Source organism: Chenopodium album, chromosome 12, assembly GCF_948465745.1.
Source record: "Chenopodium album chromosome 12, dcCheAlbu1.1, whole genome shotgun sequence".
Taxonomy (NCBI): Eukaryota; Viridiplantae; Streptophyta; class Magnoliopsida; order Caryophyllales; family Amaranthaceae; genus Chenopodium; species Chenopodium album.
This window is the reverse complement of record NC_137845.1, coordinates 48,349,374-48,421,462: the sequence shown is the minus strand read 5'-3', so window position 1 is coordinate 48,421,462 and position 72,089 is coordinate 48,349,374. Positions and strand designations below refer to the sequence as shown.

Below are 72,089 nucleotides of genomic sequence, written 5' to 3'. Positions count from 1 at the left end.
CCATATGACCACATTATGAAGCCACGTGACCTGTCGCCGCACCAGCGCATGCCAGAACTTCTGTTGCCACAATACCGCTCCGAACTTTCAATTTGGTCGTTTCCTTACAACCAAATCTGCTCAAGGCTCTTCATCTCCATATAATTTTGCTCAAACTTCTCTCAACTTGGAAAAGTTTCATACATCTATACTCGCGGTTTTTCGAAAAAAATCCGGAAATATTCTTGCTCGCTGGAATGTACCTGCATCTATATTTCAGACTATAGGACTTTGCTCATCTTTTATTATCTTAGGGTTGACCTAAGGCTTAGTGTTGCTTGACTCATTGATTTGACATGACTCAACTCAAAGCGTTTGACACATGTGGCTTGACTCCACTCGATGTGATATGACACAACATGACTCAATGTACATGACTCGTGTGTGAACTTGACTCGATGTGCGACTTGAAAATGCAAAAAAGCAAAAATTTTCCATTTCCGTCATTTTTGTGGAGAGTACCGACTTTCTCCCGAAAAAGAAAGACGCGGAAGTGTTTGATGGTGCATGTTGAATGAGCTTAATCTAGTATATGCATTTGATAATATCCCTCAAGGTGCAAGGATTAATTCCTCCTAAACTATCTTAGTTGACTCGATTATGAAAGTATTTAGGTAACTTAGGCATGGAGGCTAAGCACTTCATACTTTGATACAATGATGATTATAAGTGATGAGTGATGTGTGATATGACAAAGGATGCTTCAAAGTTATGTTAAGATTTCATGACAAAGGGTTCCTAATTGGAAGTCTATTTGGTCATGTATCTGTGATGTGTGTGAAAGTGACACTAAAGTTAGGCTGCAAAGGCTAACGGTGTGAAAAAGTATTATTTGATAAGAGTCAAATAATGATGACTCTTAGGCTAGGTAGGCTAATGATGTAAGGATCAAGCCCCCAAGTCTAGCTCTAAGTGAATAGGGATGAGCATTGGAGATCCCTTGACATGATCATGGTGTAAGTGTGTGAATGTGAAAATGAATGCATTTTTATTATGGTCGCCCCTCAATGTGAGGTTGCCTACGTATCCGTTAGGAATCAGGCCAAACGTAGCTCTAGCCGAACCTCGCACAAGTGTGTGTATACCTCAAAAAGGTCTTTTAAGGGTTGTAACGTGGTTAGGCTAAAGGTTAGAGAAGAAGGGGATAAAGGCTCAAGACCCTAGATAAGCCCCCAAGGTGTGCAACCTTGCTTTTGAATCTTTGCATTTTTTATGCTTGAGTTTTCTCATTTTTGAGCTTTTTTTCTTTTTTGTTTTGCTCTTCTATTTTGCTTTAGCATTTTTCATATTCGCATTTTTTTTATAAGTGTGGGCAATCTCGATCATGCGGTCTATCACTCACTTGGCATTCATGTTTCTTAGGCACGGTACCGAGCCCTCGATAAGAAACGCAATCTGAGACATGTTCTTATCAAAGATATTTTTATATCCAAGACATTGGAACACTTGCCCTTTTGTACACTTTTATTCATTTTTGCTTATTTTTATTTTATTTTTTTTGAGATCACTCAAGCTTTCATATTTGGAACTTGCATAAGTTACACACCATCCCATCCCAAGGTTAGTAGATGTGGGTTGAAAAAATGAAAGGTCTATCGTTAGACGAGGCTCAAAGTGGTTTATCAAAAAAAGGATTATATATTTAAAGGGTGAAGATATGATATGGCTACAAGGGGTGCCTCAAATCATTGGTATACTTGCGCTTAATTCGGCGATTTTTTTTTTTTTTTAATAATAATGCAATGATCATATGCAAGAAATTAAAATGCTCATTTTATTAAAGGGGAACAAAATAAAAAAAAACCTATGTAATAAATCTAAGGTAGACAAAGGGTGCCTATGCTAGACTTATTGGGGAAAAGAATAAAAAAAGAAATAGAAAAAAGATGTCACGAAATCTTGTCGTTGAAGCTCGCCTCTTGTCTTGTGCTTTATCATCACCCGGTCTTCTTGCCGACTGGAGGTATAGGAAGCTTGTTATTGTCGATCAAATATTGGATAGCCTCCTTTAGCTTCCAACAGCTCTCAGTAGTATGACCCCTACCTTGATGGTATTTACAATGTGCATCTGGATTCCAACTAGGCAATCTCTTTTCAGGTGCGGGATCTTGAATAGGTCCAATGGGAGTAATGAGCCCCTTAGTATGGAGTCGATCGAAGGCAACATCATAGCTCATCCCAATAGGAGTGAATTATTTCCTTAATTCTTTCTTAGATTCTTGGTTATTCATGGCTAAGACTTCATTGAGGTCAAAGGTACTAACATTTTTACTAGAGTGGGTGTTTTCAGAAGAAGAAGGATTGCCGTTCTTCTTTCCTTTCCAGCCACTTTGGTTACTATTGTTAGTAGCTTTTTGTTTTGCAAGGTCATCTTCAATCTCAATGCCTACGTCATAGACTGCCTTGAAAGTGTTCAAGTTGTGTTGATATCTCAAATGCTTCGAATACTTCTCTTGTAAATTCTTGATAAATAACCTCACAGCCTCTTTCTCAGTAGGGACTTCAATCATTTTTGCAGTAGTTTCCCTCCATTTATTAAAGAAGGAGGTGAAACTTTCATTTTCTTTTTGTCTTAGCATCTCAAGTTGTCTATGGTCGGTTTCAATTTGTATATTGCATTTATACCTTTCAATGAAGGCACTTACAATAGATTCCCAACTAGAGGTCTTTTCTTTATCAAGTGAAAAGTACCACTGTTGACATACAGCTTCTAAGGATAATGAAAATACAGAATGAAATGCTTTTCTATTTATCCCCTTAATACTCATTACAGTTTCAAAAGCTCTTAAATGAAAATAAGGATTGTCCATAGCCTTGAACTTAGGGATGTCATTGGGATTGAACTTTTGTGGGAGAAGGTCCTTATCCACCGAGACCCCTTGGGAGCTAATCTCTTGAAATCTAAATTCGTTGGACAGTTTGCCCAAGCTTTCCTGGATTAGGTCCATTTGTTTTTGTTTTTCAGGATTACTTATTTGCAGTGATAAGTTTTGTAACATCTCAGCCAAGTTGGCTACCTGTCCCTTGACCTCATTAAGTTCTTCTTGACTAGCCATTGCCTTCTTAGCTTTCCTTTTCTTACCGATTGGTTTGTCAAAAAGTAAAACTTGAACAAAGGTGTTGTCCTTGATTAAACGCCCTTCTTTCCTTGACCAAGTACTGTAGAAAGGGAAATTAAGGATAAGTTTTATACCAATTATTTTGACTCAAGCTTTATTCAACATGCAATAGATGGGAAAAGATTATGGAAGAGTGAGAGGTATGATATTCATGGGGAAAGAATAATAGAGATGGAGAAATATGGAAGAATTAAGAATAGAATGGACCCCCAACTCAAATGACGGAAGAACGACTCATGCATGGACCTAAGACATGGTCAAAGTGTGTGCTAAGACTAGTGAGTTTAGGTGACATGTTAAGACTTGTGTCATGACCATGTGGCTAGACAATGTGACTAGACTTAAGTAAAGACTAAGTTAAGACTTCACGTATGTGCATTAAACTGGACAGGCTGTGGTATTTTAGTCATAACTTTTGATCTGTGACTCTGATTGGGACCAAACCAACTCCAAATTAAAGATAAAACTCGGGGCTACAGATCCATAGGTTATACGACTCGTGGTTCTTCCTAGAACTCTGGCTATGACCAAAACAAGTTGACGCATGTGCAGTATACGGGAATAAAAATCCGGGTTGACTTAATGGAACTATGACTCGATTTTAGGCTTGTTAATTAGTTCAAATTAATTAATTAATTAATTAAACAAAGTCCTTTAGTCATTGGTTAGTTTATTTAGTTTTGATCACAAGTCAAACAAACGGTTAACACATATATAATATGTACAAGCAAGGAAGCACAAGTAGTTCACATAGTCACAATATGATGAGTTTGCAACCTAACCATGGCTCTAGTTCTCTAAAGTTCGAGGATATGGGTTAAGTCAAAAAGGTCCATGGTTATGAATCCATATGCATTGCACACAAGCCTACCGGGAGGGTTGGAGCGAATGGACAGGATTCCGCGAGTTCGTGATGAAATCGAACTCGACTCCATGGTTTGGTGGATTCACAAACTTTGCACGTACCCAAATCTGAACTTTGCACATGATAGTGGGATATTCCATTGGGCAGGTGAAGCATGAACCCCCAGAGGGTTATTTCCATATGTAGAACACATATGGGTTCAGAAAAGTGAGAAAAGGACTCAATCAATAAGCAAAATCAAGCCAACAATGCTAGAAATGGTCAAAGCAAGAAGGCAGACCCCTGGCTCGGTATTGGAAGAACTTGGCGCCAGACTACAGGGACTGTCGCCGCAAAAAAGCTCCTGTCGCCAGGCGACAGAAACTTTTTACGGGCGACAAGCCCTGTTTTCTAGACGCTAGTTCCTACATGCCTTGGCAAGTTTCTGTGTTCTTCGAATTTTCCAGATTTCGCATTATCTTTTTGATTCTAGTCATGAAAGATATTTCTCAAATTTCCTACGTGTAAAATTCCTATGGATTGACTCATGGGGTGCTCCCATGAGGACCTTTTAATGCATATGACAATAATGTTAATCAAATCACGCACATGAAATACTTAGAATTTTTCGAGTCTCATTCGCTCATTCTAAATAATTGCCAAAATTAAATAAATTTCAGGAATATAAATAGAAATCCTCCCCAGTGGAGTCGCCAAAAACTGTAGGGAATATTTCAAGCATTATGATAACCCCAAACTTGAACCCCACTGTGATCATACACGAAAGTACGGTGGCGTTCCAAAGGGAAAGAAAAAGAGCAAAAAGAGTCGCCAACAAGTTTTAGGAACTTGTAAACCCAAAAGACAATCCAAAAGGACCATCAACTACTCCATAAGGTCTTGAACCAAACAGGGTCCGGGGATGAGGGTACGAATCCAATCTACAAAAGAAAGGACTCGCCCTATAAAATAGGCCTCTACTTTGTTCTGCTCGTATTCATGTGCGCTTTTCGAATAACATACAAACATTATATTGAACCTAACCTGTTTAATCTATGTTGGTTGAATATTAATGCACAAATAGTACTATTATTGGCGATCACTTGAATTAAAATCACATTAGCCTAAACCAAATTATTAATTATCTTATTAAGCGTGATTTCAAGTACAAATTCCCTTTAACAATCATAAAAGGTGTGATCAAGCAATAACAATAATATATATCAAGCAACATAATAATAAACAATATAATAATGATAATAACATGATAAGGCATAATAAAGTTTAAAAATAATAGCAAGATCCTAGGCATGATACTAACAAGATTAATAACAAACCCTAGCATGTCACTAAGCAATAAAGATCAAAGCTTTAAACCTAACATGGTACTAACATGATATTAGAAAGGATTAAGGCATCCTAAACATGACACTAGAAAGCATAAAATAACATCCTAACATGATACTAGGAATCATAAAACAATAATAAACATGCTTTCTACGTTGAAAGAGAGTAATAAGATTACATACTTTGAAGCCTCGTACCTCTTTCTAATAACAAAATACACAAGTTAGTAACTTCAATGAAAATCAATAAAGAACAATAATTAAAGAATTAAAGAATAATCAAATTAAATAAAGTTTTGACTAGTTTTGGACCAAACCCTCAGAAATTATCAACCTTTCACGTCTAGGGCGAAGGCAACCTCGAACTTGGCTAGGTGTTTCAAGATCTTGTGAATGCGGAATATTGTATGTAAAAAGCTAGTTTAGAAATAGAGAGAAAGAATAAGCTATATTGCTCAAGAGAGAGAATAGGGAGAATTAAGGATGAGAGTTGATGAGAGATCATGAAAGTTGATTGAATGAAAACAGAAGTTCGGACCCTATTTATAGGTAAATAGTCCGGAAAATCATAGAATTTGATAAGGAATAAAACTCCACGCTGTCGCTAAGCAAACCGACCTTGTCGCCAGAAAATTATCTTGTCGCCAGGCGACAGAGTCTGTCGCGAGGCGACAAAACTGTCGTTTGGCGACAGAGACAGTTTTTGCGGATTTTGTTTTTATCGTATCTTTTGATCTAGAAGTCTAAATAAGTCATATAATATGTCGTTGGAAAGCTCTTGAAGTCTATTTTCTAATGCAATTGGAATAAGATTAAAATATTTTGTAGATAAAAAGATATGGCCGAAATAGTGAAAGGGTGTCAGTTTTGGATAGAGTTTCGTATTCTTTTCATATCTTTTTCGTTATAGCTCGGAATTAATATTATAATATATCATTGGAAAGATAATTTCAAGATCTATCCAACCATATAAAATTTGGATAAAAAATATGAGGCACGAAAATAATATCTGACTATCTTTGAACATCTTTAAATCCGAATAGAATTAGGAAAGTTTTAAAAAAGGAAAGTTTATATTCAAATCAAATTTCATGATCTTATCTTTTTAAAAAAGGATAATTAAGATATTTTAGAAACTAATAGAAGATTCTAATCAATCCTAATTAGTTTAGGAACAGGATTAAACCTTTGGACCCTCCTCATGATCATTGGGTCGTAGGTAAAATCCGGTTTGGGCCCAGTTTAGTATTTTGGCCATAACTTCCTCATTATTCATCGGAATTGGGCTTATAATATATCGTTGGAAAGGTCTTTTCAAGCCCCATCCAACTAAACCATTATTGGACCCTTATCATGGACCAAAATAAACTGAATTGGACGTTTTCATAAATTCGATTATGGTTCGACGCGAAAGGTATTCATCACTGGGTTTGGTTTTGGGGAGACACAAATGGGTGTCTACAGAGGGCGATCTATATTATGAGTGTAAAATTTTGGATATATGAAATAGAACGGTTAAATAAGAAATGCATTCTATATAATAAAATCATAATTAAATAAAAATAATAAAATAAATCATATAGAACGGTTAACTTAGATAGGCGTTCTATATAATCCTATAGATCGCCTATCTAAGTTAACCATTTTGTATCTTGCGTTTCTTATTCTAGTTTTTGTGGTAGTCTGGTACGTTCCGCAATTTCCCTATCTATTCTAGACATGTCCTTGTATGACCAAGCGAACACGTCTTCGAATTCTTTAAACGTCGATATAAGGATCGATCACTCTTTCGGATTTAAAGTTAAGCCAATTTTGACTTCTTTCTTGTTTTTATTGGTTCCTATATTGACTATTTCAGTTTCTTCAATTACAGGATTCTTTTGTTCTTGTTCATTCATTAATTCAACTAGTTTATTAATGTTATCATCTTCATTAGATTTATTATTATAGCATTCAAAAGATTCAAGAGAAGGCATATACTAGGAAATAGAGCTCATATTATTGAAATCAAAAGAAAGTACATCGAGAGAAGGATCCTTTTTAGGATCCTCATCTTAGAACTAGAAAATAAAGACTCAGTAATGGCCATAAGGCCTAGATTTTTAGCTTCCTTAAAACCTAAGCTAGACTCATCGTCGGATTCTTCGAGCATCTCTCCTTAACTTGTGGTGATCTCCAGCTTGTCACCTCTATGGTTAATCCACTTGAAAGTCTTCCTCCATCCATGCTCGAAAGTTTTGTTGGAAGGGGTGATCAATGAGGTTGGGTCGAAAGCTTCATCCTTGATGGCATTTTGATTAGCTATTATGGCAGCATGGTTTTGCTCTAGTCCAAATATCAAGTTAAATGCTTGCCTATCATAGCACCCTAGAGTTGGGTGTTTTGATTGAACGATTTCGAAATTGTCATTCAAGAAGTAGCAATCGTGGAATATTTCGAATTCAGGCTTCTTGATACCTACTAAAACTAGTGGTTCCGGAAAGTCATAGCATGGGTAATCCTCTCCCTCCCTAACAAATTGTCAGTTGAGGGTTTGATTGTAGGATGGGAGTAAAAATATTATCCCTTTCTTGTTATTGTCTCTACGTGCTTTGATCTTAGCATCGTGAGACTTGAGTTCCTCTTTGGTTGGCTTATATTCCAATCCAAAAGAAAAGCTTTTCTTTGGGATAAGAAGTAAAAGAGATTTTTTCATTCATATTCCCAAAAGCATCCTAGGAAAGTAACTTGATCTAACGGGGTTCAATTGAACCCCCTGAACCCCCGCTGGATCCGCCCTTGTAAACACTCACTTTTGTTCAGCTTAATTTCAGTTCAGTTCACTTCAGTTCAGCTCCAATCAGTTCAATTCAGTTCGATTCCTAATTTCCTTCTCTCATAAACAATTCATTTCAGCTGTGTACAGTTCAGTTCAGCCCCAATCAGTTCAGTTCAATTGTTTTCAGTAAACCGGAACATGCCCTAACATAATATTGTTACATTTTATACAATTATATAATGTATATAAATGTAACAATGAAACATATTCTCTCCCTCTATTTCCATTAATCCAAACACACTCTAAGATTATTTTGTTACATTTAATACAATCAAACACATGCATGATCTTTGTCAAACACAAGTACGTTCTTTCCGCCTTTTATTTGTTTAATCGAGTGCATCATGCGCATGATGCACTCTGGTGTACTATCCTATTTTCACTTTGCTACCCATTATAAGTTACAATATCATGATAATAATTTTCAAAATCGATAATTTGAGAATTATTTTTCCAAGCATAATCAAAGAATGCGGTGGACATACACATATATGCTACATTATATGAGAGAATTTACTTTTTAGTTTTTAGGGTTATTAGGCTCGATACCATGTTAAAAATTGATTTTCCACATCCATTTTTCTACCTTGAATCAGATTTGACCCGGATCCGTCGGGTCTGAAAATTGGAGACCCGGATCCTAATTCGGGTCCAATACGTTTTGCCTTATTTTTTGCAACAAATGTAATGTTCGGGTCAAAAATTGCATTTCAAAGTTCTATCGGGGGATGTATTTAGTTCAACCTAAATTAAAGTTATACAACTAATCCAAAAATACAAAGCAACCAACATATACACTTGTCTTTTGAAAAAAAAGATTATAAACAATGAAAAAAGTATGATGTTATAAATGAGCAAGCAAAAAGCAAGCGAAAAAACAACGATGATGTATCTGTTATTAGCATCCAAAATTCATATCCCAAAAGGGCAAATGTTCATCACTACTAACATTATCAACATTCTTATTAATATAATGAAATAAACAATTTTAGTTTTTTTCAAGGAAATTATAAATCAGGTAAACGGATCCAAGTCTTGAGGTTAGACGGTTAAACCCAGATCCTGATCCGTTTTTTTCAACAAGACCCTGATCCAACCCGGATCTGTCGAGTCCAAAACTTGAAGACCCATATCCATTAAAAACAGATCTGGATCCACATATTCAGGTCGAGTCCAGATCCACTGCCATCCCTACTTAGGCCCTGTTCACTTCACCTTAAAAAAATAATATTAAGTAAAAATCATTCCAGTTCAGTAAAAATAAGTTCAGTTCAGCAAAACTAATTTCAATTCAGTAAAAATAAGTTTAGTTCAGTAAAAATAATTTTACTTCAGTAAAAGTCAGTAACTTCAAAGAAAACTATAACATGGAATCAGTAAAATTAATTTCAGTTTAGCAAAAATAATTTCAGTTCAGTAAAATTAATTTCAGTTCAGTAAAAATATTTTAAGTTCAGCAAAAATAATTTCAATTCAGTAAAAATAATTTCAGTTCAGCAAAAATAAGGTAAGTGAAAGGGGCCTTAGAAGGGGTGGGCAACGTGTCATGCTGGCAGCCGCGGGCTAACCTCGCTTTGCTTGGTGGTGGCTCATGCCATGCTTGCATCTTAGCGTGTCGTGCCGGGTCACCATTTAGCACACCCCAACCCAAGGCACGGCATGGCCCACGTGCCGGGCATCAGGCCGCCCATAATTTTTTAATTTCTTTTAAAAATGAATATACTATTTAAATAATTTTATTAATTTATGTTTATTTTTTTTATTATTATATTATAATTTTTCTTTTTATTATTCTTATTTATGTTATTTTATGGTCGTGCCTAGCGTGCCATGCTGGCGGGTCAAACTACCGTGCCACCCGCGGGTTCATGTCGTGCTCTTGCTGGATTCTTGAAATCGTATTCACGGCAAGGCCTACAACCCACTCCTTGGTCACCGTGTCGTGTCGGACCAATCTCGTGTTGGGCCCGTGCCGCCCGTAGATCGGCACGACCCATGCCCACCTCTAGGCCTTAGTATTAACGTTAAGTGAGGTTTATGTACAACCCAATTAGCACCGTTAGGGCCTAAACTAACATTGGCCCAATTTGTGTATGAGCTAAATACAATAAGGCTCAACATGATCGATAAAGAATGAGAAAATTAGGAAAAAAGTAGGGTTTGTATCTATTGCGATCATATAATAAGGTAGAAGAATCACATAAAGTGGTTTGACCATGTAAATTGAAGGTTGAGTCAGGATTTGGTCAGTTGACTAGAGTGGAAAGATGATGGGATTATGAGGAATAGAAGAAGTATAAATAAAGACTAGTTATTGGCCCGAGTGATGCCCCGAATCATTATAAATTTATGATCATGTGAGTTTGATCAAAATTAAATTTAAATGGGTTGATTTTCAATGATATTAAGTGAATGAGAAAAATAACATTTTCTCTTAATTTTGCATCAATAAAATGAATCACATCTTTTGTTATTTTGATATTCACACTATTGATATTATATCTCGTACTCTATAACTACAGTTTTATCAATAAATGCACATGTTTCTTTTTTAAAAGGACTTAAATGTTTTAATACAATATCATAAGTGATATTTTGTAACTTGTAATGAAATTTCAATTGAATAAACAATATTATAAAAATGACCAAGTTGTTTACAATATAATAGATAGTTGTTTAAATTGAAAGGTTAAAATATATGAAGAGTTTTTCTTGTAGAAATTTTTTTAATTTATTAATGCTTATTGTTAATTATTGTTAAATAGTAAGGTATTTATTATTAGAGTGATTGAATTGACACAATATATAATAATATAACTTAAATGAAAGGTTTTATGAGGCTTCCCGTGTCATTACTTATGTGGCGACAAATCATGGTGAGAGAAGGTGACACATGGCAATACCATATTGTCCCTTTAAGTTTTTATAATATTATTATAGATTAGTTTTGTGCCCCGTGCAATGCCTTTTGGGTTATTTATTGAATTTTAAGGTAAATTTTAAATGTATTTATCAAATTTTAAAATATATCATTGATACAAAATTAGTTAAAAATTGTTGTGCTTTTGTGACGATTTGCTATCTAGTAGACATGTAATGACTAATAATAATATATTAATGTCGGTGGAAATGTTCGATTTAATACATCAAAAAAATAAAAAATTGGAAAAAAATAAATTAAATAAAATAAATGTTCAAAGCTAGTTAGGTTAATTTGAACCCAAAACTTTGGGCAAAAGTTGAACATTTCTTGAGTCGTAACCTGAAGTGATCCAACCCGAAATGACTCGTGACTCAACCCTAAATTCTACTTCAAGTATTAGATTGTGAAGTACTCATATTATTTTAACCGATTAGTATATATTAAATGGATGTTTTACGCTTTGAACTATTTTAGAATTATAATCTAATAATTTTTTTGAATAAAATTATAATTGAATTTGTACATTTAATATATTGGTATTTTATCGAAAATAAAACTCTAAACTAACAATTTTATCCTAAAATTCTATCCATATAGAATTCTAAACTAACTTTTTTATCTTATTCTATTTAAGTCTATCCTACGTGACGCGATACTTGGCGTTCCAGTGTCGTTGCCTCGTGACCTGACTAAAAGTTTGGCTTTATATATTAGTTATATGATTTAGAGGATGGTATTTACGAGTGATATACGCCTTTAGAGATTACTGAAAATATGGATAGAGTGGAGATGAGGGTCAAAATCCATGCACGAAAACGTATTGGACACCTAACTATGTGTTTAACTCTATTTATGTATATTGTGTTTTTAGTTTTTTACTTAGCATTATATATTTACTAGTACGTGCCCCCGGACGTTGTCCCGGATACCCATCCATTTTTAGAGGGTAGAGTGTACTTATTTGTGACATGTTTAATAATAATAATAATAATTGTAGCATTAAATTTAGGAGTACCTTTTAAAGAAAAAAAATAAATTATTGAAACGCTTTTTAAGTGAAAAAAAATATTACAACCGAATGTAAAGAATACATGATTCAAAAAGCATTGATGGTAAATCAAAGGTAGACTAAAAAAAAAATTAATAATACATGGACATATTTATAATTATAATTACGTGGTTATTCGTATAGGAGTAAAATTCTATTGTTATTAATTTGATATTCATATTATTGTAATATTTGGTGTTTTGTTATAAATAAAAGATAATTTTTTTTTAAAAAGAATTATAAATTATTTTAGGTATACTTTTTTATCCTACACAAGTCTAATCTAATCTAATCTAACGTGACATCTAATTTAATCACAATAAATACTATAGCACCTGTGCGATGCACGGTTTACTAATAATATTCATTTTTATCTCACGTAAAACCTTAAATTAATTGAATATAAGTATAACAATTAATTTCTCAAAGTAGTACATTAATCATAAATTCTTTTCAATGTTAATCATAAAAAATTCAAGATACGAACCTCTCAAAAGAATAAATAATGAGGGATTTTTCTGTGTGGTGTCACACCATGTGGCCGGGGTTACTCGGTTGAGGGTTACTTGAGTTACTCCTAACCGAGTAGTCCCCGACCGAGTAACCCCTCAACTAACTCCTGATCGAGTAACCCCTAAATGAGTAACCTCTCAAATAACCCCTGACCGAATAACCCCTCAAATGTAATACCCCTTATTTTATACGTATTTTGATTTAAATAAGTATTTTGTGAATTATTTAAATAATTCGAAATGAATTATTTATGTCATTTTAATTATTTATTTTAATAAGTTTGGAAATATTTTTAAAAAGGAAAGTTTTATTAAAGGAAATTTTTATAAAAGTCAAGTTTCATTAGGAAAGGGATTAGTAAGGATACAAAGGGAATTCAAGAGTAGGAGGATTTTCAAAGAAAAAGGGGTATAAATATTCAACACTTGGGCAAATTAAACTTTGCCCAGAGTGGAGAATACCCAAGGTAAATTTTCTCTCCCTTCTCTCTTATTTTTCTTTTTCTATCTTTCTTTTTTCCCCTTCCCCCTTTTTTGTTAATCACCACCGTCGGCCACCACCACACCACCGGCGGGCTGCCGCACCACCAGCAGGCGGGGGCGGCAGCAGCGACACCACCAACAGCGCGGCAACAGCCGGCTGTGGTGTCGGGGCTGCTGCCCGGCACACACAATTCAAAAAAAAAAATCTTATTTTTTTTAATTCTTTTGTTTCAATCCTAAATCTAATTATCAATTATGGGTTTTGTGATGATTTTCATGATGTTTGATTATTGTTAGTATGTAAATAAATTTTCAGATTTGATTTTAATTAAAAAGCCCCAAATTAAAAATCTTAGGTTTCTAAATTATTTTATATTGAAAGAAATTGATTTAGGGTGGTTTAAATCTTTGATTTGAGGGTTTTAAAACATATTTACAGCAAGTTTTAATGATTTAATATTTCTTGAAATTTTGTTAGTAAGCTATAATTAAGTTTCTTGAAGGAATTTTTGACTACCCATTAATTGGGATTAAAGTAAGGGGTTTTAAATTAATTTTCAGCTTGTTTTAAATAAATTATGAGTTATTTAATGAGGGTATATATAGCTGGAAATTTGTGTGGAGTAGATTTTAATGCCTTGTTATAACTTTGGATTGTAGGAGACTTCCAAATGAGTGATTTCATATAGTCGTGGCGATTTTAAGATCGTATTCAAGGTACGTTCGCGTACTTGGTATTTTTTTGGTGATATATATAGGAACATGTTAGGCTTTGAATAATTGATTCCAAGTAGTATCATGATAGATTTTGATTGGAATTTATTATTTGGTTGATGTTGGTGATTGAATTATGAAGCATGGATTATTTGTGATGGATTAGTGAATGGAAATAATTAATTTGGCGTGTTGTGTATGAACCACACTTTTATTATTGGCATGATAGTTAGCATGTTTAATTAAACTAAAGGTTTAATTTGGTTTGGAATATTGAAAAGGAATTTTATTATGGTTCATATAATTTTTATTGATGCTATAAGCATGAGGAACGAGCTATTTAAGTGTCTATGCACACGAGGAATAAATTATATATTAGTGCCTTAATGCACTTAATGTGATTTTAACACTAAGGGATAGGAATTTAAGGTGTCTTTGACACTGAGGTAAATTAAAAATGGTTCAACATTAAATATTATGTGGTCACTAATTATTCAAGAATAAAATTGGTATGCTTAATTGTTTGAATAATTATAATGCTGGTTGATTGTGTTATGGTTTGAGAGTCATCACCAAGTCTAATAACATGTAAATAACGTAAAGTGAAAGAGGTTACGCACCAAAACTCTTGGAACGTATATACCTTGAGTATGAACATATGGGAGGGGGGGTTATGGGGTTTTATATTTAACCATAACTTCTACTGGGAGTACAGGATGTTGTATATTCCTTTTATTATTATGCGCAGGAATTCCTCCACTTACGAGTGGTTTTTTTATACTGGCACGGTTAGCTCCCGTGTTAGTACCCCTTTATTGGGGCAGGTTAGGGGGAAAACCTGTTCAATGCGTAATCAATGCTAAATGAATAAATTAGTTATTTAATTGAGGGTCATATTGTATGTTGTATGCTTGTAAACAGGTGCAACAAGGTAAGTTGTGTGACGATAGGTGAAAGCATGTTAGTGTGTTTTAATTACGCTTATGTACATCATTGCTGATTGTGTGTTTGTATGTTTGTTTGGCCTCGTCTTTACTTTGGCCCTACGATGACCCATTTTTAATGGAGAGTAGTGGGGACAAGTAGAGAGAAGCTTTTCAGGTAATGAAGCATATTCATGATGGGCATGAGTGAAGAGCGAATCATGCTTAGTTCCCATAAGTTTATGATGTGGTTTATTGCTTTGATTATTTTATTATATTATGCTAGTGAGACTAACACAAAGGTTTTAAGTTGGTTTGGTTTTGATAAGGGCCTACAATGGTTTTAAGTTGTAGGTTGACTTCGTTTTACTTTGGTTTGACTTTAATTTCGTTTGGTTGACTTTTAAAGTTGAATTGTTATATTTTTAAAGATAGTATTCCGCTGTGTGTATTTGATAGTTGCCTTAGCCGTTTTCACGGTGGCGGTAATGTCTTAGATTTTCCTATTTTGAGTTTTAAAAGAGCAAAACAGGTATTTTAAAGGATAGGAATTTCTAGGGTGTTACATCAAATAACCCCTCGAGTAACCCCTCAAGTAACCACTGGCCTTACCGAGTAACCCCTCAAGTAACTCCGACCGAGTATCCCCTCAAGTAACTCTGACCGAGTATCCCCTAATTGAGTAACCTCCGACCGAACCCCTCAATTAATCCTTGACCGAGTAACTCGAGTAACCCCTGACTGTGCAGTAACTCGCGTAACCCTGGCCACACGGTTGGCCAGCTACAAATTAAAATTTGCGTTAAAGGATGTATGGCCAAAGTACTTATTAAACAATTGTGTTACTCTTATGTATAAAGGCCAAGTCAAATACAATAACTTAAACTTACACTACTTTTTCAAACAGTGCTTTTTTTTGTTGTGGCCAACCACACCATGCGGCAACTTGACACTCACCAAAACACTGGCTGGGTAGCCCCTGACCGATCGAGCTGAGTAACCCATGACCGAGTAACTCTTGATCGACTGAGTAAGCCTTAACCGACCGTGTAGCCCCTAACCTAGTTACGTTCAACTGATCCAGTACCCCCTGACCAAGGTACACCTAACTTATCGAGTAACCCTTAAGCCTTAACCAAGTTACGCCTAACTGACCGAGTAATCCCTAGTCAACCGAATAACCTCGGCCACACCCCTATGACCAGTTGCATATGAAATTTGTGTTAAACTTAACATTTAGTACAATAGTTTTTGTACTCATTCACCAAAGTATCCATACCCAGTTAACACTCGATCACCCGCCTGTCACCTCTAATATACTTGTATAATCTTTTCCCCTTCACTTTATTTCCAAGGTATCCGCATCCACTTATAATACATGCCTCATCACCTCCTTAGTCCTTATTTGAACTTTTAAATTGAACTTAATATATTTTTCAAAACCTTTCAAATTTTTGTAACAAAAAGAGAAGAGAAAAGAAAAATAAATAAATAAATAAAATTATAGTTATTAGGCACCCATTAAAAAAAACGGCTCGGTCAGTTGAAGTTTCCTTCCTATTTTCGAGGGATCTTAAGATTGATTATTATCACATGTCCTTAGAGATGGGTATGGGTCGGGCCGGCCCGCAGGCGGCACGGACCCGACACGACACGAGCACGCCAGTGGCACAGCACGACACGATGACCGAGGAGTGGGTCGTGTCGTGAACACGATTTCGAAATTTTGGCACGAGCACGGCACGAACCCGCGGGCGGCACGGTACTTCGGCCCGCGAGCATAGCTCGCTAGCACGACACATGGCACGGCCAAGCACGGCACGACCCGTGCAAAACGACTACTCATTCGCTACTTCAAATAAATTAATAATAAAAATAACATAAATAATAAAGAACTATAATAATAAAAAGAACAATAATAATAAAATAACATACACATAAATTAATAAAGTTATTTAAATAGAGTATCCATTTTAAAAGTTGTTCAAAAAAAATATATCGATTTTTTTTAAATAAAAAAAAACATGGGCGGCACAGTGACTAGCCGGCCCGGCACGCTAGGCACATGGGCTGTGCTATGCCGTGGGCTGGGGTGTGCAAAATGGTGGCCTGGGACGGCATGGCCTGTCAAAATGCAGGCACGGTACAGCACGAGCCACCACTAGGCACGGCCCGCGATGGCCCAGCCCGGCACGATGATGTCCTTGTTGCTATCTAAACAACAAAAAAGTTATTTAGTAATAAAAATGTAATAAAAAAAACTACAATATAACTATGTAATTTTAATTTTAAAAATAATATATCTCTTGATTTTGTGATCAATAATTGTTTAATACAATTTCATAAACTCCCTTCGTTGCATTTGCGCGGTCTCCAGTGAACATATTTGATCATAAATATCTTTGGTTATGTATGAGTAAAAATTACAAAAAGTTGATATTTGAAAATTTATGAATAAGGTGAATCTAATAAGATCTCACACGCTAATTTGTTTCTATTGTGTAAATCATAAACTGTGTTCAAACTTATTTTATTTTGACCACATGAATAGTAAATGAGTCAAACTTTCAGAAGTGGAATAGTATTTGACAACTAACATTTACATCAACGACATACTTAAACAATCAATATAAAAACATACACGAATACAAAAAATAGAAATTATTTGACAATATAATTCCTTTTTTTTTTTTGTAATTTCAACGACATACTCAACATGACATTACTACTTAATCAGTTCTTCGAGGACTTATGACTGAATCTATTTTTATTGATTCACTAATCAATAAAGTAATCACATGCAATAATTTAATTTTTCAATGCAAAATCAGTCCTTAATTTTCTAATGTATTGTACCTATCTTGTTCCAAGTATCTTTTTAATATAAGAACTAGTTGTTGGCCCGGGCGTTGCCCCGAGTCATTACATGTTTGATGTAATAAAAAATGAGTTAAGCAAATTGTTAAATTGTGGAGTTCTTCTACATGTATAGGAATAAGATGATATAGTATTTCTATTAGATCCATAAATTTTAATAATTTTCTACTTAAATAAAACACTAATGTTCATCATTAATCCTCCATAAAGTCTTAATATATAATTCGATGTACATACTACAGCTAATACTATTTTTTTCGACTCCACTAACTTAATTTGTAAATAATGCTCACTTCTTCTTCTTCTTCCACATAATCCTCTCTCTTTATTTATTCCAAAGGGGTTAATAGCTTCATCCTACAACATAACTAACTATACTTGCTTGTCATCATGTACCTTTTTTTTTTTTTTGGGGGGGGGGGGGGGGGGCATGAATCATGTATATGTTGAAGTAACATTATAGGTACTTGATTTATGTAAAAATGTACAGAAGATAACAACAACCGATTAAAGAAATCAATTAAGATTTGGATATAATATGGATGATTATTATTGTTTACCTTTTCACTTTTGCATGGTTGTTTCGTCCATCCTTTTAGTGATGTATATCCAATCTTCCTCTCCATAAAAACACCCACACAAAATACTACAAAGTAGATCAACCATTCATGATGATCTCTCTCAGCTCCAATAATGGAAGCTAACATATTCTATTCTAAATTGGAATATAGAGGGGTGATTAGTAAGGACATATTTGACATACAATGGATTATTTATATGAAAGAGTTATAATTTTCTAAACATTTATTTGAGGGGAAAATAAAATAATTTAATGAGGTTAGAATTGGTGATGTCATTGACGTTAAAACTACAAAGAACCAAGAATAATAATACTACATATGAAGGTGAAATAATGATATAATGTCAGATTATAATTTTTCAGTTACAAACTTAATTAGTATGAGTTAGAATTGGTGATGTCATTGACGTTAAAACTATAAAGAACCAAGAATAATAATACTACATATGAAGGTGAAATAATGATATAATGTCAGATTTTAATTTTTCAGTTACAAACTTAATTAGTATGAGGAAAATTAATTAGCTTTTCCATTATGTTATCATGGACAATGTAAATTATAAATAAATTTTGGGCAATTTATTAAGACCATTGAATTATTATGCGTAAATCAAGGAAAAAACAATATTATTTTGCTAGAAACAATTATGGAGTGTTATTAATTTTTATTCACGATGTGAATGTGAATAATAAATGAATCAAGTAATATAATAGCTCATGGGAATATTGTTACGATTATACATTGACATATAATCGCTTATATGGCGCTTTGTCAATTAAAATAAGATGACACGTGGAAAAAGTAGTGACACATGGCGGTATGATAATCCTTCCCTTGAGTTTTAATAATACTATTGATTGATTGGTTATAATTTTTTATGTAATTAAGGAGTATATTAACTAATCAGGCAAGTTTATGATACTTAATATTGTAAAAAGATCCATAACAATATCATCTGCTATATGTTATGTCTAAACTGGACGGACAATTTATTATTATAATAAAGAAGAATATCATTACTATAACTATATATGAGTAAGAATATAATATTAACCAAATCATCTGAAGTAATAATAACGTGATAACATAAACTTCTATTATTAATGGCAATTTTATAAAATATTATATAGCCCACCGTAAAATCAAATACTTAACTAAAATATATAAGATTTTATGGTTATAAGGAGTATTCTATAATATGCGATATATGAATAAGATATTTGACAAATATACACCGAGACAAATTTTAACCAAAAAAAAAAAATAACACTACACTTAACTAAAACAGGGACATGTGTCAGTTATGGAGCTAGTGTACTCTGTTTTTGTATAGTATATAGATATCTATTTGTCGCTTACATAGCTCGACACTTCGCAAAAATTTAGAATGTCAAGTGTCAATGTCTCGTGATCTGGATGCGAGACCGGCTTTATTTATTAGTGATATGATATTGTAAAGAGATTGTGGAACAAAGTAGAAGGCATGTGCAAAATTCAAAGGTAATGTAGGAAGTACAATGAATAAAAAAAAATGAGAGTATAGTGGTCTTTACATACTATCCAAAAATGGAAACAGGAATAACATTTTGGGTCTTCAGAATAAGAAAACATGAACTATATTATGGGACATAGGGAGTATACATTTTTGTGGACAATTCTTTGTGACATACGAGTAGACCTGGCAAACGGGTCATTTGGGTTGGGTTCGAGTCGGGTCAATTTCAGGTCAATAAATGTTCGGGTCTAGTCAAGTCAATTTTTAGGACCAGTTTTCGGGTCGATTCTGAGTCGAGTCAATTCGGATCGGGTCAATTCGGGTCAAGTCAAGTTTGTGTCGGGTCACCAAAATAAATTCACTCAAAAAAGTAGTTGAAAAAATAAAATAAAATCGTTAAAAAATTCGTGTTTACCTATTATTTAGGAAAGAAAGAAACCTTAAACTAAGTAATTCACCATTTCACCCTGTTCACTTCAAGAATCGGGTCACCTCAGGTCATGTCACTTCTGGTCGGGTCACTGCAGGTCGGGTCAATCAATTCGAGTTAAAATCGAGTCGGGTTACTTCGGACTTCGGGTCACTTCGAATCGGGTCAAGTTCGGGTTTCAGGTCAATTTCGAATCGGGTCAGTCGGGTCATATTCGGGTCAACTCCATTTCGGATCAGGTTAGTTCGGGTTCAGATCATTTTCGAATCAATGATTTCGGGTAATTTTCGGGTCACGGGTCAATCGGATCGGGTCAGGATTGTCAGGTCTACATACAGTAATTCATGTTAACCTATCCAAATCCGGAGAATGATACATAGGCTCAAACCCCAGTCACTATCTAGACAAACCAGTATAAATCTGCAAAACGATTACTTCTACTGCACTTCTTTACACTCTACCCTTTCATCATTCTTTTTCCGTTTTTCGCTAAAACTCTCTTCCTTAACATCAAATAACAAATTTCTCAAGGGTTTTTCCCGACAATTCTTTCACTTCACATAAACCCTAATTTGATAATTTTAAATTCAAATTTCTCAAGGGTTTTTCCAGACGCTTTGAGCCCCGATTATCTGCGCTACCATGGTTTCCGGTGGGATTTTCGCTTTCAATTTCTTCGCTTTCTGTTGTATTTTGGTTCTTGCTTTAATGGCGCTTTCCATTTGCTTAATCAATTTCGTTTTCTTTGAATATTGTTACAGATGCGGATATGGAAGATTACGGATTTGAGTATTCCGACGATGATGGAGACGAGCAAGATGTTGACATTGAGAATCAGTACTATAATTCCAAAGGTTATTTTTCGATGCTTCTTCAATTTGATTGATAATATAGCGATTTGTGGATGTCCTTTGAATTTTTTATTAGTATAGCAATTTGAGAATGCCCTTTAGAGTTCATGATTAGTGTTGCAATTTGTGAATTTTGCAGTTAATATTTTGGAAAATTATACTGTAATTATGCCCTTGATTCTTCTGTAAATCTGAACTTGTGGGTGTGCGCAATGTTTGCTATAGTTTGTTTTTCCTTATTTTGAGTATTGGGGAAAATGGGGTATGGCAATCAGTCTTCGCAATGCCTTTATGGTTGACTCAAGTTGTCAAGATCTTTTATATTGACAAGAAATTGGGTTGAATGTGGGTGTTAGTGTAAAGGTTCTTGGTTTATAATGCAAGGCAACTTTGAAAAATATGCTAAAGGCATGATAATTGTCCATTTCTTGGGGATTGTGGTTATAATGCAAGGTTAATAGTAGAAGGAGCTGTGGTGGACTTATATTTTGTATGAGGTCGTTGTACATAAATTGTATTGGTGAAGTTGGTGAATGAGGCAGAAAAACCTTCTTGATCTTGTCATCTGCCTCTTTTCATACTGCTTGGACTGAGAAAAGAAAAAACTTCAGTTTGGGATAAGAAATTGACTATAGGAATAGATTTTGTTCCCTTTGTTCTCTCTCTCTCCTTGTACTGGTTAGGAGTGTAAATAGTTTGTGATTATTTTGTGTTTAAACAAGCTCAGAATAGGGGTAAAAGGAAGAAATTGATCTGGTGAATCTAGAGGCATAGTTTGCAAAATTGTTTTTTTCTCTCTCACATCCCTTACTTTTAAAAAAAAACTATTAAACCATTTTCTCTTTTTTACAGTATTAAATCCCCAACATACTTATTTACGAAGTTTTATTTAACAAGTTCAACTCAAACTGTCAAAAAAAAAAAAAAAAAGTTCAACCCAAACTCTTAAAACTCCGTGTCGAAAAAGCTTATGTAACATGTAATATGCACAGGGGAAGTATACTTTTTCCTCTTTATCTTTGTTAATGAATGGGTGCTAGATGAGATGAGATTAATAATGATACTAGAATTGTTATCTGGATTTTATTTCTGTTTTTTAAATAATTTGTGCATCGGGAGTAAGCTGGCTTGGAAGTCAAAAGAGGACTACCTTGTGTTAGGTCAAAAGATGGTGAATATATTTGACATTGAGATTGAGAGAAGTTGACACAAACGCCGTTAATTTCTATATGATGAATCTAACATGATTGATTTTTGGTTGTATATCTTTTATTTGGGCACCTTGTGCTAGGTCAAAAGATGGTGAATATATTTGACATAGAGATTGAGAGAAGTTGACTCAAATGCCATTAATAAGTGTATGATGAAGCATCTAGCATGATTGATTTTTGGTTGTATATCTTTTATTTGGGCGAGAGTCATGAATATGTTGCTCTGTTATTTATTGATGATTGTGGCTGTATGTGTCATTTAAGCACCTTAAACAACACCGGAACTTGAAAACATTTGTTGGGGGTTCTTGTTTACAAGGCAAAGGATGTACTACCTAGTTAAAAATATTATTTCAGTGGTGAACTAAGGTAGAAAATTTCTGCCTCTAACAACGTATGTGATTAAGGCTTTGGTTCCCACATCCTTTTACTTCTTAATTTTCTCTTGATCTTGTATTGAGCTGTTTTTTTTTTTGTCATCTGATATTCTGGTTCTCCCTGGGGAAGTAAGAGTTGACATCATTGTTACTATTCATACTTCAATAGATTTATGTGACCAAATGACAGCTTCATTTATGGTATTGGTTAATTGTTTCTACAGTTTTAGTCATAGGATGCTTATATGGATATCCATTTGATTCCATATAAACATCCTATGACTAAAACTGTACAATTTTGTGTATCATTGTTAAATGTATTTTTATATAAGAGTAGTATGGTAAAATTTTCATTCATGTCACTGTTTCCAGTTTTCCTCAGTCAATGTCAGTTTTACTTTGAGTACCCTGCTGATCATATTACCCATCTGATTCCCCAGTCACCCTAGATGCATAATTTTAACAACCAATAATGATTCGACTCCAATCATGTTGTAAGATGTTGGACATGGTCTCCAGTGAATATTCTGCCCCTGTGCCCCCAACAGAATAAAAAAGGCTGCGGTGACATATCTGACACTGTTTCCCCTTATGTTTCTAGGTTTGGTTGAAACTGACCCTGAAGGTGCTCTTGCTGGTTTCGCTGAGGTGGTTCGCATGGAACCAGACAAAGCAGACTGGTAAGCTTTACATATACAAATTTTATTGTTTAACAAGTTGAATTTAGTTTTTGCTGAACTTGCTCAGAAAATTAGCACACGCTTCAGGTGGTTTGCACTGTATATTGTCTAAACATTAGAAATGTGAATTTGGAATTTTTTTTTTTTTTTTTTTTTTTTTTTGAGGACAATTTGGAAAGATTTTTGTGTGCAAAATTTACTTTGTAGAGTAAAAGGGAACAATCATGTCGAGATAACGAAAATTGAATTTGGAATGGTAAATGGGCTATTGTGGATATCATTTTGGCTGATTCCCTGTGTGCAAATGACTGTTATGAGTCAGTCATATTTTGACAAGTTGAGTGGGTTGATGCAAACAAGCTCATTTGGAGATCAGTGTTCACTGTTCAGGGATCTACACAAGAGATGATTTATGAATGTGTCAGAATTTATATAACTGTAGGTTTATTTATTAATACCACTCCATTTTCTGACCTCTGATTAATCATTTAGGGGTTTCAAGGCATTAAAGCAAACAGTAAAGCTGTATTATCGACTGGGAAAGTATAAAGAGATGATGGAAGCATATAGAGAGATGTTGACTTACATTAAATCAGCCGTAACAAGAAATTATAGTGAGAAATGTATAAACAACATTATGGATTTTGTTTCTGGGTCAGCCAGCCACAATTTTGATCTCCTGCAAGAGTTCTACCAAACAACCCTGAGAGCTCTTGAAGAGGCTAAAAATGAGGTGAGGGTTTCTTGCATTAGCAGTCTATCTTATTGGCATTTCTCTGCTTCAAATGTCACTGTGTTAATGCCATGCTTTCTCATTTTGCAGAGACTGTGGTTCAAAACTAATCTAAAACTTTGCAAGATCTGGTTTGACATGGGTGAATATGGGCGAATGAACAAGGTTTCATGTAACTGTGTTCTTTCTTTTGTGGTTAGTGATAATACTAGCAACTGAGGTTTGTGATATAGTTTCTCTGTTTGGATTTGACAGATATTGAAGGAACTTCACAAATCATGTCAAAAAGAAGATGGTACAGATGATCAAAAGAAAGGAACTCAACTGTTGGAGGTTTATGCAATTGAGATTCAAATGTATACCGAGACCAAGAACAACAAGAAACTCAAGGTGGGCACATTCAGCACAACTTAAATGACATTATTTTTTATTTTTCTTTTTTCTTTTTTGGGTGTCTTATTTGTACTCTCTGGCTCTCTGCTCACTTAAAAAAAATTACTTAATTAATAGAACTATAGAATCCTGATGATTGTATGGAATACTATCTCTTTCGAAAAATAAATGGCCTTGAAATAAGGGCTGCAAATCCTGCAATAGGGGTATGAAATAGTTTGATTAATTCATTTTCGGAATCCTGCCGTTTGAAGTAATAAATTTTTTTTAAATCCTGCATGTGAAATAGAAGTGTTCAGAATTACTATTCTATTTGTTGTCTTTGGGTTTGTGATCTATACAAATATAAGTTTTACATTTTGTGATGCTTGGGTTTCTGAATATATAATTATATAATTTACTTTTGTATGTGTAATCCCTGTAAATTAAATGCAATCTTTTTTGTGAAATTTAAATATACAACTAATGTATAATAGAACAACTGCTGTGATTGCAGTCCATATTATCATGTTCTGTGATATGTTTTAACCGCCACATTTGTAAGTTGCAATTCTTACATGTAGACTTTTCTGGTTTTGGGTGTTGATGTACACATGTATCTGTTTTGTAGTTGTTTCTGAACTCTAACTTATTATGAGCTCTTCAATTTGTTAAAAATTTTCTATTGTTATCAATTCTATAGTGATATGTTGCCATCATCTCTATGTGGTGCTCGTTTAGTTTAAGTATTTTAGGATTGCTCATCTCATAGATTGATGTGGTTCAATTGCAGCAACTGTATCAGAAGGCACTAACTGTTAAGTCCGCAATACCACATCCAAGGATAATGGGAATAATTCATGAATGTGGAGGGAAAATGCACATGGCAGAGCGTCAGTGGGCAGAAGCAGCAACAGATTTTTTTGAAGCATTCAAGAATTACGATGAAGCTGGAAACCAACGGCGTATCCAATGTTTGAAGTATGTTTCAGTAATCTTTTTGTTTTATCAATTGATTTTAGAAGTGAATCTCTATATTGCATCTGTAAAGTTAATTATTCCTAAGTCTTATGTCACTTTAAAACTCTCTCTGCCAACTAAGATTTTGACCCTTGGATATCAGAGTACATCATTGCTCACAGATATCTATCTGCAAATAACCATATCTTACTTTTGACCTTTGTATCCTTCTTTCTACTGATTGCTGGTAGTGAATCCTGGATTACACTGTAAGATTATTTACATGCAACATAGAGCTTTGGGCTGTAAATTATGTCTTTGTCTTTGTATAATGCATGGACTCTTTTCTCTTTTATGTCTAAAAATTCTTCCAGTTTTGTGTATTGACTAAATGTTTAAGGGAATATATATATTTTTTAAATTTTAAATAGATACTGATCTAGTTAGTTGAGTTGGAACGCTAGGGGTTGAGCGTCCACCTTCCAACCTTGTGGTGAGAGGGGGATCAATTCTTGTCAAACCTGTTGTTGATATTATCTTTTATCCTTTGTATCTTGTTCAGCCCTTTGATCTGGCCTACTGAATAAAGGGTTGGATTGAATTATTATGTAATTTTTGAAACAAAGCATTTTTAGCTAATGATACATGGGACTTGAATTTAGATACAAATTCACTCTTATTTTGGGACATAAGATTGTCATTTGTTCTGATGATTCGTTTCTCCTTGTCTCACATAATCTCCTTTATCCTTATTGACAGATATTTGGTACTTGCAAATATGTTAATGGAATCTGAGGTGAATCCATTTGATGGACAAGAGGCTAAGCCGTATGCTCTTGATCTTCTTCACTCTTCATGCTGTTGTGATTTGACGTACACGGTCCTTATGAACTTACTTCATCTATTTTTGCAGTTACAAAAATGACCCTGAAATCTTGGCAATGACAAATTTGATAGCAGCTTATCAGAGAAATGAGATTCTGGAGTTTGAGAAGATTTTGAAGGTCTGGATGAATTCTGATTTTCACCTTTTAGAATATGCTTTCTATTTATTACTTTGTATATTTTAAAAATGTTTAAGAAATTGTGTTTGCCTTCACATTTTGATCTTTTTACGAATAACTGTTTGATGCTGCAGAGTAACAGGAGGACAATTATGGATGATCCCTTCATCAGAAATTACATTGAAGACCTGTTGAAGAATATAAGAACACAAGTATTGCTCAAACTAATCAAGCCGTACACAAGAATCAGAATACCTTTCATATCCAAGGTAAAAATAAATAAATAAAGTGGAATTCTGTAACATAATTATCCGCGGTAGTCTATTTTACTGTACTGTGTTTGTCTTCATGTACTTGTTAATGATGTTACCATAGTGATATAGCTATATGTGATGGTCTGGTCGCTTTGTAATGGTTATATACTTGCTGGAAAATATGTTTTTAGTTTGATTATGTAGCTTGGATAACCAACAGAATCGGGAAAACAATTCTACAGTAGGTTGTCTAAGAAACACCTGGTGCTGGGAAACTGTATTTATGTATATTATGTCGTCATGCAAAAAACTACAAAACTGTGTCCTTTTCTCTGAAGGGGGTTGCAGTGGCAGGGGCATAAAGTTTTGTAGTTGGGTCTATGGTCAGTCTGATAAGAAGGATCAGTAATGTAATTTCACTCAAGGAGCTTATTCACACCTTTCCTGTGGGACTAGGATGAGAAAACTGTGCTCTTATAGTCAGGAGTGAAGAAGTCAATGATCATAGTTATGTAGACTCTAATATCCCCTTATTTTCAAAAAAAAAAAAAGAGCTTATACCAATGCACTACATGGCTTGCCTATTTGTTTGTGAACCCTGTAGATCTTATCATCTGTGCAACTTATATAATGAAAGAACATACAGTCATACAACCTTAAGAATGAAACCTGTACAATATGGGAGATTGTTATCAAATTGATCTTGTGGAAATGTTGTGGAAAAGGTACATCAAATGTCCTATTGAACATGCATGGACTATTAATACTTTTGGGTTGTGAGTCACCACAATCAATCAATCAAAGCCTTAATTCCATAAGTTGGGTCGTTAGTTACCACGCTATCAATATATTTTTTTTTTATAAGAAATAGTATCAACTGTTCCATGGTTGCACCTCCTTATCTTGTTTTCTGCTCTGTAAGATTCAAGTCATTAAACATGGCCCCCCCTCACCCTTTTTAAAAAAATATTCTTGGATTTTGGGCTTTTTTCTTGATGGCTTCTAGATGTTGCAATGCAAACTTGAATAGAGATCTGTTAGCTATGCTAGGACTGGAGGTTTAGGGTAGAGATCTGTAGTTGCTCAAGGAAAAGAAAGTAAAGGTGTTTGTGGTGATAATGGTGATGATTAGGAGGATCCTGATGGGATATGTTAAAATTCTGCTGGGGGTGATTGATAAAGTTCATCAGTATATCAACTAAATTGTATTGTCTTGACTTTTTTGTATACTGTCCTCAGGAGCTTAATGTCCCAGAAGCAGACGTTGAGCAGTTGTTAGTGTCTCTAATTTTGGACAACAGAGTTCAAGGACACATAGACCAAGTGAATAGGCTGTTAGAGCGCAGTGACAGGTAATTTTTGGTGTTTCTTTATTCTCAAATTTGATTCTGTTAATCCTAATTGCAACTGTAGTAACTGATTCTTGTGTTTTGCTTTTGCAGGTCTAAGGGAATGAAGAAGTATACAGCTGTTGACAAATGGAACACACAGCTCAAGTCACTGTATCAAACAGTCAACAATAGAATTGGTTGAGATTGCTCTATGTATGGCTGGTTGATTGTCTTCAATTTTTGTGATTTCACCCCTTTACTTAAATGGGGACATAGTTGGACAAATGGATTTCGTACTGGAGCTGGAGTATAGTCTTGGTAACGGTCATATTTTGCAAATATTTTTCTTTTCCCACACTTGGTTATCTTTGCTGCTTCTCAAAGATACCTGTAATTGGGAGCCTTTTGTGCTGTGCATCTACTGTAGTTAAAATATGCTGTACATCGGTTTTGGTCTGTTGCTGGTCAATCTGAGAAAGTGTTCCATCTTATAGATTAAACTCTTTATTGCCTTATGTTTTTGAAACGTTGGTCAATCCTTATAGGAGTGGTTTAGCTTGTCAGGAAGCAAACCTTGCCTATTTGTCTGAGTCTTTGAATTGGTTCCCCAGAGTGCAAGCCTAGTACAAAGCAGGAGATTTTCTGAGTCTTTGAATTGGTTCCCCAGAGTGCAAGCCTAGTACAAAGCAGGAGATTCAAATGATAATTTGGGCACCAAGTAGAGTAAGTTCGAGGTTGTGGTGAGTAGGGATGCTACATAAAAAAAGAATACAACTAAAATTCGCTAGAATACTTGATAGTATTAGTCACATTGTGCTAACCCTTGATACGCTAATTCACGAAAGTAACCAATTAATCAATTATGATTCTTATTTATCTTAAAGTTTCTTATCCACCTTTGATTTAGCCATAGTTGTTCTTGTATACATGAATTTAGAGGTGCCAATTTCGATAATTGGATAGAGTTTGGGCTAACAGGTGACAGGTTGGGTTTGTTTGGGTAAAAGAAATCTTTTTAACCTGCCTCAGGTTAGGTCAATTTCGAGTCAAGGTCTAATGAGTCAGGATTAAGTTTGGGTCGGGTTAACTTCATCTCGGCTTATATTTGGGTCAGATAAATTCAAATTGGGTTTAAAATGGGTTTGACCAGGTTAATTTCAGGTGGGATTACTTTGAATTGGGTTGATTCCGGTTCAGTGGATCGGTTCGATTAAGTTCAATTTGATTAAGATAAGGTAGATTCTGTTTTAGGTCAATTTCGATTCAAATCCTTTTCGTGTTTTCTTGAATATTGTTCAATAAATTCAATATTCCAATAAGGTTATTTTTAAACCAAAGTAAGTATTGAGTTTTACCTTATTATTGGATCGATATTAGGTCATTCAAATGTCATTTTTAATATAGTGTCATTAGTAATTATGTGGTATTAGTTTTTTCATTCGATCATATTTTGTGTCATTTTCATCTTTTAAGTCAAATAAAACTCAAACTACCGATCACTTATCAAATTAAAGTGAGACTATAAGCAATGAACTAGTGATAGAATGATAGATAATAGCTACATATTACTCTTCAAGGTTATTAGTGATATAGACACAAAAGAATGTCTTCTATTTAAGGTTATTATTACTCTTTAATCGTACGATCTTATAAGGCTACGAGTATTGTTAGTTTGCTCTATTACCAAGTCAATTTGTATAAGATATTTGTTGTTCTTAAGTTGAGTTAAAATACGTTTGGCTTAAAATTAGGTTTGGTTTAAAATTAGGGTTGGTTTGAAATCATGTCTAGTTTAAATCGAGTCATGTTAATATCAATTTGGATCAAAACAAATCAGATTTAATCGAGGCCATTTCAAAAGGGTTGAGATGAGTTAAGGTCAAACCACTTCGATTTAAGTTCAAGTCAAGTCAAGGGGTGACTTAATGTGATCATATAAAGTGATGTTGTAATTAATATTGGATATCATATATTGTATATTGTCTTTCTTATTGAATGAAAAATAATTAAATTTTTTATTGGATAAGTAAGATGAACTACCTTATCAGACCAAAATCTATCTCAGGTCAACCCAACCTGAATCTATGGGCTAGACACTAAAGGGAGAAAGGGTAAGGAAAGTCTCTAACCTCAAAGTGCCCTAATAGAATTATACATTTAAACTCAAAGCTGGCTCAATTCTTGCCGCTAGACCAAACTTTGTTTGGTGAGGAATAATTATAATTAAAATTGATTTACAAACTAGTTTTACTTTGCTGATCCAACATCCAAGCATGAGGGGTTTCTTTAGTTTCTCGCATTCTAGGTGAAATTGTGAAATGATAAATGAATTCGATAATAGCTCTATCAAATATACACATCACAGTAACAAAACTTCATCACCAACAATTTCTCCTTGTTGCAATTCACTAATTTTTCTTAAAAAAGCAAGTAGATTCAATGGTGTACATTTTAACTCAATTGGACACGGGAAGAAATTTCATGGGTTGAAGATTTTTCCTCCTGCCTTTTGTACATTACATACTCCGTATAAAATAACACTGATGAGCAAAGTAAAACCAAAAAACAGGATAGAATTTAATACATTTCCAGATTTCCAGTTAGATAGTCTTCACATATGAAAGCAAACAGTCTACTAAAACATTAGCAAAGAAACTTTGACACTGCAATATGGTCCCTGAGAAAAAAATATTACACACCAAGAACTAAACTGAAGCTTCTCGTCGGCACGTAAAATCTTCAATCCATCCATCACTTCAACATTAAAAAGATTCTGCAAACGAGCTGATTCTGATAACAGACAACCTGTATAGAAATATAACAATAAGCTGCTATAAAAGATGAGGTCTCTGCCATCTTACAGGAAAACCTGGACCTGCACACCTTGACAAACTACGTAAGATTAAACGACCAAAAAACATACTGGGATAGTTCCCGCTAAAGCATGAAACCAAACCTATCACACATTTGCAACTGATTTCCAGGCGGATGGGAATACATTTCATTCTCCATACTGCTTATGAACCAATATATCATGTTCTGGAAAATAACAAGATTAATGCAAGTGCAACTGAATACTAAAGACTCAAAACTGCTGAACTATAGGAAAGGCTAAAAGCTATTCAAAATTTCTAACAAGCCGGCAACACTTAACTGGCATTCTCAAAAACATTACATCAGCAGGGTTTATGTAAAGAGAAAGGATTGACTTGGTTGAATTTAATCAATGTGCAATTCTAGTATGCCTGATAGCTTTTACTCCCAAACTTGAACAAGGATTGACTATATGCCACAAAAAAAAGTCCTGTCCCTTCAAGTGTAACCACTTTTACTATTCCTGTTTTATTTTTTGCACAATATAGCTAGGTGTTAGGTCTAACCACTTTCACAATTCCTGTTATTTTTTGGAGGCCAACATATTACTGATGTTCAGCTCATAAAACAACCTTGCAAAAATACACAGTCCCCCTCCCTAAGTCAGCCATTCTGTACTCTGTGTACTTCATCAAACATCCATACTAAGATTTGGCGTGTCAATTGATTAAAATTTTTAAGGAATTGTATGATTTTTAAATTAGTAAAACTTCTATCGTTGAATGATTTTAATAAAATATACAAAACGCATGTCAAATACAAAGCTTTAACCACTCTGTAGATTCATTAACATGAATTTCCATATTCATTAACCATTTTTGCTCATTGTGTTGAAGTTCATTTGTTATGTTAATGAAAAGAGCTTTAAGTATGCACGCACGTGTAACCAGTGACCTTGCACCAGCAAGGCCCACTAGGCCCGCATGCAGTGCTGTGCCATAAAATGCCTGGGTCAGGACCATGGTCACCCCAGGACGGCCAGGTCATGTGACCATTGCAAACTCATTAAAAAATTGAAGAGATTGGACTTAAGAGGGAAAAATGAGACCAAAATAAGTTTAAAAGGGAAAAAAAATAATAAAAACCTTTAAGAGATAGAGATTAGACAGAAGTTCTTGCTTTAATCTTGTTTAATTAGAATTTTTTTTCATTTACCATTTCAAAAGTTGGAAAAAAGGTTTTACTTTCATTATCTTTAAGCAATGAACCTGTACTCCACCTGCACAGTGGAAAATGGGTGGTAAGCTATAACCTTCTATGGGGCTGTTGAAAAAGGGTAAAATATGCTTTTATCAAGTTCTTATCCTAAGAAGCCATATACTTCAATCAATTTGAAACAGGGTAGATGATACATACCAAAAGTAGTGTATATTGTCTGCTAAACCACTTCATCCATTTACTGTTGAGGACGGTCATAGTAATCCTCCCCATTCTCCACGGACCCATTCGCATGGTTATCATTGGCATCATGACTAACATCATTATTCCCATTATCAGTCTGGTCTCTTTCCCTGTTCCACTGCTCAATCTTTGCTCTTCTTTCCTCACTATTCTCCCTCACTGGACTCCTATCCCTTCTACCTACAGGACTTCTTCCCCTATGCCCAGGGCTACGGCTCCTAGGCCTCCTACCCTTGTCAGGGTATCGCTGATTTCTATCATCCTCTCTTCTACCACCATATCCACCACGGCCACCATGGGGACGATCTCCATGTCCCCGATGTCGTGGAGGACTATGACTTCTACTACGGCTACGCCTCCTTCTATACCTTCCAAACAACTGACGTCTGAGCTCCCTGAAATTGATGTAAACAACCAAAAAAAAGTATGTTACTAAAAAGTATAAAACTAGCCAACCAACCAGATAAAGAGGGTGATAACATTAAGATTACCTGCTTATTTTTTTCAAATGCATAAAGTTGCAGTAACCTCCACGGTTGCACACATTCTCCTCATACTGCCTGCATGTTGCTTCCCTGAAGTCTGTTACAGGAGAGAAGTCGACAATAATTGGACGGCCTGCAAGATTTAATATAAAATGGCATCAGAGCTTTGAAATTAGCTACATTCACATTCAGAGCTGCTGCAGAAACTTGATACAACTATGTTTTTCATAGCTCTCCATGAAGAATTTCATATTATGCAACATTCATCAAAGCAAAGGAGACATCATTGTTACTTAATTTCTCAAGGGCCATTCATAGTTCCAGACCAGGAATTATGGCCCTTCAATTAACCATTGAGCAATGTAATACAGTATAGATTCAGTGGGAAAAAGGAATAAGAAAAAAATTCCGTGGAAAAAAGGAATAACAAAAATAATTAGTGGAAACTCAGTATTAGAGGGAAAGAGATTCCTATTTACAAAAGGTACAAACAAAAAGCATCACAACAAAAAAAAGAGATGCAAGGAATTCTTTCAGAAATAGAAGATAATATACCAGCATAAAACCTTCCACTCAAGTTTCTAACAGCTTCAGCAGCATGTTCTTCCTCTCGAAATTGCACATAAACATTACCCACCTACACACGGATAAACCACTATCAAAAGTTGTAATCATATATGATAATTTAAACAATCAAAGTATGGTAATCGGAAACAATACCATATGGTCAGCCAAATTGTCACATATGTTGAGACTCTCAATCTCCCCATACTTGTTTAGTTCCTCAAATAAATCCTCATAAAAATCCTGCACATTCATATTAAAACATCAAACTATCAGTACATCATCTAATGATAACCTTAAAATCGAAACAAAAACAAATTATTGAACAAGGAACTTCTACACGACTACAATAACTAACGAAAGTCCCAACAATTCCATGCATAACAGTCCAAAAGCATATTAAGCTTCAACAAATTCAAGTTCACTAAACCGAATACGAAAACCGAGCATTTTAGTAATCTCACCCATCAACTAAAATTCTAACCCAAAAAGCCCCATATTTAATATCACAAAATCACCAACAGACATTTTCATTATTGTTCAGGGGAGTCTCACAGCTTAAACAAACAATTCAATACAAATTAAACTAACTCAAACCCTAATTTGAAAAAAACTAAAGTTCCAAAAATGTTATAAATTGGATTACAAAAACAAACTTATACTCCATAGTAAACAAATCAGATTAAATTCAACACTAATCTGACACAAACAGCAACCAAACACAAATCTCAAAAAACACATAAAAAGATTGAAAACCCTAACATCAAATCAACAAAATAAAACCCTTAAAAAACTCAAACCTCAAAGTGCTGTTGAATTTTGGTGGGATCAAGGGGTTGGCCTTGAGGATCAACACCAGGAGTAATCATATCAGGGCGTTGATACATGTTAGCAAGCAGCAAAGTAGGGCTGATACTGGGCTTAGTATGAAGCCTTGAACAACGATCTCCATGTCTGCAAGCTCCGATCTTGAAGTAGAACGGACAGTTCACTCTATCTTTCTCTGTCCCGAATATCGAAGCTAGATGTTCCGCCATTGTTGAACTTTCTCTCTCCTCTCTAAGGGTTGGGTTTCGGTTTGACGACGTTGGAGAATTTCAGGATTTTTGGGTTTTTTTTTTTTTTTTCTCTTTTTATAGGGTGTTTATTTTGTTTGTTTAAGGGTATTATTTATTTATTAATGTATATTTATATAGGTTGTTTTTGGATTTGATTACCAATTAAGCAAGTTTGCCCGAGTGGTTAAGGGGGAAGACTTAAGATCTTCTGCACATAAGTGCGCGTGGGTTCGAACCCCACAGCTTGCAAGTTAAGGTATAGGTTTTTTTTAATTTTTGCCCAATTATGAGAGAAATTTGAGGTTATCCCACACGAATTTGAGATCTAAAATTTTAAGAGGTAAATATGTATTTTTTTTGCTAGAAATTTGTATTTTAACACAAAAAAAAAAAGACTGAAAATGGTTTTTAATACCTCCTAAAAAAAATTAATATAACAATAGAAAAAAAATTTAGATTTTACCACCACTTAAAGGTCTCCGTCCAAAAAATCCATTAAAGTGAGGTCCACATTGACACGTGTCACCATTTTTTTGGTTTAAAAAAATTACTTAAAAAAAAATCCTAAAACTACCCAACCCCACCACTGCCACCTGCTTCTCCACCCTCATCCAATGCAGTCGCCGATGCATCCCCTCCCCTTCCCTTTACCCGACCTATCTGAACACTCCCCCTCCTTTTCCCCTAGCCCTAAACCGCCCCATCATCGCCAAACGCCCAAACTGTAACCCTCCGTCCCAAAAAATGGCCAAATTCGTGGCCGTTTTTGGGGAAGGAGGCTGCGATTAGTTGGTTTAGGGCCGATGTAGGACTACGGGAAAGGGAAGGGGAGGATTCAGGTGGGTCGGGTTTAAGATGGGGGAGTGGATGCGTCGGCGATGGGTGGCGGTTGCACTAGGCAGGGGAGGAGATGAGGGTGGCACTGATGGTGGGCAGTGGTAGGGCTAGGGTGGTTGGTAGATTTAGGGCTTTTTTATATATATTTTTTTTAATTTTTTTTTCTTTTTTTTGCCTAATAAGAAGCGACACGTGGTTTCATAGCCCCACTTAATGAATTTTTAGACGGAATTAGTTAAGTGGTGGTAAAACCAATTTGTTAAACTTTTTTTTTTTTTGGGTGTTAAAAACCATTTTTAGGTTTTTTTTTTTTTTTTTGTGCTAAAATACAAAATTTCCTTTTTTGCTTGTAGTTAAGAGATTGATTTTTTAAACCATTTACATAATAATACATGTATAGTAAAATGATTTGTGACAAATTGACATATTAATATGACTCTTCTCAATCCATTAGTTCACATAAAGTTAAAGGCTAACAACTTTAAATATGGCTACTTTGTGTGTCAATTCATCCGATCTAAGCTTTTGGAAAGAAAACAATAATAGAACTAAGCTTCTGGCCCGTGCAATGCACTGGTTATTCAAAGAATACTATATTGAGAGATGAATGAGGAAATATCAATAGGTCATTATGGTTATTATGTGTAATCGGAAAAATGATTAAAAAAAGTTAAATTTTTGGAACCCAAGAGGTCACCCATCTTAATACTACTTCCAATCAAACATGCTTAACTATGGAGTATCTTAACATATAAGTTCCCTAAAAGGAAGATGCACCTTGTTAATATGAGTAGTATATCAAATCTCTTTAAAAGCAATCATGAGTAGGGTTGGTAAAAGCTGACCCGACCTGAAAACCCGATCCAAACCCGACTCGAAAATAGCGGGTTAGGGTTGAAGTTTTTGACCCGAAAACTTAAATAGGTCAACACGAACCCGACATAAAAATTAAATGAATTAGGTTAAGATTGAAAATTTCAACCCGAAAATAATCCATATAACCCGAAAAATAAATCAGGTCGGGTCAACTAGAACTCGACCTGATAACCCCAAAAAAAACCGTAAAGAAACCTTCAGTCCAAATTCAAAGAGCCTCGTTATAAACTCAAAAACCCTATAATCATATCTTTATTCTCACTTTCTCCCAGCCGTTTTTTCTGCCCTTCTCTCTCTCTCTCTCTTAAATTTTCTCTCTCTTCAATCCTGAAAATCCTCTTCATTGTTGTTTTTCTCTTTAAAGCTACTCTAAACTCCATTGAAGCTTGTCGATTTACTCCATTGAAGCTTGTCGATTTACTCCACTTCCACATCGTCGATCCAACTTCAATTCATCATCGATCTAACACTATTTTGTTTCGTAACTTCGAATTATTTATTTATCTAATTCTGTTTGAGTGTGGTTTATTTCTTTGTTACAGAAATAATTTCTCTAAAATTGTGTTTGAGGGTTAAATATAGTTTAGATTATTGGAATTTTACCCACCTTATACTGAATATATATATATACTTCGTTTAACTTTGTGATTTAATTGGATGGTGCATGCACAAGATTCGGGTTATTTCATATGCTTCTTGTGCTCAAGAGTCAGAAGCCAATGCACTTTGGAGTTTGGATGGAAATACACCTGTAGTTGAAAGATAAAAACATACTTGTATTTTGTAATTTCTTATTTCTAATCCTGCCTTATGAATTCCGTTTAATTTGCGATTTTAGATTCTTCGTAATGAGTTTGTAAATGTAAATCTATCTATATAAAACCAAAACTATCCTCTTATAATTTTTTTTTTTTAATAAATAATGAAATTGGATGAAAAAATCAGGCCAAATCAGGTTGACCCGAAACTGACCCAAACCCGAATAGATCAGGTTCGGGTCAAGTATTCTGACCCGAAATACTAAACAGGTCAAGTGGGTTGAAGGTTTTTCACCCGAAACTGAAGTGACCCGAACACGAAAGTGATCCGACCTAATCTGACCCGGCCTAATCTGTTTGCCTGTTTGCCCCCCTAATAACGAGGGGTATTACAAAAATAGTGCAATAATAAATCAATAATTTAGGAAGACATGTGACACTTGGTTAGAGAAGAAGATATAGAGAAGTAATAGGATTGAGACATGTTTTTCTGTCTTTTTTTATTAGAGTTTTTAAATATTAAGTATAGATATAGATTAGTTTTTCTTTGAATTCTTGATAAAGTTATATTTGACAGTGTGAATATTTAATTTTATTGTTTTATGGGTAAATTTAACATCGACAAATATCACTTTATTAGGTTTGTCTAAATGGTTAAGTGGAAATCAAAATGTATTGCACATAAATGCACATGGGACGTTGTACTATAAATCAGCTCTAGGAATGCTTATACAGTTATAACCAATGTGAGATTTATAAGATTTCCTTTCCTATGCTGAATAAACTGATCTATGTAATATAGTGCCAACTTACTAATAATTTCATTGATACTTTCTTTGAATAACAATGGAGATGTGAGATTGGATAGAAGAATACTAGAAATAACTAAAAACTCAAATATCAAATGAATAACTCCTAATTTATAACTAGGTAATCCCTCATATTTATGACTAACCAACCCTTAAAATACAACTCTTGATTTGTATAATTGAGTAACTTTTAAAATATTAAATATGTAATCCTTATAATACTAACAAAGTAACCTTAAAAATACTAGTTAAGCCATAAAATATTAATTATTAAAGTGACCCATTAGATACTTATTAATAAAAAAATTGAGTAACCCTTGATTTATGACTGATCAATCCTTAAAAAAACAAGTAATCCCTAATTTATAATAAGGTAACCCTTAAAATAGTGTTGAGAGATTCTTATTAAGCTCGGTATTTACATTTCTATGATCTCACATAGTTATAATTATAGAAGAGTGATTGAAGGGATGATTTTCTCATTGATTATTCACACGTATAAATAGTTACAAGCAAGGGTAAGACTCTAACTAAAAAGGCTATACAAGATACTAATTACCAGAAATTAGGGGAATAAAATCAGCAAGATATTTACATGTAAAGTAGTAAAATAAATCCCTGTAATCAAGGCACAATATAGGCACCAAATATTCTCAAGGTTTGACCTTTAGCAAATCATTCCTTAATACGCCCCCTCAAAATAGGCGACCAAGATGAGAGCCCAATTTTGTGAACCAAATTTGTGAAGATGACTCTTGGAAGTGGCTTGGTGAGGGCATCAGCGAGCTGGTCATTTGTGGAGATATAAGCAACTCGTAGTTTTCCACATTGGACGTTCTCTCGAACAAAGTGATAATCCAGAGCTAGATGCTTCATTTTAGAATGAAAGACAGGATTAGCACTCACGTAAGTAGCTCCTGCATTGTCACAATAGATGACTGGTGCCAATTGTAGAGTGTGACCAAGCTCTTTGAACAAATTTCGAACCCAAAGTATTTCAGCAGTGGCACTAGCTACTGCCCGATATTCAGCTTCGGTTGATGATCTAGCTCTTGTACGTTGTTTCCTTGATGCCCAAGAGATTGGATTTTTTCCCAAGTAAACAATGTATGCTGTTGTAGATATGTAGTCATCTTTGTCTCGTGCCCAATCCGCATCGGAATAGGCATGCAATGTAAGTGGCGAGTCTTTGTGTATGGTTAACCCCATATTGGACGTACCACTAAGATATCTAAGAAGACGATGGAGAGATTGCATGTGCTCTTCAGTAGGACGTTGCATGTATTGAGCTAGCTTGTTAACTGCAAATGCCACATCCGGCCTTGTGAGACCAAGGTACTGAAGGCTACCAATTAGAGAACGGTACTCAGTGGGATCATTGAGGAGTTTGCCTTGAATAGTCAATGGAGGATGGGTTGCTAGTGGTGTTGCAACTGGTTTCGCATCGTCCATGTTTGCTTTACTTAATATATCAGCAATGTATCTCTTTTGACTCAAGAAAATACCATTTGGGTGAGGCATTACTTCCACACCCAAAAAATAAGATAGTTCACCAAGGTCTTTCAGTGAGAAACGAGCTGCTAGATTCTTGATAAACTCTTCAAGAAAAATTGTTGCATTGCTTGTAACTATAATGTCATCAACATAAACCAACAAATAAATAATATTACCATTTGTATGCAATGTGAAGAGAGATGAGTCTGAGATTGTGTTTTTGAATCCCAAGTTAAGTAGATGTTGCCGTAGCTCCGTGTACCAAGCTCTTGGAGCTTGTTTTAAACCGTAGAGAGCCTTGTTTAATTTGCAAACATGAGTTGGGTTGTGAGGGTCACCGTAGCTGGGAGGTTGAATGGTATAAACATCATCAGAGAGTGTGCCTTGAAGGAAAGCATTATTTATGTCTAATTGACGCAAAGGCCAACCTTTACTAACCGCAAGAGAAAGAACCAAGAGCACTGTAGCAGGTTTGACAACCGGGCTAAAGGTTTCTCCGTAATCGATCCCTGCTCTTTGATTAAAACCTCTTGCAACATAACGTGCCTTATATTGGATAATGTTACCATCTTTATCTTTCTTGATACGAAAGACCCACTTGCACCCGACTACATTTTGTGATGGAGAGGAGGGAACAAGGTCCCAAGTTTTATTTTTTATTAGAGCACTAATTTCTTCATCCATGGCTTTACGCCAAATTGGACTCTTTAATGCTTGAGTGATGTTTTTCGGAATCTCCACTTCCTGAGCCTCTGCATTCAAATTTAGTTTAGTGATGGGTTTCCTAATTCCATGTTGAAGACGAGTGGACATGTGATGAGTAGGTGGAGGAGGAGGAGGAGGAGTAGGTGGAGGTGAGTGGGAGGGAATGGTGGCGTTTTCGGCAGCGGAAGAGTATTGAGATCGAGGGGTGGGTTGTGGTGATTGTTGATCATGTGTTGGGGTAGATTTTGTTTGTAATATGGGTAGTGTGAAGGGAGCCCACTCTTCTATCAAGGTGGGCAGTGAGAAAGAGTTTTTATTTTTCTCCTTGAAAGGAAATACATGCTCAACAAAGTGCACATGACGAGAGGTGTAGATACGATGGGAGTTGAGTTCTAAGCAGTAGTATGCACTTTGAGTGGGAGAGTAGCCTAAAAAGACACAAGGTTTGGACTTTGGGTCTAATTTGTGAGAGGTGTAGGGCTTTAACCAAGGGTAGCAAAGACACCCAAAACTTCGAAGTTTTGCATAGTTTGGTTGGACACCAAAAAGTTTTGAATAGGGGCATTCATTGTTGAGAGTAGGTGTTGGAAGGCGATTTATTAAGTAGGCTGCCGTGGAGCATGCATGAGTCCAATATTCTAAGGGCATGTTGGCATGAGAAAGGAGAGAGAGGAATGTTTCTACAATGTGACGATGACGACGCTCGGAGTAGCCATTATGCTGTGGAGTGTGAGGAGGAGTTGTGAGACGGGAAATGCCATCAATAGACAAATAGGTTCTTAGAGTCTCATATTCCCCTCCATTGTCAGAATAGAGTGTTTTTAGAGGAAGTTGAAAATGTTTTTCAACAAGTGCTTTGTAACGAATAAATACATTTTTGGTGTCGGATTTTTGTTTTAAGTTATATAACCAAATGTATTTAGTATAATGATCAACAAAAATAAGATAGTACTTAAAACCATCATGAGAGTATATAGGGGAGGTCCATAAATCAGTGTAAACATATTGTAGAGGAACATTGGAAGTAATAGAGGAAGTAGAGAATGGAAGTTTATGACTTTTATTGCAAGCACAAGAATTACAATCTAAAGTAGAAATACTAGGAATATTAAGTTTATTTCTCGAAATAAGTTGCCTAAAAGCATTTTGAGAGGGATGTCCTAAACGGTGATGCCAATCAAGAGAGGTGGCTTTTGTGCTTGCGTAGACCCTAGGAGATTCGGACTTTATTTCATAGATGCCCGACTTAACCAGCCCTTGGAGTAGAATTTCCTCCGATTGGAGATCCTTCACAAGAAAAGAGTTTAATGAGAAAAGAACAGAGACATTATTATCTTGGCATAGTTGAGAAATGGAAATAATATTTTTAGACATGGCAGGAACAACTAACACATTGTTAAGTGTAAGAGAAGAGAAAGAAAGAGAACCAAAGTGAGTAATTTTGAGGCCCATACCATCACCAACAATTAACTCCTCTGTTCCATCATAGGGAGCATGTAGTGAGAGATTATTAAGGTCCGCCGTGACATGGTGGGATGCACCACTGTCAAGAAGCCATGGGGAGGATGAGGATGAGGCAGCTAGACTTGCCATGTTGGCTTGAGGCTTGGGGTTTTGTTTAATTGTGTGAAACGATGGTGGAGTAGCATTAGGAAAACGTTCAGTAAACAAATGGCAGTGAGCAACCACATGACCCTGCTCTCGGCACCATTGACACTTGCCAAGAAAGGGACGAGACTGCTTATTATAAGTGTTAGGGGTAGGAAGGATACCTCGACCATTGTTGCGGTTATTTGTACCATAGGTACGGGCTTGATTCCGAGTAGAGGCAGCAAAAGCAGTTGCAGGGAGGGAAGGATCGGCACGACTTTGTTTAATAGAGAGTTCTTTATTAATAAGTTTCTCATGTAATTCTTCAAAGGATATGGTTGAGTCCCTTGCATTGACCGACTCAATCACAGAGTTGTAGGAGTCATCGAGACCAAAGAGAACTCGATCGACCAAGTCTTCATGCTCAACCGGCTTTCCTAAGGCTGCAAGTTGGTCCGCGCAAGTTTTAATGTCCTGCATGAATTCAGTGACGGAGCGGTTTCCTTTGGTAATGCGGTGCAATTGATCTTTCAATTGTTTGATATGGCCACGACTAGGGGTTGCATAAATTTTGGCAAGAATGTCCCACATAGCCTTTGAGGTACGTGCTTGAGATACCAGCGGCACCAAGTTTGGCGAGAGAGTACCAATGAGAGCACCATAAAGCAGCTTGTCTTGACGAGTCCAAAAGGAATAATCAGGGTTGATTTGTTCCTCATTTTCTATGGTTACAACAGTAGGAGGGCAGGGAAGAGAACCATCTATGTATTGATAAAGGTCATGACCAACAAGAATGGCTTCAATTTGCATTTTCCAGGAAAGATAGTTTGTGGGAGTGAGTTTGATTGTATTATGGATATTAAGAAATATGAAGGGTTTTGCGGGATCGCCACCATTGGGAATGTGATAGGAGGGAGTTTGGGTTGGTATAGACATTGTAGAGGATTGCACAAGAGAAAATTGTAGAAGAAGAAGATCAGAAGGCTGATACCATATAGAAGAGTGATTGAAGGGATGATTTTCTCATTGATTATTCACACGTATAAATAGTTACAAGTAAGGATAAGACTCTAACTAAAAGGCTATACAAGATACTAATTACTAGAAATTAGGGGAATAAAATCAGCAAGATATTTACATGTAAAGTAGTAAAATAAATCCCTGTAATCAAGGCACAATATAGGCACCAAATATTCTCAAGGTTTGACCTTTAGCAAATCATTCCTTAATAATAATTACTTAATAGTGTTGGAAAAATAATATTTTCCAAAAAAATTTTGGCAACGCAAAAATCCAAAAAATTTGAAAGTAGAATTATGAATTGACTTCACCCAAATTAAATGGATAAAAATATTTTGTTTCCCTCAAATGTAATGGTAAAATGCTGACTAACTTGAGATTAAAGATGATAAAAATATTTTGTGGTCCTGTGGCTCTCTCTTTCTCTCTTAGATGTTTTCCTCACAAAACATGTTATGGAGTGATTTGCCAAACACCTCCAAGATTCCCCTATTTATAAGATGTCCAAAGGGCACCTAGAATCTTCCACACAAAGATGAAGAAATGTACTATACCTTGCCCCATTCACTTATAATAAAGAAAATGTGACAGGTTCATAATACATAGGACATACATAAGGTTTCTCTTTTACAAAGTGTTGCCATTTATGTGTTCCAAAGTCTTTAGTATGGTCATTTGACCATTGGAAACCAACATTCTTCTCTCTTCGATTTTGATAATTACTTTAAGAGGGTGTGCAATCCTTAATCTTTGTTTGATTATTTATTAATTTTATTGAAGGTTTAATTAATTTACTTTGATTAATTAATTTTATTGAATTTTACTAACGTTCTAGTTGTGATGCTAAGGTTGTGTAATCAAAGTATTTTTTTTTTAATAAGTAATCAAAGTAGTTTAGTTATTCTTTATGTTTAATTAATTATATATGTTTAACCTCTAAATACTAAGAATCTGTTCACTTTAGCATAATTTCAGTTCAGTTTAGCTCAATTTCTAATTTCCTTCTCTTATAAACAATTCAGTTCAACTTATCTCAGTAAATATGAACAAGCCCTAAATAAGCAACCCGTTAAGTAACCGCCTATAAGAATTAGTGTATAGTCTATATGATGCATGCGTACTTCAATTAGTGGTTTTCTAATGTGTTAGGAGGGTATAACAGATGCATTTGCAATGTGTCGCGCCTTTTGCATTCCGAGGTGGTCATGTTCATTCACAATGTCACTCACCGTTAAGCAAAGGGGAAAAAGCATCTTAAACAGAACATGACCCTATCAATTCATGGGAAGCGCGGGCTGCAAACTTGAGCTATGCAAAGAACATTAACAAGACTCAAGCTAAACATTCATTCACTAGATGAAATAAAAAAACATAAAACCAAAGCAACCGCCAGATTCCAAAACATTTAACGCTAATTAGTGTTAAAGCTCTTAACAAAACTTTTAACAACAAAGTTGCTCCGCAACACTCTAGGCTCTGGTCTGTTATTAACGGATAGTAAACAAAGCTTCTTTCTCAAAAACAAGTAACTCTCTTGACTGCAAATTCTACTACTTAGTAGGGTTTAACAGGCACACGGAAGTTAACTCCGGCATAAATAGCTTTGTTACCAAGCTCCTCTTCAATACGCAAAAGCTGTACATAACAAAGATGGAGCATTAGAGAACATCAATAATTCTTTCCCCCCCAAAACCCCACCTGTTGTTTCATGCTTTAGCAAAACTGCTCATGTCTCGCTCCCCAAACTACCTAAACTTACCTAAGTAGAAACACATCCGTAAAGAAGTGTGTATGGCATTGGTAAAATATAGGGGCTACAACTGACCTGGTTGTATTTGGCAAGGCGCTCAGATCTACATGGAGCTCCGGTCTTGATCTGACCCTGTTGACAAAAGAATCAAATAGGAAACATGTCATGACGAAGAACAGCATATTGACTCCAAAGTTCTCAAAAGTAGCACAAGTGTAATACCGTAGAAAGACCAACAGCAAGGTCAGCAATGAAAGTATCTTCAGTTTCACCACTGCAGCCAAGGAAAGTAAATCATAAGATCAACCATTCAAAATGTTGAAGAATATGGACATGTTTAATTGTTTATACACAAACCTGCGGTGGCTGGTCATCACTCCCCACCCAGCACGCTTGGACATCTTCACAGCCTCAATACTCTCAGTCACAGATCCGATTTGGTTAACCTGGACCAAAATGAAAATAAAGGGTTAAATACATGCTCATTACATGGTTTTATAACTTTTTTCTTTTCGAATGGTATGAGAGATCCTGACTAGACCACAACCCTCCAAGTTATTTGGTCTAGTATTTGCGGAACAGGCACTTGGAGTAGAAAAGAGGTAAGGAATTGAATTCCCTACCCCAAGCGCCCTCACTTGGTAGGATTCAAACCTCAAACCTCTAAAATTTGAGGAACCTTACCAAGTGAGCCAACACTTTGTTGGTACATGGTTCCATAATTGATAGAACAAATACAATAAACTTAATTACAGAAAAAGTATGGTGGAAGGGTATATCATCAAACCTTTAGAAGAAGAGCATTGCAGGACTTTTCATTGATGGCCTTCTCAACCCTCTGCAAAGATTGAATATTATTTAGTTAAATAAGGACTAAACTAGGCGGCTTCAGCTAATCCTACAATACGAAATTCTAGCAGTCAAGAGAATGCAATCATGCTAACCTTAGGGTTGGTGACCAAAAGATCATCTCCGACAATTTGTACTTGCTCTCCCACTTCTGCAGTCATCTTGGCATAGTGCTCCCAGTCATCTTGGTCAAAGGGATCTTCAATTGATACAATGGGGTATTCGGATGTAAATGACTTGTAAAGATCCTTAAGGGCAACCCCAGAGATCTTTTTTGATCCATCATTGTTCTGCAATATAATCAAAGTGATCAGCATTTCAAGCAAAACAAGACAAGGATCCAAAAAACTTCAGATAGGGAATAAAGCCTACAAACTAGTCCATTATGTTATCAATCTTTACAAAATCAAATGAACACAAGCATACCTCTTCCTTAAAGTTTAAGTCATAGGTCTTGTCCTCGTTGTAGAACTCAGATGCAGCAACATCCATTCCAATGACCACCTTGCCGGTGTATCCAGCCTTCTCAATGGCAGTCTTTAGCAATTCAAGACCCTCCTTGTTCTCCTGTAAATGCAAAGGTAATACATGAATAAATAGCCCTACAAACATATCCACATACACTGGTATTGTGGATGGACTAGGTATCGAATGTTGTTGGTCACCTGGATGTTAGGAGCAAAGCCACCCTCATCACCAACATTGGTTGCATCTTGACCATACTTCTTCTTGATCACACTCTGGATTCACAGAAACAGGAAAAAGGAAATAAGTATCTAGAGTTAAGGCAGAGGTCAAAAGTATGATGCATTACTACATTAGAGAAGGTATATAATACCTTCAAGTGGTGGTACACTTCACTACCCATCTTCATTGCCTCCTTGAATGAGGAAGCTCCAGTAGGCAGAATCATGAACTCCTGCATTGCAAGCTTGTTTCCGGCATGAGATCCACCATTGATGACATTGAAGGCGGGGACTGGCAAAACCATCTGAGGGTTACCAGCAACCTCTGCAATGTGCTGAAATTGGAGCAGAAAGAACGTTAGCACACTATCAGGAAAGCAATAGGAAAAGATACTGTACTGCCAAAGAACTAATCATCGTACCTGGTATAGAGGAATTTTCTTGGCCTGGGCTCCAGCCTTGCAGACAGCAAGAGAAACAGCCAAGATGGCATTTGCTCCCAACTGCCAGTGGCAAAAAGTTTAAATTAGAAAAGAAGCTACCAAAACATGAAGGAAATCAAGTACATTAAAGAAACAAATGCTAATTTCTTGAAAGATAACCCAATCTTAACTCTCGGCATGGGTCCTACTTGCACCTCTCAAAACAGCAAACCATACAAGAATAAGATTAAGTAAAAACCTTTTGTTTGCACCAACCCCATTCGTTGACGGTTCCATCAAGTTGTTGAACCATGAAGTTGTCAATGTCAGTCTGTGCGGTTGGGTCCTACATGATGAAATTAAAAATATTAGTAGAAATCAACATAAAAGAGCCTCAAACGAAATGCAGTAGAATACATAGTCCTGTTTTGTAAGACAATTCAATCCAAAATTTCATCCAAAAACTTTTTTGTTGAGTTCCACAGAAAAAAGTGAAGATTGAACATTGATAGATTCTCATCGTTAAGCATACCTTGCCAACCAAAGCAGGGCCAATAATCTCATTCACATTTTGAACAGCCTTAGAAACACCCTTTCCCATGTAGTCTTTACCTCCATCCCTGAGTTCAAGGGCTTCATAGACTCCTGATAATTCACAAGCATAAGTTGTTAAAACATGTGTAACTTTGAAAACGATAACCAATCAGCTAGAAATACAATTTATTGATTCTACAACAGGTAAATAAACTTCAAGAAGCGCAGTTATAAAGAACGAGAACTCACCAGTAGATGCACCACTTGGAACAGCAGCTCTGGCAAAGGTTCCGTCATCTAGATGAATATCAGCCTTCACAAAAATATGTCCATACGACAAAAGTCAACAAATCAATCACTTAAAATTCATTGAGTTAACACACCATCTAACTTCAGTCTATTGATTAGAAACAATTCACTTGAATAGGTCAGCAAAAGAATGTCATATAACAGCTCGGAGCATGACTCGATCAAAGACTAAAATCACTTGTTTTACCAGTTAACCACTCTTCTGCGGTTTTATCAAACAACTATAAACTCCTTTCGCATTAGTGCTAACAAATTTAATCCTCGAGAAACAGCTAGAAAATCATTTAAGAAGCTAAAATAACACTAAAATACATGTAATCTCAAGTTCTCAACCACTTTGAAAACTTCAGTCCAAAAATCAGCTTAAAACTTGAATAAAATTTTCAAATTACATCACTTAAAGCAAATTATTGCGTCGATTATGGAAACATGAAACATTTATATATATATAAAAAAATTAATAATAATACGAGTAATGATTATACAATATGTTAATCCATAAAACAGAGGCACAAAACTTTTCACTCCGTACTTAAACTAATATCAATATAAAACTATCAGTAGATCATACTAGTAGCAATATTAATACAAACATAAATGTAATCTTAGTCAATTCAACAAAATTTCAGTCAAATAATCAGCTTAAAGACTGAAAAAACGAATAGAAATCATGAAAACAACACTATAAACGAAATCTAACGTCAAATAATAACAATAACAACCAAAATATTCCACCTTTACTCTGTTTCTCAAACAAATAACACCTCGTTGAATTTTTTAATCCAATCAACAAATCATTTCAACAATTTATACAACAAACACGGTTAATTTTTTTTTTTTAATCATATTTACAAAAAATTTAATCCAGAATTCAAAATACAGTTAAAAATTACTGAAATTTATGAAAACACTCATTTAATGCGAAATATCACGTCGATTATGGATATTATGAAATATTACGTCGATTAAACAACAATGATGATAAATCGAGCTAAATTAGAAGCAAAATCCAATCACTTAACTCAAATTGCATCACAATAATCTCACAACAAATTCAAATTCAAATTCATCACTTCAGATTTTCAGCAGCCATAACACAACAAACAACACCGGAAAACAAATCAATTAAAAACAGACGAATTCATGCAAATTAAATCACAAAAAACATCAGACTAAACGAAATCAAACATCAATTAACAGATCGAATTCCGATGATTATCGATGATAACGAGGTAGAAAAAAAGGAGAGAGAAAAAAGAGGAGAGAGAAAGAGAGATGATACCTCAACGGTAGGATTACCGCGGCTGTCAAAGATCTGCCTAGCTTTGATGGACTTGATGGCAACCATGGCTGAAAATGAATCGATCTGTGAGAAAAGAGAGAGTGAAAGAGAGGAAGAAGACGGTTGGTTGAGAGGAGAGAGAAAGTGGGTAGAGATGTTGAGAAGGAGACACCTTTTATAAAGCCCAACTCAGTAGAGGAAGAAGTGTTCGTCTATCGAACTATTTTAGCTTTTGATTGATCGTGACCGTTGGTTTATGTACGTCTAAGATTGGGTTAATTGTTCATCAAGAAATTTTTATGAGATGAATTTATTTTGGAATTTTCTTATTCCTTTTGTTTTTCTTGCATGGTGGGGTTTTTCACATTATGACCTCATTTTTCGCTTGAAATTTTGGGTTTTAAGATCTCGCTTGAAGATGGGCACGGGCGGCGCTGTATAGCCTGAAGCCTCCGTGAAATGTTAGAGTGCCTCGTGATCAAGTAGGTCGAATCTAAAACGGGCTAAGAATAGTAGACCTTTTTAAAATGAAGCCTATGTATAGCCCGACCCACATGTAGTACCAACGGACTACATAATAATTTATACGAAATATATTATTTGATAAATCAATCAATCATCAATTACATACTACTAAAAGCGAATGTAAGATAACACTTGTCAATGTGTTATCAAAAAAATCAATCAATTACATACTACTAAAAGCGAATGTAAGATAACACTTGTCAATGTGTTATCAAAAAAATTCCCGCCAAAATTACTTTCTAAAAAAAATATTATTACATTAAGAAAAAGATTGCATTTAGATTATGACTTTTATTTTATAAAAAATCTAAAGTAAACTTCCTAAAATATCAACTTGCACATTATAACTATCACATATTTAAATATTTTCTCTCTCATGTTTTTATTGTTTTAATACGAACTGTATTTCATTTTTAATACGAACTGTATTTCATACGGTTTAATACTGAACAATCGATTTAGTTTTTTAATATCTAATTATATTTTCATTATAAATTAGTCAATATCCGTGCATTGCACGGGGTTTCACCTAGTTAGTCAAATATAAGCGGACCAAAACGCAAGACGTCCCAAGTTTGTGCCAAATTTTTAAACTGAACCTCTTGCACAGCCCATGACCCACCGGCGTGCCTTTGTGCCATGTTGGGCTTACGACAGGCTTGTGCTAAAAGTTGGACCATTTTGAGTCATGCCTAACCAAGCCCTGTTCACAATCTTGCTCACAAAATTGCTTTAAATATTTTGACTTGTTTTAAGCCCGTGTGATGCATGTCGGAGCATGGACTAACTTGGGTTGTCTTTGTTTGGGACCAGCACGAATGCACAATAGTTCACAACCAGAAATGACAAAGCTTGATGAAATTTTGCTTAGACATGCACACAAGCACCACCTAGTGCGACGGCACATGAGTTTGGATCGTGCATGGATCAACGTTTTGAAAATTTCAGTATGACATGTAGCTCATGGGGCTAAATCAACACCTTTGGGCTCAACACAAGGCATGACCCGACATGGCTCACAAGTCACAACCACCTTTAGGTATAAACATGAGGTGAAATTAGAGATGATGTACTCTAGTCAGGTCTAACAATTAGTTTTATACATATAAGTTCATGTGAAAAGAACGTGCTCTAACTATTAGTTTAGGATTAATTTGTACACTTTATTTTAGTAAAGACCCCAATATGGAATTCCTACAACTACATATATGTTTTCGCGACAAACTAGTTAGGGTTTCATACTCTCTCACTTTCAATTATAAATACTCTCTCCATCCTCAAATGCTTTCCCATTTCTAATATTTGAATCAAATTTTGAAAACTTTGATCATGAATTCCCATTAATCTATATATAAGAGATTATATATTCATGTGATATCTTATTAGATTCGTCACGTTGTATATTCTATTAATATCAAATTATTATAATTTTTACTCGTATGGAAATTGAGATCTAGATGTTTCAAAACACGTCTTAAAGACCGTAAAAAGTCAAATGGGCCGAGAAAAATATTTGGGGACGGAGAGAGTATTATAATATTTTTAATAACATCCTATTAATTATATCCTTTTATATCTAATTTTCCAACAAATTAGCATTTGATTATCAAATATAATTGTACGGTTAAACAATTTATCATCTCTTTCAAAAAATAAAAAAAAATTGCCACCTAAAAGTATGTATCATGATAATGGTCAAAATTAATGTAAAATGTAGATGGGATAAAGTCATCCATTAATTATAGCCATATACTTTACATTTAAAAACTCCCTTTGGTCCTCGATCGTTCTTTAATCAATAATAACATAATACTAAAACAGACACTAGGAGTAACACGTGTCAATTCCTGATTTAGTTTTTTTCCCTCCAAAACACCCCTTTCCTATCTTTATTAAAATCTTCTTTGACAATCTTAATATAATAATCCGTATAACTATCATAATATTATTACATATCTTTTATGGTAATATATTACTTTGTATATCATATCTTTAATACATCATATTTTATTACTTCAAATAAGATAATTTTGTAACAATATTTAAAATGATGAATCTATTAAAATGATTCTTACTACAAAAATTATTATTATTGTTATTGTTAAACGGGGATTTCAATTTTTTTAATACTTTAATTGGTTTCTCGCCTAATTCTAATATGAAGAATATAACAAAATGAAGGAAAAATAGCAACATAGTGTAATATTATAAACATTTTATCAATGCATGTAATTAGGTAAGAAAATTTGATTAACTAAAATTTCATTCTTTTTATTTGTATATCTCCCACACTTTCATATATTATAATATTTTTGGAAAAAAATTTACCAATTATCATTAAATTGGAATTATTATTTCTACCTATTATGTGTAATACATAATTTTATATACCAATTTGGTTAATAAAAAGAAAATTGATACTAATTTATCATTGAATTTTTAAAACACTGGTCTAATATGTAGTTTTAATAAACTCATTTTGACTCTTTTGTTATATTCCATGTTTCATTTCATTATATACGAAATATAAGAAGATAATAAATATGTTATAGTTGTATTTTATTTATTTTATTTTTAATACATTTTTTTTTCTTTTATTGATTAAATGTAGTGAAATAACAGTGCATGGCACGAGACTTAATCTAGTATCCATAAATTATGTGCTAAACAGACCTATTGTAGACATCTACTTTTGGCCTCCTGTCCCGATAGGAAGTGCAATGACGATACATAAAACCATCTACGTGTTGGATCAAAGTGAAGAATACTTATGGAGAACTGGTTAAGCCACAAAGCATAAAAGACTAGCCCAAATTAAAGATAAAAGCCAAAACAAAGGTCCAATTAACTAAACTCGATCATAATTAGGCTTAATCCCGTGCTTAAAACCCAATAATGACGGATTTAGGAGCGCCTAGGTTAAATTTTAGTGTTGCCGCAGAAAAAGCCGCGCGCATCTCAAACAGTCGGGCTGGGCTGCCGTGCGCAGCTAATTCAGTTGCGCGCGACACCCAGAGCAACCTCCAGAGTTGCGCTGCGAAAGATTCAGAATTATGCAGAAAATATAAAATCGAATCTTACAATAAAGCCGCGCGCAAGACAATTAGTTGCGCTACCCATAGCAGCTCAACCTAATCACTTGCGCTGGGATGCCGCGCGCAACTCATCCTAGTGCGCGCGACACCTGCTGCGGCAGAATGCTTGTAACCCTAAACCTAATCATTCCCTATAAATAAGAGCTTAAACCGAGGCTTAAAGAGACAAAAAAATAACCTAAAAAACTCTGGCGAAATACTTGTGAACTTGTGCAACCTAGCCCCTCTTGTCCTAAACACTCACCCCTTTTGATATTTTGTTACTACGGTGGAGGTTCCCCAACAAGAAGGAGTCCATAAGTATTCTAAACGGAGATCTAGCAAAGAGAAGTGGCAAATTCCCGAGTACTTAGTTAAATCACATTTATCTTCTTGTTTAAAAGAACCTTAATTAATTAATTAGTGTTGTTTGATCACCTTTAAAATAATTAATTAATCAATTCCATATAGTATCTTGCGTTAAATAAATATTAGAATTGAATTAAATAATTGTTGGTTGATCACTTAAGCCAAGGCGAATATTGTTTATTTTCTTGTCCTTTTCACGAATTTGATTAAATAAAGAATAACGACATTACGATGTAATTCCTACGTGAATTGGTATGTGTAAATAAAATCAACTAACATAGTTTTAGGTATCGCGTTGCATATATTGTTTGGTGATGAAATTGTAAAAAAAGAAGACCTAGTAGAGGCCGCACTAGGGCTAGGATAACGATTCCCCTCTAAAGGGAACGTTATTTTAGTACCTTCGCTCCCGAACTCATTTCTGGTTTATAGACCAATTTGGGCATGGGTAAACTTATGATTCGTGCTAATTATTCCATGAACTCCACATGGAAGTATGGCATGAACGAGGTTTATGAGTTTTCCTAAAACTCATCGGCGACTCTCTACTTGTTTCTTACAAAAAAAAAGCATAATGATAGAATCTATTCTAATTCAAGGTCCCCCAAACAGTCAGGAATTCAAATCCTACTACACCCTAATAAGTGTAAAGTCCTAGGCTTTTAAAGGGCCATGGGCATTTAAGGAGAGGACCCCTTACGATGGGAACCCCCTCCTTACACCTATGTTTGCATTTAACCCAACTCAAGCTTGTGATCAAGCAAGACTTTAATACCCCGTATTTTTATACATATTTTATTTAAAATAAGTATTTTGTGAAGTATTTAAATAATTTGAAATGTTTTATTTACGGTATTTTAATTATTTATTTTAAACAAGTTTGGAAATATTTTTTAAAAGGAAAGTTTATTTAATTAATTATTTTATTAAAGTTAGGGTTTAATTTAGGAAAGTTTTATTTTAGTAAAGTTTTATTAGGAAAGGGATTAGGAAAGAGTAAAAAAGGAAAGTTTAGGTAAGAAGGGTTTCTAGAAAAAGGGGTATAAATATTTAACACTTGGGCAAATTAAACTTTGCCTAGAGTGGAGAAAACCCAAGGTAAACTTTCTCTCCCTTCTCCTTTATTTTTCTTTCTTTTTCCACTTCCCCTTTTCGTCTTGCACCACCGCCGGCCACCACCACCACCGGTGGGGCGCCGGCCACCAACAGCACCAGCCGACAGTGGCGCCGGCCTGCTGTCCGGCTACTCCTCCCCTTCAAAAAAAAAATTAAATCTTTGTTTTTAAATCTTTTTTAAACCTTAGATCTAATTATAAATTAAGGGTTTTGTGTTAATATTATGATGTTTAATTATAAGTAGTATGTAATTTAATTTTCAGATTTTAATTCTAATTAAAAAGCCCCAATTTTAAAACCCTAGATTCATAAATTATTAATTATTGAAGGATTATGATTTAGGGTGGTTTAAACATTTGATTTAAGTGTTTTAAAGCCTAATTACAGCAAGTTTTCATTAATATATAATGCTGAAATTTTTAGTAGTACATTAAAAATCAAGTTTCTTTAAGGAATTTTAATTACCCATTAATTAAATTTCAGCTTATTTTAATTAAATTGTGAGGGGTTTAATAATAGTATATATTGCTGGAAATTTGTGTAGAGAGGATTTTAATACTCTTTTATTATTTTAAATTGTAGGAGACTTCGAAGTGGGTGATTTCTATTAGTCGTGGCGATATTAAGATCGTATTCAAGGTACGTTCGCGTACTTAGCATAATTTTGATGATGTAGTAGCATGCTAGATGTGATTAATTGATTACAAGTAGTATCATGCTAGATTTGGAATGGAAATTGTAATTTGGTTGTTATTGGTGATTGAATTACGAAGCATGATTTATTTGTGATGGATTAATGGTTAGAAAATAATAGCTTGGAACATTGAATATGAACCACACTTTTATTTATGGCATGATAGAAAGCATGTGTAATTAAACTAAATATTTAATTTGGATTGGAATATATAAAGAGAATTTTATTATGGTTCATATAATTTTTATTGATGCTATAAGCATGAGAAAGGAGCTATGTAAGTGTCTATGTACACGAGGAATAAATTATATTTTTGTGCCTTAGTGCACTTAAGGTGTTTCTAACACCGAGGGATAGGAATTTTGGCGCATTATGCGTTTAAGGTGTCTTTGACACCGAGGTAGATTAAAAAGAGTTCAATATTAAATATTATGTGGTCACTAATTATTCAAGAATTAAATTGGAATGTTTAATTGTTTGAATAATTGTAATGATTGATGGTGTTATAGTTTGAGAGTCATCACCAAGTCTAATAATATGTAAATAACGTAAAGTGAAAGAGATTACGCACCAAAACTCTTGGAATGTATATACCTTGAGTATGAACATATGGGGGGAGTTATGGGATTTTATATTTAACCATAACTTCTACTGGAATACAGGACGCTATACATTCCTTTTATTATTATGCGCAGGAATTCCGCCACTTACGAGTGGTTCTTTTATACTGGCACGGTTAGCTCATGTGTTAGTACCCCTTTATTGGGGCAGGTTAGGGGGAAACCCGTTCGATGCGTAATCAAAACTAAATAAGTTAATTAGTTACTATAGGGAATATTTCAAGCATTACGATAACCCCAAACTTGAACCCCACTGTGATCATACACTAAAGTACGGTGGCGTTCCAAAGGGAAAGACAAAGAGCAAAAAGAGTCGCCAACAAGTTTTAAGAACTTGTAAACCCAAAAGACAATCCAAAGGACCATCAACTACTCCATAAGGTCTTGAACCAAATAGGGTCCGAGGATGAGGGTACGAATCCAATCTACAAAAGAAAGGACCCGCCCTATAAAATAGGCCTCTACTTTGTTCTGCACGTATTCATGTGCGCTTTTCGAATAACATACAAACATTATATTAAACCTACCCTGTTTATCTATGTTGGTTGAATATTAATGCACAAATAAACTATTATTGGCGATCACTTGAATTAAAATCACATTAGCCTAAACCAAATTATTAATTATCTTATTAAGCGTGATTTCAAGTACAAATTCCCTTTAAACAATCATAAAAAGGTGTGATCAAGCAATAACAATAAAACAAATCAAGCAACATAACAATAAAGCAATAACAATAATGATAATAGCATGATAAGGCATAATAAAGCTTAATAATAATAGCAAGATCCTAGGCATGATACTAACAAGATTAATAACAAATCCCTAGCATGTCACTAAACAATAAAGATCAAAGCTTTAAACCTAACATGGTACTAACATGATAACATGATATTAGAAAGAGTAAAGGCATCCTAAACATGATACTAGGAATATTAAACATCCTAACATGATACTAGGAATTATAAGCAATAATAAACAAATCTAAACATGCTTTCTACATTGTGAAAGAAATAGGAAGTAAGCTAATCTACTTACTTTGAAGCCTCGTACCTCTTTCTAATAACAAAATACACAAGTTAGTAAACTTCAATGAAAATAATAAAGAATAACTAAAAAATTAAATTAAAATCAAATCAAATAAAGTTTTGACTAGTTTTGGACCAAACCCTCAGAAATTATCAAACCTTGCACGTCTAGGGCGAAGGCAACTTCGAACTTGGCTAAGAGACTCTAAGTCTTGTGAATGCGGAATATTGTATGTAAAAAGCTAGTTTAGAAAGAGAGGGAGAAAGAAAGAATTAAGAGTGAGAATTGATGATTGTGAATGATAGAGAGAATTGTTGATAGATCCTCCTGAAAACAAAGATTCGGACCCTATTTATAATGAAAATAGTCCGGAAAATCATAGAATTTGATAAGGAATAAAACTACACGCTGTCGCCAGGAATCGACTCTGTCGCGACGCGACAATGTCTGTCGCGAGGCGACAGGGTCTGTCGCGTGGCGACAGACTTGTCGTTTGGCGACAACCTGTATTAGCGCGTTTTCTTCACGCGGAATCCGATCTTTAATCAACTTGATCTACGGAATCCGTACAGAAGATAAAATACGTATTTTTAAGATAATAAAACGATATTTTACTCCAAATAAAAGTCTATTTTAAAATAATTAACTATTAAATCTAATAATATTAGAATTAAAAGAACTTTCAAGAAACTTCTAGAAAACTATAATTAATCCTAATAATTTTAGGAATAATAATTAACATTGGGCCCTCCTCTAGATCATTGGGCCGTATTTAAATAATTAACCAGACCCAGTTTAGTATTTTGGCCATAACTTCCTCAATATTCATCGGAATTGGGCTTATAATATATCGTTGGAAAGGTCTTTTCAAGCCCCATCCAACTACACCATTATTGGACCTTAATTATGGACCAAACTAAACTGGTTTGGCTATTTTCAAATAAATAAAGTCATTTTCAAAAACAGAGAGAAGAGAACTTTAATTAAAACTAAACCGCAACACTTGACTTTCAACCACTTTCACCTAATTCGATAATGGTTCAACGTGAAAGACATTCATCACTGGGTTTGGTTTTGGGGAGACACAAATGGGTGTCTACAGTTACTTAGTTGAGAAGTTTTGTTAAATGTTGTGTGCTTGATAAACAGGTGCAACAAGGTAAGTTGTGTGTTAATAGGTAAATGCATGTTAGTGTGTTTAATTACGCTTATGTACTCAGCTTTCCTGATTGTGTGTTTGTGTGTTTGTTGGCCTTGTCTTTATATTGGCCCTATGATGACCCATTTTTAATGGAGAGTAGTGGAAACAAGTAGAGAGAAGCTTTTCAGGTGATGAAGCATATTCATGATGGGCATGAGTGAAGAGCGAATCATGCTAGTTTTCATAAGTTTATGATGTGTTATTGCTTTATTTGTATTATGATATTTCTATTGCGAAACTAACATGAATGTTTTAAATTGGATTGGTTTGTTAAGGGCCTACAATGGTTCCAAGTTGTAGGTTTGACTTTGTTTTACTTTGGTTTAACTTTACTTTCGTGAGTTGACTTTTTAAGTTGAGTCGTTTTAAAATATTTTAAAGGAAAGTCTTCCGCTGTGTGTCTTTGATAGTTGCCTTAGCCGTTTTCACGATGGCGGTAATATCTTAGATTTTCCTATTTAAAGTTTTAAACAGGACGAAACAGATATTTTAAAAGAAAGGGATTTCTAGGGTATTACAAAGACCCTTTAGGGAGGGGATAGGGAGGGTAAGGTAAGGCAAGGTAAGGTAATCCACTGATTCTCTCCTAAAGAATCCCTAATCATATAACTAATATATAAAGTAAAACTTTTAGCCAGGTCACGAGACAACGACACTTGGCGTTGACATTCCAACTTTTCGTCAAGTGTCGCGCCACGTTGGATAGATTTAAATTGACTTCATAAGATTGAAAAAAGTTAGTTTAGAATTCTGTTTGGATAGAATTTTAGGATAAAATTGTTACTTTAGAGTTTTATTATCGATAAAATAATATTTCAAATGTACAAATTGAATTATAATTTTATTCAAAAAAATTAATTAGATTATAATTCTCAAAAATTATCATATAAATTTAATTTTTATATCATAATATTTTTTTTGGAGCGAACGAAGTAGCTCAAAGTGTAAAACATCCATCTATAATCTATAATATATACTAATCGGTTAAAATAATATATTTCACCATCTAATACTCCCTCCATATTTTTATAAGTGTTACAGTTTGACTAAACTCGCATGCCGATACACGACTTTGACTATTAATTTATGTAATTATATATTAGTAAAATCATAGGAAGTTTTATAATATGAAAGTATACATTATAATGAATCCAACAATATCTTATATAATAACATTTGTTTTTTATATATTAGTAAAATAATCAAGTGATTAAAGTTATTACGTTAATACTGAAAAAAGTCAAACTGTAACACTTATTAAAACACAGAGAGAGTAGAATTTTATTACTATATAGATCTATCAATTAGGGTCGAGTCATGAGTCATCTTGGATTGGGTCACTTCAGGTTATGAGTCAAGAAATATTCAAACCTTGCCCAAATTTTTGGGTTCGGGTAACCCAACGGGCTTTGAACATTTATTTTATTTAATTTATTTTTTGCTAATTTTTATTTTTTTAATATATTAAATCGAACATTTCCACCAACATTATTATTAGTGATTACATGCCTACTAAGCAAATCGTCACAAAAGCACATCAATCTAATATATATACATAAAGGGGAGTTTTTTCCCGAGATTTTAGAGAGCCACGTATGATCCAATTTTCTTAGCGCGCCATGTAAGATTGTAAATATTAGTTGTAGCCAATTAAATAAGAGATTATTAATTTCTTTTACAATTAAATAATTCAAATGCCACACAAGCAAAATTGGCGAATGATATTTTTAAGTTTTAATTAATTAGATATAAATAATTATCTTTTGATAATAGGAATTTTATCTAAATATGTAACAAATTTTAGCACATACAAAAAAATATATTTTAAAAAATTCAAACAAACCGTGCATCGCACGGGCTTCATCTAGTTTATAACTAATTTTGTATTAATGATATATTTTAAAATTTGACATATAGATTAAAAATTTATCTTAAAATTCAATGAACAATCTGAGCATCGCATGGGGTACCAAACTAGTATGAAAATAAAGCTAACCTTTCTCTTAAACTTTGGACCATCTCTTGCTTGATTACAGTCACTATTCAGTATTCCCTTCAAGTAAATTTCACTTATCTTTTTTTGTGTTGTTGAAGTGTAAAATCTCAAATAACACATGTAAGTGTCACATCGAGAATAAAAAATAAGAATTAAACACTTTTAAAAACTAAGGGAGTAATCCTTCTATAGGCATATGGTTTTGGGATAAAATCTTTTTGAACTTGTGATGTGAGCTCTCTCTTGATAACTAGAGGTGTCAAAAATTGATCGGACTGACTTGACAAAAAAAAAAAGGAAAAAAAAAATTTAGATTTCGACTTGTATGAAAACAATAAACAATCCACATGTCTTAAATTTAAAATAAAATCGGATTGACTTTATCAAACATGATCCGCATGCCCAAATTAATACCTCTATCGATAACTAATGTATGGGTACAACACAAACTCGAATTTAACATGTATTCTCACTTTTGAGTTTGTCCCATTAATTTTTCCTCTCTTATTATCAACTCCTTATCAAAACATAATTAAATATACATACTCCTATAGTTCTATAGAAAACGACATAGAGTAACATGTATTAATGATTTGATTAAAGCGTGCAATGCAGCGTAAGGAAATATGGTGCTGCCATGTCCATGCCATGCCAATATGCCATAGAGCTTTGAATTAATTTAATTCAACTACTCGTATAATAAATTATTAAATACTACTCGTACTTCGTATTCTTTCAAAAAGAAATCTTTACACTTTCATAAATATGCGGAGTCTGCTACTGTAGCTTAGGAACAGTAGCGCGCGTTACTGTAGCTTAGGAACAGTGAAGTGTCATTTTTGCCGCTGCTTTCTTCCTCTTGCTGCTTTCTTTCTCCGTCATCTATTCTCTCTCTATACCACTTTTCCTATTTTTTCTCTCTCTTCTATTTCTTCTCTCACACTATCTCTCTCCTCTGATCCATTGAAGCGTACGCTGATTTTGCTCTTCTCATCCTCACAATTATTCCTTTTTTTTTATCAACATCAATTCAAATCCTAATTCCTAATGCAGAATGAATAATTTCTCAATACCACCTCCAGATTTTGAGCTTTCTCCTCCATTGAAGCATAATACGAGCTCTCCAATGAATGTTTGAAGGGTTCTCAACTTTTTACCTCCTCCATTAAAGCAGCTCCTTGAGGTAAGATGTTTTGTCAATTTTTTGATAATTTTGATAATCTGCAATCAGGGTAATTAAAAGTGTTCGACCTTTCGTGATTTAGGGTTAGGGTTTTCGGTTGGGAACTTTTTTGGGTGGTGTTCAAATAGTGGGGGATCTGACCAACGGCTTAGTAAGAAGTTTAGAATTAATAAGCCGACTTTACTCGCGGGTCTCACCGAGGTTGATCTTATGCGGGATGCTGAATTGGGGGAGGTAATTGCTTCTATAATTTTATTTTATTTTATATTTTGCTGTAATTTCAACTAAATTCTTAATTTTAAAGTAATTGATGTTGATTTTGTAGTTGTTTTCTCGTTCATTCTTCATCCACTATTTCTTATTTTCGTTGTTTTCTTCAGATGGGGATTATTGATAGGGATTGGGTCGGCCTTCGATTTTCGGGGAGTCGCATTGCGCAGTTCTTGAAGAACGGTCTCTTTGCTGTTGAGGTACTTTCCTCTTTCGAATTTTTTGGTTTTATTATTGGATATTTGAATTTATATAGATTTTTTGTTTCAGAATTATGAAAATAAAATCTGGGTTTGAATTTTTGTTGGGGAAGATAGAAAGGAGAAATTTTTCCATTGAAGGGGCTTCCGGGTTGTCACTTTTCCATTGACAAAGCTTTTGAGGTGAACTTCCATTGTTAAATCTTCCTTTTTTTTTTTATTGATTAGTTTGATTTCTGAATTTTATCTTTGCTTGTTTATTTCATCGGATTGGATCACTATTTTACTTCAACCGATTGATTTATGCAACTACTATTGTGGTTTTCAATTCGGTATGTTAGAACCTAAATTGATAGGTTTCAAATATATTAGTGGTTATGCTTTTTGCCTATGAATAATTAAGCCTAAACATAAATTAAAGCTAAAAAGAATGGAAAAGCTGTTAATTGTTGTGGTTGGTGGAGGTTACATTATTCTGGAGCTTCGTAAAATCAACAATTTAGATGTCTGCATGGTGGTTTACTGTGAGACTGATTGTTAATACAATTCAGAAGGGTTTGAAAATCTAATAATTATCTTATGGTTTCTGTTTCTTTGAATGCAGTTTGTCGATTGATCAATGAGGAGACTATTACCGCGGTTATAAAGAGGCTGTTAAGAAGAAGGTTGTTTCTAAGGTTAGTGTTAGTTTCAGTTTAGCGGTAGTCATAACAACTTCCTTTTGTTTTAAGAACTATGTTTTGCTCATAATGGTTGTTGTATATTTTTTTGCTCATTTTGGTTGATTTTTTGTCCATGTTAAGATGCAAAATATGGTTCCTGCTACCTTAGTGTGCACATTATGTTGCCTGGACTTGCTGGTGCAGTTTCAAGGCTTCTTTTAATTTTACAGTTGGGTAAACTGCCAATTTCTTTGAATGTGCTGATAGTGTTGTGTATGTGTGGTTTGTGCTGTTTGGGTTTTGGTTTTAAAGGTTCATGCTGTTTAGTTTTATTCAACCATATGTAGTTGTGGAAGATTGGTTTACTGTTTTCCTCTTTTGGGTGGTCTTGCAGCTTTGGTGGCTATTTAAACCCAGCAGAAAGAAGTGTCTTTGTAAGTGGTAGGTGCTCTTTCTCTTTGTCTTTAAAGATTTCATTTTGCTTGGATTGTTAGATGTATAGTTTTCATAGGGTTATTATTGTGTTAAGTTAGTATAAAGTCTGCCATTGTTAAAATTTGATTGTAAAAGATTGAAATACTGTCACTTATGCAGTATTGATGCTCCATTTCTTTGTCTTTAGAGATTTCATTCTCATTATGCTTGGATTGCTAGATGTATAATTTTCATTAGGGTGTAATTGTATAATAATGGGCCTCTGATTCATAAAGTCTGAAGTGCATTTCTGATTATGTTTGAGGTTTTGTCCTATTGGTTGTCTGTTCAATATTTGTTCTGATGTAGATAATAGAACTAGGAATTAATAATAATTGGTTTCTTGGCTTTTTACTTTTTGTTTGATCCCAAGTTAATTGAAATTATATGATTTACATCTTTTTTCGGCCGGAGGTATTCCTGATCAATTGTTCTGTACTGCTGTATTTAGACCATATTGTGTACACAGTTGCTTTATCAGTTGTAAATAGAAGATTATGCAAGAATATTTGAGGTAGAAGGCTTTTAGTTTCATATTATGAATCCGCCTCGGACTTAAGAAAAGATGTGATAGAAAGTGGAACTAGAAATTTTTACATTTAATTGTGCTTAAGCCTTGTTCTCCATTCCATGTTCCGAATATCTTTTGCCAATTCAAAAAACACAAAAGGTTCACTTTATACCTGTGATTTTGGCCATTTTTAAAGTCTTTGTGTGTGTGTGTGTGTGTGTGTGTGTGTGTGGCAGATGAGCTGGTTGATGTGTAGATCAATCCCTTTTAAGAAATCATGATAGTTGGAAAGAAATGAAATGAAATATTCCATTGTGTTTTAGTTAAACGTGTACCTGGTTTAGATTTATGTTTTCTGTTTCTTTTCTATTTCCTGGGTTTTGAATCCTCTCTGCCTCAATGCGTGTTATGTGTCGAGAATGCTAAATTTTTTGTTCAAAAGTGCTGAACATGAATGAAAGGGTTGCTTAAGCTCTTGATCAAGACTTATGTAATTGGCACATAAATGCTTGTGGATTTTGACTAGAAGTCGTTCCTGCAGAAGTTCAAACATATGTGCAGAGCTCTTATTAATATACGAAGTATTATGATTGTTTAGTTTTTTTTTTTAACCTGTTCTTGTATGATAGATCTGTTTTGACATGTTGGTTTGATGTGTGCTAACTTCCCATATTTTCAGTGACGATGATGATGATGAAGATGAAACTGAAGCTCTTTTAGCAGAGCTTGAACAAATAAAGAAGGGAAGGGCTAAGAGAAAATGCGAAAGGTGTGACTGTAAAACCTTGAAGTAATATTGACTTGGGAGGATTTGAAGCTGGTTCCTTTTGAGTTTATGAATACTGTAGCAAAAAAGTATCAGACTCCAACCTCTTGTGTCCTAAGATATAACATGTGAGGACTGATTACAAATGAAATGGTAATCCGTTCTCCTATGGACTTTGCTTTTTTTTTTTTTGTCAATTTTGAGTTTAGGATATAGGTGCAACATAAAGGAATGTAAAAAGGAAGAGGCTGCTATTAGTCTGTTAACATGAGTACTACTCCATTTGTTGTAAGTGATCCCATGATTCCCAATTTCCCACCTATATCTAATTTAGATCAAATCTTCAATTAAAGCTACTTGGTTAAGTAGAATATTTTTCTCTGTACGGGCACTTATCTAAAGCTTGTGTTTAATTTCCAATTATAATAATGTAATATGCTTTAAATTTCTAGATGACAAGAAGCTTTTATGTTAACAAGTAGGAAATTGTATTTAAATTTATTTGGAGAGAACTTGAAACGTTTATATATAACCTATAATTTGTACAATATTATACAAAAATTTACCAATTCATAACTATCTAATTACAACTTCTAAAAAAAAAAAAATACAATTTCTAAAATTAATTACAAATGGAAAATACTTTTTAAAAAAATCTTCAAATATGGGAATGGGCAAAAAAGTGATCCTTTGAAATCTAATAATAAAATAACCTTGGGTTTTTCTAAACTATGCCCCCTAAGTTATTGAATTTCTAAGTTATACTCATTTTTTTTTCAAAGTTATAAGTTGTGCCCTTCACATCACTTCATGATAGAAATATTGGTTATGAAGGAAAGAGGATGAGATTGAGAGAGGCTAAAAAAATGATATAGGGACAGGAGAAATGCAAGGGGTTGGAAGAGAAATAAAGAGAGTGATAAATAGAGAATAAGACTGAAAGAAAAGGACAGAGAAAGAGTATATGATATAATAATAATGAATGAAGGAGAAGGCTCGAGGGAGAGAGAGGGAGAGTAAATTATATTTTCGATTATTGTTTTATGTTTTCACACTTATTTGAACTCGATTTTGTCACAACATATATTATCAAACAACCACTTTTTGGTGCAGCAAGCCACACCGTGTGGCAGGGGTTACCTGAGTTATTTTGTTAGGGGTTATCCGAGTTATGCAGTCAGGGTTACTCGAGTTACTCGGTCAGGGTTTATTTGTGGGTTTCAGATAGGGGTTACTCGAGAGGTTCACTCGGTTAAGGGTTACTTGAGGAATTACTCGATCACAGGTTACTCGAATTACTCGGTTAAGGGTTACTCGAGGAGTTACTCGGTCATGGGTTACTCGAGTTACTCGGTAAGGTGTTATTTAAGGACTTCGGTCAGGGGTAACTTGAGTAATTCGGTCAAGATTACTTAAAAAGTTCGGTCAGAGGTTATTCGGTCAGCGGTTACTTGAGGGTTCATACAGGGGTTACTTGAAGAATTACTAAGCCCGGGTTAGCTGGTCAACAGTTACTAAGATTGAGTAGGAGAGGAAGAGGAGAAGGAGAGAAAGAGAAAGGGAGGTAGAAAAACAAGGGGCAAAATAGAGAGAATCATCAAGAGATAAAAATGAAACTAGGAAAGCGAAGAGTTTGAAGAGAGAGATAAAGAGGGGCTAAGAGATAGGGCAGACTGAAAGATAGAGATACCAGTTCAAAAGAGATAAGGGGAAGGCTAGAAGAAAGGATAAAGGCCAAGAGAAAAAAAAAATTAGAAAAAATGGGAGAGATAGAAATATGGGTTATGTAAGAAAGATGATGAGATAGAGAGAGGCTAAAAAAACGATATAGGGACAGGAGAAATGTAAGGGGGTTGGTAGAGAAATAAAGAAAGTGATAAATAGGGAATAGGTTTGAGAGAAAAGGACAGAGAAAGAGTACATGATATAGTAATAAAGAAAGAAGGAGAAGGCTCGAAGGAGAGAGAGTGAGAGAGTAAGTGCGACCTATAATTTTCGATTGTTGTTTTATCTTTTCTCACTTATTGAACTCGATTTTGTCACAACATATATTATCAAACAACAACTTTTTGGTGCAGCAAGCCACACCGTGTGGCAGGGGTTACCCGAGATATTTTGTTAGGGGTTATCCGAGTTATGCAATCAGGGTTACTCGAGTTACTCGGTCAGGGTTTACTTGTGGGGTTCAGATAGGGGTTACTCGAGAGGTTCACTCGGTCAAGGGTTACTTGAGGAATTACTCGATCACAGGTTACTCGAATTACTCGGTTAAGGTTTACTCGAGGAGTTACTCGGTCATGGGTTACTCGAGTTACTCGGTAAGGTGTTTTTTAAGGAGTTCGGTCAGGAGTAACTTGAGTAATTCGGTCAGGGTTACTTAACACGTTCGGTCAGAGGTTACCATACTATATATATATATATATATATATAGCTACGACCTAACTTCATACATTAGAAAAAGCAAAAAATAAGATTCAAAATTTTAAAATACATGTAACTACTTATCAGTCATATAAATTTTGACAAATACACCAACTAATCCTTCCATAATATTTTCTTAATTACTATATAACTAATTACGATAACTTGGGGAACCGCGCGCAACGCGCGCGGGTCCACAACTAGTAGTATACAAAATTGGCTGCTTTTAAATTATGCAAACTGCTTTCGCAATCGGAAGAGAATAATGCCACTATTAATATGAAAGTGGTCAGCTGATTAAGAGATCCACAAACATTATTAATAGCAAATTATTGAATTCTTTAAGGAATTAAGATTCATTATACAGACGCCATCGGGTAATAATTGGTGTCCTCGTCATTTTTGACCCCTTTAATTAATTATTTAAGAAAATTTGATATGAGGCTTTTTTTTTCGCGATATGAGAATTTTTCATTGATCTAAACTTAAACAAATTCGAAGATCAAAACCAAATTGAACCACTTTAGAATTTTTTTCTATATTTTTATTTTTTAAAAATATAATACAAGTAACGTTAAGTTTTCAGAAAAAGAAAAAAAAAAAACAAAAAAGAAAAGAAAGTAATGTTAAAGTGGCTAGTATTCAATGAGAAAATTAGCTATATACGAGTTTTAGGGCTTGTTCTGATTTATTAAATTGAACTGAGCTGAACTAAACTGAATTGTTTATGAGAGATGAAATTAGGGACTGAACTGAATTATTTATGAGAGAAAGAAATTAGGAAGTGAACTAAACTGAAATTAAATTGAAGAGAATAGACCCTTATTGCATAACTTTAAACTATAAATAGATCAGATCCAAAACGGATTAGACTTGTTCTCTTCAATCCGATGCAAACCATTTTTTCTCTAAATTGATTCTTGAACACTTCTAGCCAAGGACGCCCAGGGTATATATCGATCACAATTATGAGTATTAACGATTAGCTAGCTTAGGTCAATTAACCCTTTGTATTTTTCTTTCCATAAAAATGTATACCACCTAATTATATACATACAAGTCACAAGTTTGGTTGTAGGACGTGTGATGTTTGATAAATTGAATTAACAATCGTTATTTATTCCTCGTTATTCAAGATCTTAAAACTTTATTTTAATATAGTCTTTTTAAACTTCTTATTTTGAATTTCTTTTATATATTTTCATGCAAATAGAATTTAATACTCTATTGATCAACAAATAATTATATACATATTCACGTGGAATCTTAATTTATCACGATTTGTTACTCCAAATGAAAAGATCAATGAAAAGTATTGTGTAGAACGGACTCACGTGAGTCCAATCATAAAAAAAAAAAAAAATTATTATTAGAAATTAGATTATAATATAATGGTCAGATATTAGATAATAAGTAGAAATTAGATAATAAGTGTCAGAAATTAGATATTATTGGTCAGATATTAGATAATAAGTATCAAAAATTAGATAATATTAGTCAGATATTAGATATTAAGTATCAGAAATTAGATAATAAGAGTTAGAAATTAGACGATATTAATCAGATATTAGCCATATATTCAGTAAATACACAGCTGCTGCAACAGAAAGTCTTACTGCATTTAGTGATCTGAAAACCAGCGGCAGAGCTTCATGACCAAGGGATTATTATGCACCGTGAAATCAAGTGATGAGCAAATGACAGTCACGCTATCATCTCAACCATGTTTGCACGAAGGACTAATTAAGAGAAAATGAAAATTTTTGAAATGAAAATTTTCCATCAACAATCAGATACAGAGCATGAACCAAGGCAGTAAAATAGATTAAACAAGGGAGCACATCAAAACTTGAACAGAAAGAATTAACATTTGAAGGAGTTAAGCATAAGAGACGGACTTCACTTTTTGATTTTTTCACCTTTAAGGACCTCCCACTTTTTTTTCACCTTTGAGTACTTGTGGTTAACTTTCTGGCAACTTAACTCAACCTTAACTCACCGGAGTAAATTATTTTATGAAAAAAAAAAACCTTAAGTCCTTACTAAATTCTTTAATTGTATATATATATATATATATATATATATATATATATATATATATATATATATAAAACTTAGGTCCTTACCAAATTCTTTATATCAATTTTTTATACATTACGAAGTTCATATCATAATTAATTCATTATCATGCATAAAATGATGGTTCCTTAATCAGAATTATTTCTTTCTCATTCTTAGACAGTTGCTCCACCGTAACCACGTCGGTGGACTTGCTGGCCAACGTTTTAAGCTAGTTAGTTCGCACTAAGTTATTATTTATATATATCATCACGAAACCCCCACCTTCCTCAATTTGTTTGGCGTATGAATGAAAGAAACCCCAAAACCCCAACTTGTTTCCTCTAATTTTCTCTAGCTCTCCCCTTGTTTGTATGACGGAAAAGCCACAACAACCACTATCCTCGTGAGTGTTGACGGACTTAAAAAATTATTGTGTGTTCGATTATAATGCCGAGCTGCTGCATTTTTTTGGTTGATCGATTTTTTATGGTGTATTATTTGATAAGGTTGATGATATTTGATTGTTTTGGGGTTTATGTGGTTTTAGATTTAATGAAAGTTTTATTTACTAATTTTGTTTCTTATTATTTGCAATAAAAGGGTTATTATTTGTGAAATATATATAAAAAAAAATCCATTTGTTATAAATAATAAGAAACCGAAGTAGTATTTTTTTTTCATTTTTTTTTTAATTTTTGGACAAAGAGACTTGATGAAAGTTTGATAATTTGTGGCATTTGCTTCAATAATTATCTGAGTTAGTGTTGGATTTTGGTCTTAATAGAAAATGTTGCAATGGAGGAAGAGAAATTGTTCACATTTAAATTTTAAATTGAAGTCCTTAAAGTGAAGAATAAAAAAAGGTTAGAGGACCTTAAAGGTGAAAAATATGAAATGTTAGGTCCTAGAGTTTTGTTTACTTACTTATTAGTGATGTCAGAACTTAATGCTTAACTCACCTTGAGTTAACTTAACTCCATTTTGGCCAGAAATCAAAACTTAGGTCCTCAAAGGTGAAAAAAAAAGTGAAAGGTCTTTAAAGGTGAAAAAATAAAAAAGTGAAGCCCTTCCATTATACTTAACTCACATTTGAAGCAAGGGTGGAGTAGCGACTAAGAGTTGTTCGATTAGTGCGTGAGTAGGGGTTTTGGCTGGGCGAGTGGTGGACGATACTACGGTTAAGGAGTTGGGGATGGGATGGGGAGGGTGGTTGTCGGTCGCCGACAAATGGCTAGGTAGTGGTAGTGGCAATGGGTGAGGAATGGGTGTGTGTATTATAAATCGGACTCACGTGAAACAGTCTCACGCAAAACCTTCTCAAAGATCAATTGTTTATACTTAACCACATAAATCATGCAAGCGAATTACCCACAAAATCCAAGTGAATTACAAGTAATCTCTAACTAAAACCATTAGAAATGGTTTAATGAGATTTCGATCAGTAGTTTATGTTCAAATTAAAAAGATAAAAGAGCCCAAATGTTGTTGAACACCCCCCCCCCCCAATTTTCTTCTATGGGTAAGATATTGCATTTTTTGACGTCATCAACTTCATTGATTAAAATAAATGACAATCGTCTTTAAATAAAACATTTTGACAGATTGATGGTCATTTTCGATGCCCAATTTTTATTTGAGTTCATAGCATTTCAAGCATCTAAAAGGTTAAAAACAAAATTAATGAGGTTTGTAAAGCATATCAGTATATTTAATCAACTAGTTGACCTCTTACAAAGTTACAAATAAATATAGTTAATCTACTCCATACAACTTCAATAATTCAATTTAAGTCAACAAGCTAAGAGGTACACGTGTGTACAATATAAAATTCTTATATATATCTATACTTTATTAGTATTTAAAAACTATAACCAAAAAACTAAGAAAGACACATGTCCCTATCCATTCTATTACACTTCTCTAACCATAGTGCCACTTGTCATCTTACACTATTAAATTTTTATTACAACATTTTTTTTAATTCTTTCATTGAAGTTGAATTTCATCTCTTCATCTTCTTTTCTCTCCTTTAATTCAACCTTTTCCTATTCTCTCTCTTTAATTTTAGCACTTCCACATTTCTATTTAAGCCTCTTTTCGATTAATGTTCCAAAATTTAAATTTCTTTAATCATGTTTCCGATTACATATTATACCCTATAATGACTTACTGATATTTCCTCACTTATCTCTCAATACAATTTTATATGAATAACCCGTGCATTGCACGGGCCAAAAGGCTAGTTATATATATATATGCGTAGCGTGATCCTCTTAGATTGTGTATGATTAAAGAGAGTAATTATTATTATTATTATTATTATTATTATTTTTTGTTTTTTTAACTAAAAAAGCAGTTTTTGTACATATATAATAGTTTTTATTGGTGGTTATTTTTTTCTATGTGGCATAAATAACTATTTAAAAAAGTTTTTTTTTTTTTAACATGAATAAGGGGTAGTTATTATGAGAGCATCTCCAATGGCAAGAATGCCATTGTAGCTTGCTTTTCCACATCAATTTTTAAGCCACAACACTTTTTATCAACAAAGTGTTCCAATGGTAAGCTTTTTTGATCGGAGTGTTCCAATGGTAAGATATAACATCTTGTAGTTTTAAAAAAAATAATATTCAAAAAAATAAATAAATAATCGTACACATGTTATAATATGAGTGGAGTTTATTTGTCTTTTTTTTTTCTTTAATCAAGCATGTAGATTGTTTGGGCTACAGTAGCATGGATGTTGCTCAATTTTTTGTTCTCCAATGGTAAGTATGTAGCTTGAAACTTTATTTATATTGCAAGCAAGTCCTTACAATTGAACCATTAGAGATGCTCTAAAGAAAATATTTAATATTTAATTATAATTAAAAAGTAAATATGGTCTTATAGATTTTGAGTTATTTTGAAGAGATTTGTTGAAAAAAAAAAAAAGCTCGTCAAATGTTAGGATAAACATGCATATGTTAGCAGTGGTGATATGCTTCATGAGATTTTTTTTTGCTATATGGTAACGGTCAATTTTGAAAAAATTAAAGAGTAGTTTTTTTTTGGTGTTTAGAGAGCCACAAGGGCGAAAGTGAGAATCAATCCAAGGATCTCCTGGAACCGGGAGGGAAGCTCTAACCACTTGAGCTATCCCTCACTCTCAGAATAGTTAAGAAAGAGCAGTTATTTTATTTTATTTTTATTTTTTTTTATTAAAATAAAATTTAACTTTTAATTTTTAATATTGAGAAGGACATTTTTGAGAAAACACAAATTTATCACCAAAACGCCCTTTCTCTTTATACATTACAATAGATATGATAAGGGTCTGTTCTGATTGACTGAAATCAACTGAACTGAACTGAACTGAACTGAACTGAGCTGAACTGAACTGAACTGAACTGAACTGAACTGAACTTATTAATTAGTGATTTTTAACTATGGATTAGTGGTCTTTGATTATATATTACTATACCTATGTGTAAATACAAATGTACTATTTCATATGACATAATTATAAAATTTATAATATAATTATAAATTTATGGAAAATATATTAAAAACTTGAAACCTCTAAATATTTTAAACACATATACTATTTAATTTTAAAATAAAATAGTATTATGACAAAAGAACACAAAACACTTACATGTATCTAACCCATTTTAAAAAATTAAAAAAAAAAATTAAAAAAAAAAAACTAACTGACTATGAAAATTAGTTTAAGTTGTGTAGTACTCTAATTTTCTCAATAAGATTAACAATAGAAATGTGTATCAAAAACATAGAACCATTTGAACAATGAATTGTATCGATATTATTATTATTATTATTATTATTATTAATAATATTAATTATCGTTATTATTATTATTATAATTAATTATTGATTATTATTATTAGTATTATTGTTATTATTATTATTATTATTATTATTATTATTTATTCATGATTATTATTATTATTTATTGATAATAATAATAATAATAATAATTATTATTATTATTATTTGTTGCGTCATTGTAATAAGAGCTTAAAAGAATGAAATTTGGCTTTATATCATTAGCAATATCATTAGACATAAGAGCTGAACTGAACTGAACTGAACTGAACTGAAATTCAACAGAAGAGAACAGGCCCTAAGTGTATCATTCATTAGATTATTGTCAGCATTTTTTTTTTTCAAAAATAAATTGTACTTCTGATCTTAATCACAAGATTCAACGAACTCAGGTAGCTTATTCAGCAGCGGATGATATTTCTGAATAATTGTTACTTAACCATTTCATGGTTTTTGGATAATGGATTGGTGTATTAGGTAATGAGACATACTACTTGAATTTGTGGCCTCGGTATAAATAGCAAACTTCCTATTGTTAGGTATGGAACGCCTTATATTGATTTTAACTAAACTACGGAGTATGTAAAATAAAATACTAATTAGATTATTTCTGGATCCAATATGGATCAAGCTGACCCAATTGAATCCATACTGGAGTCACTATTGATGGCACTGAGCTACAATAAGTCTAAGTTGCACCCTTGTACAACTATTTTAGGTGCAACATCAGCCCATAAGCCAACAAGCCCAATTAAAAGAAGCCCTAAAACAAAACTAGCCAACACAGATTATAATATTACGCAACCCACTACACTCATTTATAAAGATCAACAATAGCTATTTTTTTAAAAAAATATAATT

General features: G+C 34.0%; 3 protein-coding genes, 1 long non-coding RNA gene and 1 other non-coding gene across 9 annotated transcripts; 3 read left to right on the top strand and 2 right to left on the bottom strand.

The window, feature by feature from the left end:
* The first annotated feature begins 20,597 nt into the window (after window positions 1-20,597).
* On the top strand, window positions 20,598-28,405 carry LOC145572492 (COP9 signalosome complex subunit 2-like). The gene is made up of 12 exons (XM_081631464.1): window positions 20,598-20,804; window positions 20,914-21,006; window positions 23,193-23,271; window positions 23,764-24,004; window positions 24,095-24,169; window positions 24,260-24,394; window positions 25,170-25,357; window positions 26,096-26,164; window positions 26,250-26,340; window positions 26,475-26,609; window positions 27,834-27,946; window positions 28,037-28,405. The coding sequence occupies exons 1-12, from the start codon at window positions 20,795-20,797 to the stop codon at window positions 28,125-28,127; spliced, it is 1,320 nt and encodes a 439-aa protein (XP_081487590.1). The 5' UTR covers window positions 20,598-20,794; the 3' UTR covers window positions 28,128-28,405.
* A 2,073-nt stretch (window positions 28,406-30,478) lies between these two features.
* On the bottom strand, window positions 30,479-34,371 carry LOC145570561 (splicing factor U2af small subunit B-like). 4 transcript variants are annotated; one of them, XR_014096495.1, is made up of 7 exons: window positions 34,050-34,371; window positions 33,406-33,492; window positions 33,241-33,322; window positions 32,692-32,818; window positions 32,156-32,595; window positions 31,955-32,018; window positions 30,479-30,730 (listed from the first exon to the last, which is right to left on the bottom strand). XR_014096495.1 is itself a non-coding variant. In XM_081629687.1 (6 exons), the coding sequence occupies exons 1-5, from the start codon at window positions 34,284-34,286 to the stop codon at window positions 32,196-32,198; spliced, it is 933 nt and encodes a 310-aa protein (XP_081485813.1). In that variant the 5' UTR covers window positions 34,287-34,371; the 3' UTR covers window positions 30,479-30,800; window positions 32,156-32,195. The 4 variants fall into 4 exon arrangements, 3 of the variants coding, with proteins under 3 accessions (XP_081485813.1, XP_081485812.1, XP_081485814.1); XM_081629687.1 differs by lacking the exon at window positions 31,955-32,018 and having other exon boundaries at window positions 30,479-30,800; XM_081629686.1 differs by lacking the exon at window positions 31,955-32,018.
* Window positions 34,372-34,473: 102 nt separating this feature from the next.
* Window positions 34,474-34,556, top strand: TRNAL-UAA (transfer RNA leucine (anticodon UAA)). Its single transcript has one exon. It is a non-coding gene; the product is annotated as a tRNA-Leu (tRNA).
* Window positions 34,557-43,718: 9,162 nt separating this feature from the next.
* Window positions 43,719-48,388, bottom strand: LOC145570560 (enolase-like). Its single transcript, XM_081629685.1, has 14 exons — window positions 48,229-48,388; window positions 46,887-46,950; window positions 46,636-46,748; window positions 46,363-46,449; window positions 46,104-46,184; window positions 45,834-46,016; window positions 45,661-45,735; window positions 45,422-45,562; window positions 45,091-45,285; window positions 44,934-44,984; window positions 44,504-44,592; window positions 44,369-44,420; window positions 44,222-44,278; window positions 43,719-44,031 (listed from the first exon to the last, which is right to left on the bottom strand). The coding sequence occupies exons 1-14, from the start codon at window positions 48,292-48,294 to the stop codon at window positions 43,951-43,953; spliced, it is 1,335 nt and encodes a 444-aa protein (XP_081485811.1). The 5' UTR covers window positions 48,295-48,388; the 3' UTR covers window positions 43,719-43,950.
* An 11,228-nt stretch (window positions 48,389-59,616) lies between these two features.
* Window positions 59,617-63,303, top strand: LOC145572491 (uncharacterized). 2 transcript variants are annotated; one of them, XR_014096867.1, is made up of 7 exons: window positions 59,617-60,035; window positions 60,118-60,269; window positions 60,416-60,505; window positions 60,576-60,688; window positions 61,110-61,182; window positions 61,562-61,608; window positions 62,832-63,303. It is a non-coding gene; the product is annotated as an uncharacterized LOC145572491 (long non-coding RNA). The 2 variants fall into 2 exon arrangements; XR_014096868.1 differs by having other exon boundaries at window positions 61,309-61,608.
* Window positions 63,304-72,089: the final 8,786 nt, after the last annotated feature.

Coding starts and splice junctions, on each gene's coding strand:
- LOC145570560 (XM_081629685.1), bottom strand. CDS start 48,294: ATGGTTGCCATCAAGTCCATCAAAGCTAGGCAGATCTTTGACAGCCGC. Junction 46,450..46,635: donor GCCCTGCTTTGGTTGGCAAG/GTATGCTTAACG, acceptor TTCATCATGTAG/GACCCAACCGCACAGACTGA. Junction 44,421..44,503: donor GTGATGACCAGCCACCGCAG/GTTTGTGTATAA, acceptor CCTTGGCTGCAG/TGGTGAAACTGAAGATACTT.
- LOC145572492 (XM_081631464.1), top strand. Junction 25,358..26,095: donor CGGCGTATCCAATGTTTGAA/GTATGTTTCAGT, acceptor CCTTATTGACAG/ATATTTGGTACTTGCAAATA. Junction 26,341..26,474: donor AGTTTGAGAAGATTTTGAAG/GTCTGGATGAAT, acceptor TTGATGCTGCAG/AGTAACAGGAGGACAATTAT.
- LOC145570561 (XM_081629687.1), bottom strand. CDS start 34,286: ATGGCGGAACATCTAGCTTCGATATTCGGGACAGAGAAAGATAGAGTG. Junction 33,493..34,049: donor AAATTCAACAGCACTTTGAG/GTTTGAGTTTTT, acceptor ATGAATGTGCAG/GATTTTTATGAGGATTTATT. Junction 32,596..32,691: donor CATTTGAAAAAAATAAGCAG/GTAATCTTAATG, acceptor CATCAATTTCAG/GGAGCTCAGACGTCAGTTGT.